At 37.7% G+C, this 68,363-nt stretch overlaps 3 protein-coding genes across 10 annotated transcripts; 2 read left to right on the top strand and 1 right to left on the bottom strand.

The window, feature by feature from the left end:
* Window positions 1-9,432: 9,432 nt before the first annotated feature.
* On the top strand, window positions 9,433-24,626 carry LOC147473919 (dihydroflavonol 4-reductase-like1). 8 transcript variants are annotated; one of them, XM_086586877.1, is made up of 12 exons: window positions 9,433-9,605; window positions 9,877-9,987; window positions 10,114-10,261; window positions 10,384-10,437; window positions 10,613-10,730; window positions 12,360-12,418; window positions 22,272-22,355; window positions 22,525-22,753; window positions 23,152-23,336; window positions 23,463-23,625; window positions 23,788-23,986; window positions 24,386-24,626. In XM_086586877.1, the coding sequence occupies exons 7-12, from the start codon at window positions 22,329-22,331 to the stop codon at window positions 24,522-24,524; spliced, it is 942 nt and encodes a 313-aa protein (XP_086443003.1). In that variant the 5' UTR covers window positions 9,433-9,605; window positions 9,877-9,987; window positions 10,114-10,261; window positions 10,384-10,437; window positions 10,613-10,730; window positions 12,360-12,418; window positions 22,272-22,328; the 3' UTR covers window positions 24,525-24,626. The 8 variants fall into 8 exon arrangements, with proteins under 8 accessions (XP_086443003.1, XP_086443002.1, XP_086443004.1 ...); XM_086586876.1 differs by having other exon boundaries at window positions 10,114-10,200; XM_086586878.1 differs by lacking the exons at window positions 9,433-9,605; window positions 9,877-9,987; window positions 10,114-10,261; window positions 10,384-10,437; window positions 10,613-10,730 and adding an exon at window positions 12,128-12,261.
* Window positions 24,627-24,714: 88 nt separating this feature from the next.
* Window positions 24,715-29,776, bottom strand: LOC147473920 (la-related protein 6B-like). Its single transcript, XM_086586869.1, has 6 exons — window positions 29,764-29,776; window positions 29,668-29,687; window positions 25,815-25,880; window positions 25,661-25,729; window positions 25,288-25,422; window positions 24,715-25,176 (listed from the first exon to the last, which is right to left on the bottom strand). Exons 1-6 carry the CDS (start codon window positions 29,774-29,776, stop codon window positions 24,949-24,951), a joined length of 531 nt encoding a protein of 176 aa, XP_086442995.1. The 3' UTR covers window positions 24,715-24,948.
* Window positions 29,777-42,687: 12,911 nt separating this feature from the next.
* On the top strand, window positions 42,688-44,355 carry LOC147473921 (transcription factor MYB60-like). Its single transcript, XM_086586868.1, has 3 exons — window positions 42,688-42,903; window positions 43,108-43,237; window positions 43,496-44,355. Exons 1-3 carry the CDS (start codon window positions 42,771-42,773, stop codon window positions 44,169-44,171), a joined length of 939 nt encoding a protein of 312 aa, XP_086442994.1. The 5' UTR covers window positions 42,688-42,770; the 3' UTR covers window positions 44,172-44,355.
* The last annotated feature ends 24,008 nt before the right edge of the window (window positions 44,356-68,363 follow it).

Here is a 68,363-nt window from a genome sequence, read left to right on the forward strand (position 1 = left end):
TTTCCTAGCCATAGCACATAAGCAAGCATAGCAAATGTACTCTCTTGATCATCTTTACAAAGTCGAACAATATCTAACGCCTCCTGATCAAATGAAGGAAACAAAAACCATAAGCTGTGTTGTCATTATTAATAACTAATAGCTAGCGAAAAGGCTATAAACCTACATGATCATTTCAAGGATATTGACAGCACATTGTATACATTTTCCAGGTTTCAAATACCGACATGATTATTTCAAGGATATTTTATGTGATGCATTTTGGAGGGTTGGAGTACAAGTGAAGAAAGAGGCTCCCGTGAATTTTTTCACTGATCCGAATGAGGGAAGATTAACACTTCGGCCTGTTGATGTATTGGTCTACAGTTGGTTTGAGGGGAGGTATGCGTGTTTTGATGTAACTGGAGCCTCTCCGTTGGTAGGGCTTGGGAATGGAATATTTGAGTTGGGAGAAGTAGCTAATAGAGCAGCAGCAGGGATAATTTGGAAACACGAGGAGGCTTGTAAAGCTAACCAGCATTGTTTCATTCCGTTCAGTTTCGACACTTTTGGTTTTTTGGCACAGCAATCTGTTAAGCTCCTTAAGTGCTTGCAGAAAGTTATGAACTGCAACCTAATGACAGCTGGTCCTAACGAGTTTGTATTTAGGAGGATAGGATTTGCCGTTCAGAAAGGACTTACGTCACAACTTGTTGCAAGCTTTTCCTCATTATTTGTAAAACTCGTTATCATTATCAATAAAATTTCCACTTAAAAAACAACAACAACAACAACAACAACATTTTCTTTTATTCGAAGAGTATATACTACAAAAAATAAATAAAAAAAAAACATTTTCTTTTATTCGAAGAGTATATACTATAAATAAAATAACAACAACAACAACAACAACATTTTCTTTTATTTGAAGAGTATATACTACAAAAAAACTATAAAAAAAACAAAAAAAAAAACAACAACATCATTATTTTCTTTTTATTCGTAGATTATCCACTACAAAAAAAAAAAAAAAAAATCCTTTAAAAATAAAACAAATCAAAATCTCCCAAAAGCAAAGCTAACTGAACTTATTCTGCTCAAATACAGTCGCGTGCACTACTCTATAAGCTCCAAACAGCTTCCACTATTGAAGTTTGCGCCATCAATTCAGAATATACGTGTTGGTCTAACTACCTTGTGAAACATTCTTCCATATGTTCTACCTCATTGCAAAGCCACGATCATCGTCAAGGAAATCTAAAGTTAAAAAACCCATCTTGAAAAAATTAACTTTTCACGTACATACCACATAAGAGTGTCCAGACAAAAGCACATGTCTCATTTGGTGTGCTATCTCTTTCCTATTGTGTGATATTTGTTTGTTTTCATTGATTGGTGTGATATTTTTAACATTCTTTTGACATGTTGCATATTGTGCTCAACACACTTTTTGCCGCAGTGTTAGCTGAATTTTTTCTCATGCTTCACAGGTATTTTCTTTCTTTATCTCTTAACATTTTGAGGAAAAAGCATCCTTCTGTTTGGGGGTGCTAAGAACCTGAAGCAAAATTTATACATTTTTTAGGTTGTATATAGTTTCTTTATGAATAGGTGTACTTAGTGACAAAGTCTTGTTTCCTTTTCTATGATGAAAAAATTGTCTAGAAATCTCACACTAGTATTCGAATTAGGATTTCTTCTTAGAAACGTAATATAATATGTACGCAATAGTTTTTACATCTTTTCTTGAACATTCATACCTTTGCCGACGGAGTATCATTGATGATACATTGTATACATTTTCCGTGTTTCAAATACCGACATGATCATTTCAAGGATATTTTATGTTATGCATTTTGGAGGGTTGGAGTACAAGTGAAGAAAGAGGCTCCGTGAATTTTTTCAGCGATCCGAATGAGGGAAGATTAACACTTCGACTGTGGATGTATTGGTCTACGATTGGTTTGAGGGGAGGCATCGTGTTTTGATATAACCGAGCCCTCCGTTGGTAGGGCTTGGGAATTGTGTATTTGAGTTGGGGAAGAAGCTGACTAATAGAAGCAAAGGCGAGGATGATTTGGAAACACGAGGAGGCTTGTAAAGCTAACCAGCATTGTTTCATTCCGTTCAGTTTCGACAATTTAAGTTTCTTGGCACAGCAATCTGTTAATCTCCTTAAGTGATTGTAGAAAGTTATGGACAGCAACCTAATGACAGCTGGTTCTAACGAGTTTGTGTTCTGAAGGATAGGATTTGCCGTTCAGAAAGAACTTGTGTTACAGCTTGTTGCACGTTTGTCCTCATTATTTGTAAAACTCGTTATCATTATCAATAAAATTTCCACTTAAAAAACAACAACAACAACAACATTTTCTTTTATTCGATGGCAAGTAAACGTCATTCGTGGTTTAACGATCTAAAAAAAAATGTGAATAAGCAAGTTAAAGGAAGCACGCGCATCATTAAAAAATCAAAAGACTAACTCTCAAACTTACATCAAACAAAATGGGATCAAACATCACCTTTTCTAGCGCATCGCCTTCAGCTCTACTTCTCAATCTGAAAAAAACTCAGCATTCATCATACTCCGGGTTATATGCCTTTGTTTCTCGCTAAATTAACTCCTTAATCTGTTCCAAAGACAATGCATGCTTTGCTTTCGAGTCAAAGCTCGAGGGTGTCGAAGGCGGCTTCATCACTAATGTCATGCGGGACGCTTAGGTATGGATGTGCTAGTGCTTCTTCAACTGCAACCACGAGAAGAACAATACACACATAGATACATAACCCGCCATATCGTGCTCAATCAAACTGCACAACTTTCTGGGGAAAACACAACTCAAATACCTCATTTAGGTGTTACTTTTTTACTACCATAATCAAAATCGGAAGCAAATGCACCACTTTGCCTTCACCTTCTAAATACAAATACTTTACCGCCACAAAACATATTTATCAAAACAACCGAGGAAGATTCTCACTCTTACCTCTCATTCTCTGCCTTGGATCAAATGTCAACATCTTCTCAACTAGATCAACAAATTTGCGGGCCGGACGTGTGGGAATCTCAAGAACAATTGCCACTTGTGGCGGGGAACTTGTCGTTTATACATTCTAGGTCAGGCCCGGAAGGGGTGCCAATCACTGCCTTGTAATACACCAATTATGTGTAAACACTACACGCATACATCAAACATGTTCCATATATATGTAAAATCATGTATTAAGACATTCAACGCTTACAAATCTTAACTATAGGTGTTTAGCCATTTACAAATCCAAACAAAACAAAAGCTTCAGAAACCATCTAGACACAATGACTACAAAACACCTTCGTGTCCATCCCTTAACTTCGACCATCTTCTCCATCCTAGACCTTAATAAGATGAGTAAAAAAACCGTGTAATTAATTTTATATATCTACCTTACTGCATAAGGGCTCTTTTTTGGTCTTCCAATATTCACCAAAGCCACCACTATAACAAAATAACAAGTTAAATGGATTTAATCATAATATTTAATGCATGCATAAGCTGCCATGCCATTGATTAATCTATATATCACTGCACATCACAAAACATGACAACAGGAAGATTCATATAGAGGCTAAGTATTTGAGAAAACAAATATTCATACGCCCTACAGCAACTTCTATTGCATCATAAAACAAACTTAATATAACAAACTACAGCTGTATGCACTCTATCTTATTCAACAACCTCGATCACAACTCATTAACCAGTACAGCTATAAAACTGCATACATTTCTTTCTTCATCCTAGACTCTGCATTCTCACCTTCACAACTCTCCAGCTTGCAAACAGCTCATCAAAACTTACTTCCGCCACAACATATGGAAAAATTCAAAACGCATGGCTAAAGTCTTCGAACGAGACAAATCTTTTTTCTCTACCAACATATTAGGACCAAAAATTTCTATAAACAACCCTTTCACACCCATCTGCACACACAACTAAGTATAGGCAATTACTCTAGACTCCAAACCACTTAGGACCAATTTTCTAGCTAATGCTCATTCTCTTCCTACGCCTAACACCTTTACTTTGCAAGCTTTCAGTTCCCAGCAAAGCTATAACTTCCAGAATGCTCACTACAGTGGAACCTATAAGATTTAGTAACACTTTTGCTCAAACTGCTCACCTGCCACTCAAAAGTCCACAGGATGGCGACTCACCCAAATCATCTTCATTCATATTAAACATGGAATTATGAAATTAAAACCAGATGGATGTGGATATATATTCATCGTCTAATATTCAAATCAAAATATCCTCCAACCTAACCTCTCACAATATACTAGAATCATTTTCCCTACAATTTTCCACATTATAGAATATCATGCCTAAGCTCACCACACCAAGCTGCTACAAATGCTACAGCTTACCAAAAACCTTTTCCTACACTCCAGATCACCATACTGCAAACATTTTTAAGGGAATTATCAGGAACACTTGTATTCTACTCAAACCTGTGCTACTCTGTTTACAATATTGTATGCTCATTACCATTTCATTTTTATGTATTATATACATATTCCTAATCAACTCTTTATAGGATCACCTTGGACTGAAAGCATGTATAGATCTAAAGGACTGTCCCTCAGATCACAACCACGGCACCAACTTAATTACAGCTAAACTTTTCATTTCTTAATAGATTTGCTTACTTCAATTATTTCAATCAAGATAACTTTCTAGTCTTTTAGCAATATGTCATCACTCCTAATAATATATCTCAACACCCTCAAATTCTACGTACTACTTAACCTCTAAACATCAATTTATTAGCTTTCTAAATCCCTTCTTTTCCAACAGTATAGTTACAACTTATTAAGTATTCAAATTTTTGGTGCTTGCCTCCTCTTTGTACAAATTTACGTCCAGACAACCATTCACGTCTAAGCCTTTTTACTTTAGAGGACTAGATACTAGAGATAAACAGAGCATCTTCGATCTATATAACCACTGCATTTTATATTATTTAAATCATAACACTGTATTTTCGAATTAAGATGTTAACATTTATGATTTATGTAATTCTGGTCAACAACATGCATTAGTATCTCAACAAATTATACTAACAAGTAATGCTAGAATACCTAACAATTCATTCACCATCAACTCCATCAACAAAAAAAAAAAAGCAGGGGCTTACTTGTATTGGGCTCCATTAAATCAAACAAGAAACCAAGAAGCAAGGGACAGGTTAATCTCTCTCTCTCTCTCTCTCTCTCTCTCTCTCTCTCTCTCTCTCTCTCTCTCTCTCTCTCTCTCTCTCTCTCTCTCTCTCTCTCTCTCTCTCTCTCTCTCTCTCTCTCTCTCTATTTATATTTTGTGCAACAAGAATAGGGTTTCCCTTTCTCAAAACTCAAATCTATTCAAATTTTGAGTTAAGCGGGTATAAACTTTGGCTTCACTTCAATTTTTAAATTTAACTTTGGGTTCACTCAAATCTCGGGCTAGTTCCCCCTCTTTGATATCTAGCGGGATGACTTAAACTTTGGGTTTTTAAAATCCCTCTTTCAAATTTTTAAAATTTTAAACTTTGGGTTCACTCAAATCTTGGGCTAGTTCCCCCTCTTTGATGATATTAGGGCTAGTTCCATCTTCTCTCTAAATTTTATTTTGAATCCTTCTATCCCACCATATATATTCTCTTTAAACTCATCTCTCATTGCCCATTACCTTCTACCATCTTCTCCCGACACCTTTTTATTTACAAGTTGTCAAGATAAACTATAAAGAATTTGGGATTGGCTTTTTGCCATTTTTTAAAACAGAAAATGAAAAGGGGCAAGTTGATATTGTGGTGTTGCTGTATTCGAGGAAAAGTGGCACCCCTAATGGGCACCATCACTATTTTTTTTTTATTTGGTTTGGTTGAAGATGATTTTTTTTGTGACACAATAAGAGACAATAAGAATATAAGAGCTGGTTGTGTATCCCTCTTCTCATGGGAGAGGTTACAAGTTTAAATCCCACAAAGTATTGGTAGAAATTTATTTCTCAAAGAACGAGCCCATATGACAATATTGCATTTTAATTTTGATTCTAGTTAGGGTCAGTAGTAGATAATTATGGTTGAAGGACAAACTGGGTTGACTAGACTTACGAAGACGGTATTATCTTTTATTGTTTATTGTTTTTGAACCCAACTATTATGCAATTTTGCTCAGGTAATTAAATCACAACTAATGAAAGCTGAAAAATCACCATTATTGGTTTGCACATTCTTATTACAACCTCATCAACCAACTAAAAGTATTTGAATCTATCAATTTAAAAAATCTACCACTTTCAAACACACACAACATCGATTTATTCCAATACTCGATTGAAACCATAATCTATGAAATTTGAAAGTCATATTTTCTAACAATTTGAGAATGAGAAGTTTGGATCAACATGTTGATGAAGATTTTGGATGAATTGAAGATGAATATAATGAAGAAGAAAATAATAATGAATTGCCATTAAAGGTAAAACTCTAGTTTATTTTGTGATTTATTTTATTTATGTTTTTATTATATGTAAATATGTTAATTAGTTGTCTAAAATGAATTCGAATAATTTGCACGTACTTTGTAATTGGTATGTTGTTATTCAAATTTCACTTAATTTATTTACAACTCATTTGAGCAACGAATTTACATGCAAAGAGGTGTATGCATGTTCTAACACACATGCACAAACTTATTTGCATATGTGTTGTATTTGCATGAAATTAGTGAATGAAGTATCACAAATTTTTAAGGGTTAAAAGTTAATTATTTTTTGATAAATTTTCAATCATTTATGTCGTATTGTTTGTTGGTGTACAAGTTTCGGAGGAGATTGAAACTCAAACTCAAACTTTCTAGAAAACAAAATTAAATTAAGAACAATTAAATATAAGAAGTTGGAAGCTAAAAATCAATGACAATAAAGTATAATGAGAGGTGCGAACAAAAGAAGTAGAACAAAGAAGTCGTAAGTAAAACAATGTACATAGATTGGTCAAGATAGAACATTGAGTGTTCATAGACCAAAGAGCGAAAACAAGTCTTCATGGACAAAGTAGAAGCAGTTGGGCCTTCGGGCTAGGGTCCTTCGATTTAATCGGTGTGGGTATACTTAACTCTCTAAATATTTAACACGAAAAAGAATACACAATATATTTTCATTGAATTTTATATTTTGTACAACCGGCCCAATTATGTCTAAAAACCTTTACCAAATGTGCGTGTGGACAAAAACCCTTTCGTTCCTCAAATCAAACACCTATTTTCGTGATATTGGTCACAGCACAATGCAAAATCAGTGAAAGTACATTGTATCTATCTTTTCGTAACAAAAAAAGACCAATGCAATCACTGTTAAAAAAAACTAGTATAGTACATTGTATTAAACTATAACATATCTATGTTGACATGTGAAGATGTCTAGTCATTCACATGTCTTCGAGACCTCCTCTCATATATGAATAGAATTGACCCTTTATATAAGTTCGAGCTTATAGAGAAATTGACAATTTAACAGTCCAAACGGATTTGACAACTAAGGACTTATTAGAGACATTAAGTTATAGAGTTGGGTTAACATTTCACTCTATAGGTGGAATGATCCTTATCTAGGCCAATATCGTGGTAACATTTTTTAAAATAGTCAGTGTAGCAAATCTTATCACTCTGAGAACATACTCGTTACCGATTACCCCTAATTAATTATGGTACTCACTATGGGCACAACTCATTTTGTGTTTGGCGGACCCAAAAAAAAAAATTTACAAATTTGTCATTGATAAAAAAAATCGTAATTTGTGTTGGGCACTCCCACCAACATCAAAGGTAATTTGTTGCAACCTCCTATTGCCCTTACCCTAAAAGACCCCACTTCCAAAAAATAAAAAATAATTCCAAAAAATAATTCTCAATTCAAGAATTTCCAAATACAAACATATCTAGATGGCCATAAATATCGCTATGTAGTTCGCTCAATCCACCTAGTGAAGTCGTCCAGGGGAAGCTAGAGCGACACTGCTAAATTGTTGGGACATCGTCACGTATTGAATCCAATTCTCAAACGACCCGGCTGGGTCGCAGAAGCTAAGCCCAAACGACACTGCTAAATCGTTGGGACATCCAATTCTCAAACGACCCGGCTGGGTCGCAGAAACTAAACCCATACGACACTGCTAAATCGTTGGGACATCGAATTCCCAAACGACCCGGTTGGGTAGTAGAAACTAAACCCAAACGACCATGCTAAATCGTTGGGAGATCCGGATCAAATCTTCAAGAAAGTTATAATGGTGACTGTCTCCAGTAACCCTGACATACAAAAAATTCAAGATGAGATTACTCAGAGGCTTGGCTTGGAATTTAAACCTGGTAGTTCACATTTTGTTAGAAGCGCTGCTTTGTCCGAGAGATTGAAAGAAGAATAACCTTTCCTTTTTATATTGGATGATATTTGGAAGAAACTAGACTTATCGATATTGGCATCCCAATAGGAAGTGATCATAAGTGGTCGTAAAATCGTCTTGACAACTTTCGAATGGAAAATATTTGCCGTGAAATGGGGACTAAAGTAATCATCGAGAATGCAAGAGTTGTCGGAGGAGGAATCTTGGGTTCTCTTCAAGGAAAAGGTTGGTGATGTTGTGGAAATTCCAACGTTACAAACTGTTGCCAAGTAGATCAGCAAAGAATGCAAAGGCTTGCCTTGGCAATTGTGATAGTTGGGTCGTTGTTGAGATTGGAGAAATGTTGTCTCATATGGGATGATGAACTGAGTGCCTTACAAAGCACCATACCATATGATTCTGGAGAGTATGCGTCTTCACTGATTTCCTCTTTAAGATTTAGTTATGACTTTTTACAACATGAAGATATCAAGTCATTTTTCCGTTTTTGTTCTTTATTCCCGAAGATCACAAAATCTTTTATCACAATGTGTTTAAATGCGGAATTGGAGAAAGTTTCGAAAGTTGGTGGAGGGTTGCTAAATTGCATTAAGAGAGGGATGGCCCGGTGGTGAAGCTACAAGATTCTTCTTTGTTTCTTTGTTAACGAAGGTAGACAAGAAGAGTTAGTGAGTATCTGGGAAATGACAACTATCTATCTTGTCCATCCGCTAAAGATATTGATTGTGGTAACTTGAATCATTTTCATAAAACGGAGACGAAGGATGTATGTAACGTAAAGAAGATAACCTGGTTATTTCGGGTTTTTTATCGGGCTTTGGTGATGGGGTGCGCCCAAAACTCTAGGTTCGCCAACACAATTCTGAGACCCCAAATTGGGCGGGGTCTGCATGATTTTTTAATTATTTAGGATCTGAATCCAAATCCAGACTTAGTTGATTGGGCCTTGTTGGATCATGGAGGCCCGTTTGGCAGCATTAGTGTGGAAGGCGCACGCACGCATAAAAGAGTAGCATTATTAGAGAGAGAGTGTTTGTGAAAAATAGAGAGAAAAGATGATTGGCATTCAAGAATCGAAAGAGTTGTTCGCTCTCCTCAACTCCGATCAACGTTCGATTGATCAAGTGGTTCAGGATTTCACCTCCAAATTCCCGCACGCAATCCACTTCAACCTCTGCTGTTCTCTGGCGTTTCTCATCGAGGTATACATGTGCTATTTTTATTTTTATTTGTATTATTTAAATGTATGTATATCCCTTGACCCCGTTTCTTTACGTCTCTTGTCTTGTCTCCCATATACATTTTGTACATAAGTTTCGAAGACTAATTTCAATAGAGAAATCCTGGTATAGTTTTTTGGTTTTAGGGTTTCAAACCCAACACTGCCATGTCACCAGCTATTCTATACTCGTTTCCTCTAACTTTAGTTTTTTTTTTTGTTGTTGTTGTTGTTGTTGTTGCTGTTGTTTTCAGGACAATGATATGCTCAAGCCCACTCAGCGTTTGATTGCATTTGCTGTTCTGCATCACACCTGTTCCTCCCAACATTCTTCTGCAAATCCCTTCATTTCTATTCTTGTCAATGTAAGCATACTGCTATTCTTCTCTTTGTTTTCAACTCATGCAAGGAAGCTCTTTATCCTTTATTGTTTGTTTTGCTTGAATTTGGTATTTCGACTTCATTCGTGCTGAGATATTGCCATTATACAGGTTGCATGCGATGATTCAATCGAAAAAATGGAAAGAGCGTTTATTCTTCAATTGTTGGGATCAGTGGGTGATGGCAATAGTAGAGAGGTTTGCTTCATATGAAGGGATTTGTCTGTCATTTTTGTGTCAAACAGTATAATTTGAAGTGGTGAAACATCATAACTCTCTGCAATTTCAATTAGGGGCAGGGTTTTGTTTTATCTGAATACATACTTCTTTTTTATTTCTTGTTTAAGGCTTCTCTCAGACGTCTGTTTTCTTCGAATGCAGGTTCTCAGCCAGTCCGTGTTAGATTATATCAATGGGTTTGATTCCTCATCAGTAGTGAGTTTATAAACCATTCTTTCATGTTCTTAATAAAGAGTGACCGGCTTTGTTTGTGAGACTGGGAGCATAGTTGGCATAACATCAATTACCGCTCCGTTTCTCCTTTTCCTGGTTCAATGGCTATATCCTTGTATATATTTTTTTAATTAGCAGGTCTTTCTTTTTTAACCAGGTTCTCCCCCAACGTGAACAGCTACAGAAGCAATATTGTGACTGTATCCAACTATGCTGCTACAGAAGCAATATTGTGACTTGTTGGAGGCCTCAGCGAGCTGGGACCTCATCATAAGGTAAACAGCATTACATTACAGATTCAAATAAAAGAGAGGGAAAGCTGCTACTAAACCACGCTACCGTGGACTGCCGGTACCGTCAAATAGCCCCTACCTAGTCCTTTCCTAGTCAGGGAGCTAGGAAAGTAAACAGTAACCAAGAACTACTCCTAGTTAACTCGGTCTTCAGATAGCTTGGAACCTGTAAAATTCAACCGCTCTTTGTCCACTACTTTTGTAATCTAATGTGCTCCTTTGGGCTAAAACAAACAGTCATTAAACCTGCCTAAAGGCCTAACTAGAGTGAGTCCTCTTCTATGGGATCGCTACGACCTAGAGTATCAGATTCTTTTTCAAACTTATTTTCCAAGTAATCGCAATCGCCCAACCGTCTTCTCTCTAAGGCTTTCCTATCCTGTCTGTCACCAACTCATTGCTTCATCTCCTGCTTCTACCTCTTCATTGCCTACCAAATGGAAACCTAGCAACAAAATACCAGGCCTTTCGTGCCTATCCATTAGTAAGCAGCTTCCCGCTAACTCTGCCCTTCATAGTTAGCCCACTCGGTAAGCCCTTTAGCTTTCTAGCGTTAATAGTAGTTAGGCTTTTGCCTTTCAGATTTTTCCTTCCTGTAGTAAGGTAATAGGTATCTAGGATAACTGGATAAGTCATTTCATCTTCTCTTCTATTGGTATTCATGGCTTCTAGCCAAGACTTGAGGACAGATATCCAATTCCCTCCCTTTTACTTCTCTAGGGTAAGCTCCTCTTCGATGGATTACTAGTTCCTTGCTTCCCAATCAATGCTAACTCTATCCTCCTCTCTTATGGCTTAGGAGATTGCCTCAGCTATTTCATTCTAGAAACAACCTTACATACAACTCTCCAGAGAGAAAGAGCTACCGGCTAATTTATTCTTATCCTTCCTTCGCTTTACTCTTCCTTATCAACCCTTGGAACAACTAAAAAAGAAACAACTCACTCGAAAGGATGCCGACAAACCTTACTCAACTACCAGGCAAGGAAAGGAAGCTCCTGCTTTGTCCTAACAATAAGGAAACAAAATACATTCTAAGCCTTGCTTTCTTGAAACCTATAGAGAAGCCGATAACAAAAAGGATGTTGCGTCTTCGTCTTTGCGTCTTCTAGATATCAATTACCGATGGTGTGGTCTAAAAGGAGGGCTCATTTTATATATATCCTCACCTTGCCGTCTGCCATACTTGATCACCTACCTGCCTAAGGAAAGAGGGGGATCCCTTCTTACTTACCTATCCTTGCCAGCTATTTGACTGCCACAGATAAGAGAGCAACAGCAGACGAAAAGCCACAACCGAGACTTCCTTCTTCATATTGTGACACCAAACCGTTGGACTTAGCCTAAGTGTAGCAACTAGCAATGCAGCATGCCCTCAATATTCACAATTTGAACGGACCCAAAGTTTCGGCCCAAAGGTGTCACATTACATTTAGGACATTTTTTTTTTCCAGAAAATTATTAGGGCACAGCAAAGATGATCATTCCCGTTTGATGTTTCACTTGCGGGAAGGTAAAAAAAAAGAAGAAAAATCTTAATTTCTAACCCTACTTCGTTTGTTTCGTGTCAATTTTGATTTTGTTTTTTTCTGTGTTTAATGACATTGTTAGGTAATTGGAAACAAATGGGACACGTACCTCGATCTTCTTCAAGCTGACTACACTGAAGGGTAAGTTTATAAAATGCTATATTGGTTACTGAGTTTGAGTTGCTGTAGGTATTGGAAACGTCTTTAGTTCTTTGATCCATTCTGTGGCTAGGAATCCATCATTAGCAAAACAATCATTTGGTTATGCTATTTTTAGGCTTTGCTCTAACGAAGCTATTACTTTGTTTGCCCTAATGATGGCATTTTTTATCTCATTAAGTATTCTAGGAAGGAGATATTCTAGTTCGCTTTTTTGTTTCTTTCTTTCTCCCAGTTGTTTCTCTTCTTTCTTTTTTAGTTTAAAGATTCGAATTTGTTTTTGTGTTATTGTTATCAATGTTAGAAGAAGCTAAAATTAATAGGTGCTGCGGAAGGAGTCAGCTTAAAAAAAAGAAATAAGAAATAAAATGTCTGAACATGAAGTCATAGAATTTTTATTGTTGGGAAGTCGGCTTTGGCTTATCTCTTATAATCGCCCGTAACCTCTGTTTTTCTCACCTTAGTCAACTAACGAGAGAGGCTGCAGAGGAGGCGGTCGAAGAACAGGCAGATGAAGTCGTACTAGGGGTGCTACTTGACCGCCTGGAGGTGCTTTTGTGAGAAACCAGCTGCGACCTTTGGAGGGAAGGTTATCGCAATTTAGTTTTGTTTCACCTATTCACTAGATATGATGATTTTGATAGCATTCTCCACTCATATCATGATCTAGTGAGAAATGGGGTTCATCGAGATTTTTTACCGCTGGATTAGATGTGGTAAGCGGGTTGTACATACAGGGAATGCAAAGCGCAGTTTCTTGACAGAGTCATTGCCCAATCCCAATATTGGGCAATGTGGTTTTTAAGATTTTAGGTTGTTTATTTCGTTTGGTCCAACTTCTTTTTTCGGCATAGTTGAGGGCACAAAGAATAGAAAGAAGAAGCCTAAAATGAGGCCCGATGCCATTGCGGCTACACAGGGGGTAGGGAAGTGGGCTGTGGGTCCCTATCAAAGAGGTTCTTGAAGCTATATGAGAAAAGTCAGCAGCGGTATCAATTTTCTGTCTTATCGTTCGATAGAAACCTTTACAAGGCACGCGATCAATAAGAATGAAAGAAGCTCTGCGACTGGGGCCCTGCCCATAGGCCTGCCTACCGATACCAATCTCGGGCTTATAACCAACCTAGGGCGAGAGAGTCACGGGAGCACAACCCGTGACAGGAACAACGGCGGGAGAAAGAGCAAAAGGGTGTGCGGAGTCACTGAACACCATAAGGAGGCGACTAATGAAGTTAGTAGCAGAGGTGAAGGCCTCGAGTAAGCAGTTTCTTTTATCGAATCATGACCAGCATCAGAGCACCAACCAGAAGTAGCAGCAAACAAACAACGGACTGAGTGCCCAAAACTAGTAAAGGCGTTAGCGATCCATTTTCTTGCTATAGATAGGGTGTTTTCTTGCTGGGTGTAGTTCCAGTTGTTCCGGTTCGAGCAAATACATTGAATTTTGAAAGCCATACTATCTCGCCCAGATAAAGATCCTTTTCTCGTGCCAGGTGCCAGAGTTTACCTAGTACTTTAAGTTCCATATCTGGTTGACCGAGTCAAAAGCGAATCTGGGTGCTGGGGAGTAAGCAGATCCCGTAGTCAATCCAATTCCAGTGTCAGTTCAAGACCGAGTTGGAGTTTTTTCAGTCCCTATAAAGGGGGTTTCGTCATTGCCTGCTGCGCCGCACATCTATATGCATAAATCAAGTTTGTGCCTTGCCAAACAAACTATTGAATCCCCCAGCCAAAGCACCAGTCCCATCAGCTGAAGCAAAGGCATTAAGGGCAGGGGCACAGCCACCATAGACAGAGGTTACAGTAGTGGCATAGCCAGCACCAGTAACAAGACCAGTCAACCCACCAGCATAACTATCAGTATCAGTAGCAGCATAGGAAGCAAGGGCAGATCCAGTCGAAAGACCAGTAGCATTAGTAGCTAAGATGGCTACTTTTTAAGTGAAGCATAACAAGTACTGTAGCATATTAAGTGCCTATAATAATACCTATAAGCAAAGGCAGAGACAGTAGCATAGGCGGCATAAACTAGGGTTGTAGAACTTTTATTTTCAAGTTCTTGCTTATTCATACCCAAATTCAGTAGTGTATCCAGTACCAGATCCTTTTGAAGTACCATACGCACCATCAATATTATCAGCAGCATCTGTAGCTAAGATAGAAGTATACCTAGTATAAGATCCAGTAGTTCCAGCTTATCTACCAATAGCAAAGGTATCTATCGGTAACACCAAGAACAAAGGCAGGAACATAGGCATAAGCAAAGCCATAAGTATAGGTACCTAGTAGAGGATTAACAACTCAATTCAAATAAATAAAGAAATTAATAAATAGAAAGAAAGGCTTAAGAAACGACGACTTAATAAAGTCGAAATCAATGCCCTTCTTTTTCCTCCCACCCTGGCGCTTGCTTTGTCTCTGCCTATGCTCTAGCTACCTACTATGCTCCAGCTGCTTCCATCTTTGCTCCAACCTTTACCTCTGTGGGATCCACTGGCATTGGTTCTCGAACTGCAACTGGAAATGGAACCAAAAACTCTGCCTTTGCCGCAGGCTCTGCTGCGAGCTCCGGTACTCGAATTGGCTCGGATGTTGGAACAAGCTTTTGAGCTCCAACTGAATCTGAGTAAACGAGGACAACTGGGTATGCAACCAACTATATCGGAGATATAAGGGTTGCACTTCCGCTTATGGTAACTGAACTTGGTAACAAAACTCTTTCCCGGCAAGCATCTCCAACATTTCCTTCGGGCAAGTTCAGCTATAGTTGGGAAAGGAACAACTACTTTATGGGGATGCCCGTCTTGAACTTATAATTGATGTATGATAGAGCCTCCAGCGTATAGGCCTATCTCGCTTGGACTCTTCTCACGAATTGGATTTGAACCAATATTGCCCCTTTCGGGTGACTTCTCCGTTAGTCGATTGTGACAACAAAAAGAAAGAAGAGAATAAACTGGAAGTTGCCGATGGTTACTTGCTTACCAAGCTATCCTGTATGGCCCAGTTTGACAACAATAAGACGCCGGCGGTTTACCCGCTTTCCTTTCGGTCAGCGGCCCCTCAACCGCTTCAGGGGACTTTCTCTCAATTCATACATAGCATAATCCAAGCGAAATCCAATCCACTTAATGAAAATCTTTACTTGAAGATCCTAGAAAACGAGAGACAAGAAAATATCTTTGATTACGATTAAAAGGAACAATCTAAAATAGACCAAGATCCAATTTCAGGTCATTTCTTGGTGAACATGATCTGCCATAATCTCTTCGATCCCTTCATTTATGTGCCAGAATACAGAGAGATTTGGTAGGGAAGTGGAAGAGACTTTTTTGTATATGAGAATCAAAGGGAGTGGGAAAGCTGCAGTAATTCTTTTGAAAAGCCCGGTTCTCTTTGTCTTCGAGCTTTCATTCCTCAATCCACTTCTTCGTTCCTTCATATACCTCCCCACCAATAGATAGAGACAAATGGGAATAACCGAACCACGTCTACAAAATGGGAGTACCATGCAGCTGCTTCAAAGCCAACGTGATGCTCCTTGGTCAGATGACCAAGATATTGGCGAATACCACATATGATTGAGAAAAGAGTACCTATAATCACATGAAAGCCAGTTGCTAAGGAAAAGGTAGAACCATAAATACTATCCGAAATAGTGGAGGGTGCTTGGTAATATTCCATTCCTTGAAAGCCAGTGGATACTAGAGCCAGTGAAACAGTAGCTACTAAAGCGTAAACTGCTCGTTTTTCCTTCCCCGCCGAGTATAGCATGATGAGCCCAAGTTACGGCAACTCCGGATGAAGGGGGGAATAGGGGTATTAAGAAAAGGGATTTCCGAGGATCTAAAACTCCAATCCCTTTTGGGGCCAAATACCTCCGATCTCTACCGTAGGTGCCAAAGAAGAATGAGAAGAAGCCCCGAAAAAGAGCAAAAGGAACATAACCTCCGATATGATGAGCGGAATAGAACCATATCGAGGTCCTAATTCACGACTTTGGTATGATGTCCTTCCAGCGTGGATTCACGAGAACATCGCGCCACCATCACGAACATGGTATATAGGATAAATATGAGGCCAAAACTTAGAAGTGTTGCACCCCTTAAATGGGTGCATGTACATCACACCTCCTACGGTGGTTGCCAAAGCTCCGAGTGAACCCGAAATAGGCCATGGACTTGGATCTACCAAATGATAATAATGCCTCTGAGATTCAATCATAAACCCCTTTGCCTTGGTTGTATGTAAAACCCCCCCTTCACCACCCCCACCCCTAAAAGTGGTAAAGAAGGGATGGGGTCTCATTTTCTTTCTATCTAATAGGACAAACAAATAGGAAGAGATGGTTCTTTCATTGCATTGATAGAAGTTTAACTAGAAAAAGAAAGACTCTATTACTTTTTTTATCGAGAATCATTGGTTTGACCGATGAACTACGTGGGAAAATAGGCGTTCTTTCTTTTATTTTCAGCTAGCATTCTTTTTTTTTAAGTCACAATTCAGTCTGGTTTCGGAAAACTTGCCGGTCGTGGATTAGTTCGTTCTCTTGCCGGGCCTAAAAAAATAAAGCAGGTTGATCTCTCTGGTTGCGGCTGCTTTCATTTATTCAACTTGACACGTGGGAAGGGCTTATTTGGATTCATTCTGCTTTACGTGATAGACAGGCTCGGCTTCTTCGTTCCTATATAGGAAACAAACAAATAGTGCATTAATAAGATAGACAAGAGCAGCAATAAAGTGCTCTGTTCCACTGGTATCCAGTTTAAAAAAGTCAATTGTAAAATCCCCGGAGAGGGGGAAGAGTATCCACTTTAGTGCCCCGGGGCGTATGTCCTTTAGTTCCCCGGGGAGGGAGAGTATGTCACCCTGAAACCCTGAACCCTGAAACCCTGTTTCAGCTCGTTGAATTTAGCTCTATCCATGAATCGCTTTGTGTGAGTAATCCCTAAACAATGGGGCCACGCCCTCATTATGGGACTTTGCCTTATAAACACTATTCATTAGTCTTTTCTCTCCAATGTGGGACTAAACTTAAACAACTCCCACCGCAAAGTCACTCACCACTTGTTTGATTGAAAAGAACTCAACAACAAAGAAATCCAGCCTCAAGTTGACGTACAATGCATCCCCCCAACTGCTCAGTTGCAACATAAAACTCCCTAGATTTGTCAGTAACCAAGACTTAGCAATGGCGGTTGGTGGAAGCTGGTAGAGGGGGCATATCTTACGTCAAGGGATTTCAAGCTGCTGCCACCAAAGATGCCCCAGCTGACTGCTGCCGCAAGCTACGTCAGTGTGTGTCGTGTTGTTGTGTAGACTAATGAGTGGTGAAGTGATTTTTGCGCGATGGTGGTGTCACACTTTGTGTTAACTTGGTGTTAGTTGGTGGATGGTGGTAGAGGGGGGGATATCTTACGTCAAAGGGATTTCAACCGCTCAACTTACAAACTTCACGAATGTTTGGGCTTCACTTCCTAAGTTCGGGGATTTTGGGGCAGGAGACTCATTTGGGAATTCAATGAAAGAGCTCGTCCTATCATTTTTAGAATAAGATGTTTATCAAGGTCAGTCTATTAAACAAAGATTGGATTCCCGCCCTTAGAATTCAACTATAGCTGCCATACTTACTTCACTTACTTGCTTTACTTGCTTCTTGGAATACAAATTATGGGCTATTCAAAGCATCTATACAAATCAAACCTTGCGTTCATGGACCTCCATCTCCATCCCGATTCGATTCGGAGCCACAGATTATCAAAATGGCTGCTTCAGCCCAAGCTCCTGTGCTCACTTCCCTTGTCTTTCTTTCTGTCCTTTACGCGCGGTTAAATCGCAGCTCAGCTCACCCGTTATCGGAGAAAGAAACAACTCATTTCAGCAAATCAGATAGGCTATTCATGTCAAAGGATAGCCGGCCATAGGGAAGGCTGCTCATAATATTCCATTGCCCAAAACTAGATGAGAATAAAGCTCATCCTTCACGGTTTCTCTAAGTAATGTATACCATACTTTCTTGGATAAGCAATCCGGTTTAATATGATTAGTTCAAAAGCGGTAGCAAAACAAAAGGGTTAGAATTCCTTCTTTATCGATCCACCACTATCTCACTGTTCACCTCAACCGTAGCCCAAGAGAGCTCATATCAAGGATAGGATCAACGCCAACTACCTCGGCGCTTGACGTGCCGAGCAAGGCAGGGAAGTTCATGGGTAGGAGAATTACAGGGCTATCAAGTGCCTCCAAGAAGAGTGGCACCAACACCCCAGTAACAGGTGTTCAACAAAATGGAACTGCGAAGCAAGCTTAGCCATTGTACATACTTTAATTGCATCCAGTACATATAAACTCTGATTTGTCTGCCTTTGTATTTCAGAGGGATTAGTAATTTTTTTTATGGAATATCCTTCCCAACTTTGGATTCATTAACTTGTACCTAATTTTCCTCCCCGCTATATTTCATGCTCACAATTCTAGTATCTTCACTCCAACTTATGCAGTACTACATGATTGTTATTGTGCTGTTGCCGATTCTTTTTGGAGTATAGTGGGAAATGTGTAATGGTGTTGTGTTCAATGCAAGGACTGCCTAATGAAGTGGCCCATGTTTATTCATGTACTTATTAGATTCTTTGGGCTCTACTGTTAGTATGAATTTGGAGAGAAAAAAAAATAATGCACTAATCTCATATATGAATGGAATTTCATCTAGTATGGACTTCGGCTTTATGGCTAAGGGTCTGTTAGTTCTTAAATTTGTTACAGACCGCTACAGACCATGTTAAGTCACTGCAGGCCATTGTCAGGCTACCGCAAGTTCGCGACGAGCTTTAATATATCCGTGCCTATTTTATTAACTTATTGTTTTCTTTCCCGCGTAATTAATTGGATGTTAGAATAGTATTAAGATAAGTATATTAATGACATGCGATTATCATAGGTTCTCTTGCGTTAAATATTTCTTTTGTCTAGGTTGAATAATATATATATGGTAGAAGTGAATTCGGGAAAAACCTCGAATAAGTAGAAGTGAAGTGACATACTAGGTAGAATACCGATTCAAGGTTGAGAATCGGTGAGAGGACGTTACATGGTTAGAACAAGAGTGAGGAACCTATACCACCTTCCTCATCGGAAATGACTTAATCCATCCCATCGATCCTTACCCGAATAGGGGGAACTACGATTCGCTTGATCCTTAAATGGGTACGTAGGCAGCCACCCGGCTCGGCCACGTCCATAGGAAAACCCCTACCCCTTGCACAAATAAGTGGAGTGTTTAATCTGTTTTATATTTGACTAATTTCTGGCTAAATTATATTGTTCGTGTTATGCATGGATATATGGAATTATATTGATTGCTAACGTTTTTCTTGAGAATATGTTAATCGATGCACTTACTAGGATTTAATAAGGAAACGGTAAGTGGTATTAAACAGCTAAAGGTATGTGTAACTCTGTCTTGTGTTTTCAATTTCATTTCAAGAGGATTATTATATATTGACTACGTATCCAACGTTGAGCGTTGGAGTATCTTCACAGGGACAAACATGCTCCTAGAAAACAGGAAAAGGGCGTGTGTGTTCACTAAGGAAAATTGAACGTGAAGCGTACTCTGATTGGCTAAGACGGTTCTTTTAGTTGTTCTTATTCCTAAATTTATTCATTTAAGTTGTTTTGTAATAATTTCGCATTTCTTTATTGTCTTTAATAATGAATCCATATTAAGATGCATCCATTAGTTAGGAACTATGACATGGATTAGCGTTCACTTGTGAAAGACCGATATGGGGTATGAGATTGGTTTTGGGGCGCTGCAGCTATTTGATTTAACTAGCATTTGTCGAGATGGATTAAGTAGCCAGTGCCACAAATCAATATATCTTTAGTAGTTGGGTTGCGACTGAGGTTGAATATATTAAATGGAAGTATATTAGCTGATTTTCAGGTTAGGACAGGTTGAAAAATTTATGAAATGTTAGAAATATAGGCGGAATTCTATCGAAATTCTTTTAGAATGCAATGTTCAGGGCGGTTTTATATTTTAGTTTTAGTTTGGACTCGTGTGAGTCAAACCTGCTCACGTCTTGGTTTATCAGACGGTTGAATATTTAGATCGAGCTCTTTTATCTGAATATTCAGTTGTCGGGAAAATTGGGGCGCTACAAAATTTCACTGTTTTTTCTTCCAAATTCATCGTTTTAGATTTTCTTTCCTTTTTACCATTTCGGAAATAATTCTGAGTCCGACTTGGTTGCCGAAGAAGCGTTGCGCGAGAGGGAGAGAGCTTGAAGTAAGTGAATAGAGTTTCCGGTTTTTATTATGATTTTCCAAATTTCTATCTAAATATTTCGATTTTTTTCCCAATTTTCTGAATTTGAAAAACAAGTTGCCCATTCAAAATCCCTTGATCCGATCTGAAATCACCCCTAGTTAAATGGATGGAATCACTTTATTAGTAGTTAAATCTGATCCAAAAAAGTTTATTATCAGTTATCAAATAGGGTATCGGTTTTACAACGTATCGTACAATTATTATTTAAAAAATAAAATAAACTAGGGTACCCTATATTGCAAAATAGGGACAGCTGATTTGGCTAGGATTGGTCATTGAGAAGCGTTGCGCGTAGGGAGAGCTTGAAGTCAAGTTTTTTAATTTGAAACTTGTTTTAGAGTAGCTCGAGTTGCTCGTGAGAACTTGCTCGTGAGCAGTTCGACTCGAGCTTGAGCTCGTTTTATAAGCCCATACCCAAATGCAAGACACAACTATTTCGCATGGTCAAATTGTTATTTTCCAGTTGAATATAGTCAAATTGAAATTCCCAATTTCTCATTTCTCTAAAGTTGAAAACCATACGTAAATTGAAATCCCCAACTCCTCCTTTCCTCACTGACTTCTCTCAAATTTCACTCGAATTTCTCGAATTTCTCTCAAATGTCGTCTCTCTTTCTCAATTCTTCCTTTACCATCAAACATTGTTACTGTGGTGAACCAGCTCCAATTGTTATCATACGCACAAATGCTAAAGGAAATAAAGGACAAAATTCTATGGTTGTGCAAATTATCCTGGAGAGAAACAATGTGATTTTTTCGATTGGGTTGACAAACGAAAATGTCAAGGGAGTAATGATCATGAGATTGAAGAAGAATTGAAAAAGGTGAATGAAGTTCAAAGCGATATCATTAGCAGACTAATTGTGAAGTTGAAGTTGGTTTAAAGTTCAAAGCGATATCATTGGATTATGTATTTAATTAGCAGACTAATTGTGAAGTTGAAGTTGGTTTGAAGTTTTTTTTTTTTTTATATATATATATATGTTTGGAAATATAGTTGTTTGTTTGGAAACCATATTTTGCAGCTATAACTCTGTTTTTGTTTTTACTGCTACCTGGTCCATTAACATGTACTCTTATTCACTTTTCAAGTTTCAATAGTCATGACCAAAATAAAATTTAACCAATAACTCTAGCTACGAAGTGCATTTTCTGTACAATGTGCACTCTCCTTACATAGTTACATACTTAAGGAGAGAGATAGAAAGAGTGGGCCGGGCTCGGGTTTAGTTCAGCGCAACTTTACACTGTTCTTTTGGGACGATCACATATCACAAACCTAAATTGGCCGGTACCTGACACTTTTGTAAACTCATGTGCTTTTAGTTTACATGAGGCACCTACTTCTAACCTGAAATCGGATTTCCATTATTTTGAATGCTCATGCATATGGTGTTCTTCTTATCTTCTTCTTATAAAGACATGCTCAATCGTGAATGCTTTTTAGTGTGACTAAAACAATGGATCAGGATATGTTCAAAGGCAAAGTATGTGTTACAGGGGCATCAGGGTATCTAGCATCTTGGCTTGTTAAGCGACTTCTTTTATCTGGCTATCATGTCAAAGGAACTGTTAGAGACCCAGGTTCTCTCTCTCTCCCTCTCTCGGAGCGATGCATGCTTGCATGATGCATAATTTCAAATATGATCTTCTTGTAGTTGTTCTTTAGTTGATAATTGCATGCTTAGCTAACTATATATAACAATTCTCAACCATCATTAATATGAGATCCTATGATGACATGTAACAATAGCGAACACAAGCTTCGACAATCATTTTGATTCTATATAGTCCATGGATGGGGGCAGGAAACCAGAAGAAATTGGCACATCTATGGCAACTGGAAGGAGCAAAGGAGAGACTTGAGCTGGTAAAAGCTGATTTAATGGAGGATGGCAGCTTTGATGACGCGGTTATGGGATGTGATGGTGTGTTTCACACTGCCTCCCCTGTCCTGGGGCCCAAGTCAGATCCAAAGGCACGTCCGTCTCCATTGACATGCATCTATGTACTTGATTACTGCATTATTTTGTTAATGAAAAAACCAAATGGGTTTAAAATATCAACTAGTAGTGCACACTGCACACCTCATGCTAGATTAGGTTAGTCACATCACCTAGATACTTAGTATACCAAGATCCTTTTTAGTTTTGGCCAATTGTTTTAAAATTCTCATTGATCATGTCAGTTTTAACACAACTAAATAAGTCAGCTCCAGAGTTCCAAATGAACTTTGGTTCAGCACGATTTCATATTTGAGTACGGGGATTTACACAACAAAGCGATTTTCCTTCACAAAAAATATTGAATTAATATCATGAGACTGATATATAAATTAATTAAACCATCAATATAAATGTTTGGTTTTGTTGACAGGCAGAAATCCTGGACCCTGCTATTAAGGGCACCCTAAACGTGCTAAGATCATGCAAAAAGAACCCTCTTCTTACCCGAGTTATTCTCACGTCCTCTTCTGCAACTGTTAGAGTGAGAGATGATTTCGATCCCAATGTACCTTTGGATGAATCATCTTGGAGTTCAGTGGAACTTTGCGAGAGGTTGCAGGTAATTGTTAAAATTGAGGGCTCCTCCAAAAACGCAATTCTTGTGTTGATAGTTATTTCCTATATACTTGCACTCTCATAATAACGAATCAATCCACTATCATCGTTGATCACTTATGCCCCACAGATTTGGTATCCATTATCCAAAATCTTAGCTGAGAAGGCAGCATGGGAATTTGCACGAGAGAATGGGATCCGCTTGATCACCATTCTTCCTTCCTTTGTTATTGGTCCCAGTCTAGCACGAGATTTGTGTTCAACTGCCTCCGATGTCCTTGGTCTTCTTAGAGGTAAGTTTGTAACTTCTTAATTTTTCATTATCGAGTAAAAAGAGATCCCATCTTTGATTGCAGTGCAACTAACACATCTTTTATATATACTAATAATATGTAGTCTTGATGATGGAATAATGTGTTTAATTTTTTATATTTTTCATTTGCGCGTACGTACAGGTGCGTCTGACAAGTTTTCGTGGCATGGAAGGATGGGCTATATACATATAGATGACGTGGCACTTGCCCACATCCTCGTTTACGAGGAAGTCAATGCCCAAGGAAGATACCTCTGCAGTTCACGTGTCCTTGACAATACTGATTTGGTTTCATTTCTAGCAAAGCGTTATCCGTCCTTGCCCATACCAAACACTAATAGGTGCTTGCATACCATCACTTCTCTACATGCAAAATTTTCCGTCTTTGGCTCTTTCTAAGCAACAACCTACAAGAGTTTGGGTTTTGCTTGTGGAGTGGGGCAACGCGCAGTCGCAGCTCCCACTTGCTAATCTTTAACGTAGTCATAAGTCATAACTCATAACCAGCTCAGAAACAAAAAGACATTTAGATTCCCAAGCTGAATGCATTTTTAGTCTACATTTCCAAACTGTAATATATTAATATCCACGTTGGTTTAGCTTGTCTCTAATTTGCTCGTGTTATCCTGCTGGTGTTTGTATGAACAGCATTGCCAAGTAATACATATATAAATGTCATTCGACGAGAATTCATCCCTTATGACCATGATCATAATCATAATGGTTTTGTGGCATTTCAGGTTTGACCGACTTCATAGACCTTATTATGAATTCAACACCTCCAAGCTGAAGACCTTAGGCTTCACCTTTAAAGGGATCGAAGAGATGTTTGATGACTGTGTTGCATCGCTCAAGGATCAAGGCTACAATTTTGTCTAAAAAAGATTCAATTTGAGGATACTCATTGTCCACTTAAGTTATACCATACGAAGAACTTAGACAGTGGTCAGTGACTTGAATTCATTTTTTAGTTCTTGAAAATGTCTTTGTCAATTCTGATTAAGAGTTTAAGACTAGTTATCTTATATCAAATCACTCGCTTCAGTAAATTAGACGAACTAGAATGGGGTGATGCAACGAGAAAATAAGAACAAACTGTTCTCGATATATTTTAAATTCTACTCACCAACTATCCATTCGACTTTTCTTTTTTCTTTTTTTTTTTTTTACCCTTTGCGTCTTCACTTTCTTTTCTTTCCATTTCTTGTTTACAACAAAATTTTCGTTGAACGCAAACTTATCAACCATGGTTACAAAATCCAGTGCTACCAACAGATTCCCCAAGAACCAGTAACAGAAATGATTACAGAATATCAGAGACAACTGGTTTTCCCCGGCCCATTGTGAATCCCTTGGTTCCATCAGGCATACGGGGCCCTGGAAGTTGTTTGGCAGCATTTAATTGCTCATTATTGACAGGATTACTTGCTGGGGGAGTCCCTACATGGCTTCCCCGGCTATTTTGAAGCTGACCTCGGACACGCCCCTTACCTCGGCCGTGACCGTCCTTGTCAGGGATACTGAAGTCAACCTGCTTTCTCTAAAAATGTAAGTTAATCATTTAAACACAGCACATTTTAAAGAAAAAGTGTGTGGTGGTTGTGATTGGGGTGCACGAGGGACAATTGGGAACTAGACTTACAGTGTGCTCATGGGATGTCATGTCAGCCGAATCTTCCATGTGCTTATTTAACTGATCCGATGTGGACAAATTATCTTCTGCATTTCCTTCCCCTTCATTCCCAGACTTTCTACCTCGTGTTTGCACAGACTTTAACTATATAGACAAGTAGCAAAGAGAGTTGCAAGTCAATTAATACATCTACTAAGTATACCATACTGGAATTTGATTCTATTTGCTGAAGTGAGGAAGCAGTGTGATTCGGATGACACATGATATTTAATGGAAGCCATAGTCTTCTCGAGCAGAAGTATATTATGGAACCTCTTGCCAATGTGACAGATCAGGATTGACACAACTCACGACTGTCAACTGGTAAAGTTAAAAGTAATACCACAGGTTTTATCAGTAACCGGATTCTCAGACTGCTTCTCCAGTTCCTCTCATCATTCAGCTCAGTAACCTACCACAGAAAAATAACATACACAATCTGTTAACAGTGAGGCTGTTTGTGAAAAGACAAATTCAATGAATCACATTACACTTACTGCTTTCTCAGCTATCTCAACATTCTCATATTCCACAAATGCATGCAACTGCAGTAGACCATTAAACTGTTATACACAAGGTATGTAGAATAAGTGGCTCATAATACACCCTCTTGTTTTCTTCTAACTGCACGAGGTTCAATATGTATTCCATACAGAATAGGAAAAAATACTGTTCTGCTATTAAAACTATGCAACTCAATAGGAAGACCAAGACAATAGATACCAAGAATTAAGAATATGCATAGATAAAATCGAGTATACCAACAAGAGAAAGTTATTTATCTTCAATAAGGGCCTCACGTCGATTCACATTAACAACTCAGTTGCATTCCGATTTTGAGACGCCATTCCGGTTTTGAGATGCTTGTGAAAATGCATAACAAAGAGGGTAAACAAAGAATTCATTTACATTCTTCCATAAGCATCTTAATGAAATTTAAGGTCCAGCAAGTTTTGCATTCAGGATCTTGTTACACTTCATGAACACTTCAAATGTAAATTATTAATTATTAACTCAGGATAGGGGGTAAGCACCCATTGCTTCCTTCAATCCTTTTGACGAACGTACAGATTGCTCGAATAGTGGTAGCTTGAATGTAGACAACTTACGAGCTATGATGTCGGACAAGGATACGGGCATGGAAATGGAAATTGCATTGCACGTGTTTAACTTCCTCACAAACCCAAATGAAGGCAGATCAAAACTTTGACTAGCTGATGTATTTATATACAACTGGTCTGAAGGCAAGAAAGCAAGTGTTCCCGTAACAAGAGTCTCACTTCATTCCAAATAAAAAACCACTATCTATAAGTAGGTTACAAACAGAGTACAAAACACCCAGGAATTATTTAAGAAACTCTTAGTTCATTTCTAGAAATATTCTCCGAAATAGGTCCATGCACCTAGAAAAAAGGACACGATAGGTTTTCTAGCCAACTTGTCAAAGCAATAAATTTCCCTACCTTCATCCAAATGACACACAACTTGATTATTTAGAAACTAGGGTATGTAGACTTGTTATTTCATCATTTCATATAGGCCTCGAAGTCCCAACCTCACTTCATCTAGAAGAAAACTTAGGTCGAAAACGGTAAAAATCCTGATTTTCAGCAAACTAGATTTTCTGACGGACTATATTCGGGATACCACAACTCTTTCCACAGATATCCAAAAGCAACTAGGCTTTTTGCGTTGTAAAGATAACACATAGACCTTACTTCTTTATGTTTTACAAAAATTCTCAATCTCAATCTAAATATGTTAAAACAGGGATCGAACACAGTGTGCAGAAACTGATTTCCAACGCACTGTTTTTCTGCCAACTAAACTTCTAGACACCGTAACTATCTCCACAGACCTCGGAATGCGACGAGGTCAATTGGGATGGAAAGAAAACTCGTAAACCTTACTTTTTCATGTTTTAGCAAACGCCTAAATCAACACTTAACCATATGAAAACATGACCCCAATCCAGTGCACTGAAACTGTTTTCTTCAGTCAGAAAACTCTGACGACCTAGGTTGTCGAAACCCTAACTTTTTCCCCACACATCCAAATGGGTTGGGGCATTTTGCGTTGAAGAAAGGACACATTGAACTTTCATTCAGAGTTGGATTCAATGAAAAATAACAAACGTTCAATTTTATACGTAATATCAAAGTCGGAGGCAGAAGCATAAAAATTCCAGTTCATCCTTAACAGTTTGCACTCAATTTAAATTCAACAACCACACAACACAATCAATCTGATCTTAAACATAATATAAAAACAGAGTTAAAAGATGATTACTCACTTAAAATAGCAAACTCCCATCTCCTACAATCGACACCGAGCTCCCGAGCTTGGGTTCAATTCCGACGAAAAGCCGTCAAATTCCCGCTTTATTCTTCTTTGTATTTTCCTTTACATTTTATAACTTTCTATTTTCCCATTTCTCTCTCTTTCACTCTAATTCTCCTTTTCTCTATTACTAAGATCAATCTCCATCTCCATTTATTTTTATTTATTTTTTCATTTCTGTTCATGGGCACTCCTCTCCCTCTCTTATTATTATTACAGCTGTTATTATTATTTTTCCTACTGAAACAAAACCCTTTTTGTTTTATTTTAACATCCCTTACCTTGTCAAATTTGTTACTAGATCCCTGTCAAACTAGAAACTTTACAAAATATCCCTAAAAGTTAATCCATTTTTAATAAAAATAATTTTTAAGCGTCAGGTTGTTTTTAATGCAAACCAATTCTCAATGAAAATATTTTTAACACATCACAACGATATAAACAAGCCATATATGAATTGAAAATTCATAAAGATATACGACTAAAGGATTTTGAAAAATGAGATGTGTTACAATTTTGTATGTTTTTGTCGGTTCTTTTGATGATTACATTGTTGAGTTTTTCGTACAACGATGTAATCATCAAAGAACTTAACTCATAGAAACATACTAAATTCCACTTAAATTTCAAATTTGTTTGATATATCATAAATATTTGATCGATATATTCATGTCAATAATTAAAGCTCTTTTAGCGAAATTTCAAACTCAATCGTAGGTGCGTTCGTAACTGGTAAGATGGAAAGTGAAGAAGAAAGTGGGAAGAGTTTTGGTAATGAAAAAATCAGTTGGGACATGAATGAGGATGGACACTCTCTTTTGTCAAACTCGAAACCCAAGTTACAGTTCAAGTATATCTTTGAATTTTGAGATGGGACTTGGGGTTTGTTATTTTGGGTGAAGTTTTTATATTATTCATTGTTTTTTTTTACAGGATATATATAATGCTTATTGTTGGAGTTATCCCTCACATGAGGATGAGAAAGAAAAGGAGAAAAACAGTATTGATTCGTGTGAATAAGTCGGAAGCTGATGATAGCTTTCGACCAAAAGCGCCCTTTGCCCGTGAAAAAGAATATAGTTTTTTTCAACCTCTCATGAAACAAAGTTACTGGACTTTTGAGATGGGGGAAAAGAAGGGAGGCTTCAAAATTAACCTTCCGAGAGATGGCACACTCATGCCTAAACTTGTCAGTTTCAATTTTTCTACATGAACCGCGAAATTGCAGTTTACTATAAAAACAGAAGTAAGATTTTGGAAAACCTAAGTCTTGAATAGAAACCCAATTTTGAGAGCAATCAAAATTGAAAGAAAACATTTACAAAGAGAAAAACTTGTAAAGAGATAAGAATGATATAGTACGATGGAGAGACTTGAAAGGAGTGATTGTAATCTTCCTTCTCATACTTATAAAAAGATTAGTTCTTATGGAAGTAGGCATCATTGGCCGAACCATGGTACATCTTTGTGTTGTGGTATGTTTTACTTGCTTTATATTTTTTGTTTGTGAAAGTTATATCCATAATTTAGGTTGTAGTTGTTGGTTGTAGTTAAAGTTTATTTTTTTTATTGGAGTAAAAGATTGTCCAAGAGCAAGCTATCTTAGTGGGGATCAATTGATATTGTTTCCCCAACACTTGTTGAGATGTGGAGTTAATTAAGAATAGCGGAGATGATAGAAAAGAAAGGTGTAATGTGGAAGACTATGGGAATATTCAATAGGAGCAAACACTATATCTCGATTGAGGAAACTTTGTAAGTAACTTGTTTGTTTTATTAATTTTTTAAGTTTACAAGTTCTGTTAAATTTACTAATCAAAGCTTTTTTACTATTGGATATGATTCTCTCTGTTTACTTGATTGTACGTTTTTGGCTGAAAGAGGGGCCTTCTATTGGATAAAAAAGATACAATTCTTTCCATGAAAGATATATATAAGATGGTTGAGGCAAATGATGGATGTTGTGGGAATCTTTTAACACTTTTTGGTAGTTAGGGTGTCAATGGGTACCTGCTTAACCAAAACCGTAACTGCAGAAAAAATCAGGAACATTTAAAAATGGGTACTAAAAAAATCGGACCATATAGAACTGGAATATTAACATACAAGCTTTGGCCATGATTGACCGATAATTATACTAATCTATTATTAACATACACCCTAATAATCTTATGCCTAGACAAACCCAAAAGCCGATTTCTTTTTTCGAAAAATAGAAACACTAGAAACTGCAAATAAAAATAAAAGATGATTCATTAAAATATATAAAATGTTACCTTAGCCCAAAAGAAGTTTTCTTTCTTGAGTAGATTGAACAATTGATTGTGTAAATCTAACACTCTAACAAAAACCCATATTGTTACAAAGGAGGAAGAAGATAAGATGAAGAAAAGGAAGGAGAAAGGGAAGGATAAAATGACGATTTACCTCAGTAGGCAACACTAGCTGGCAGCGTCAACGGTTTTTGTTATTGAAAAGGGTGAGAGATGAGCACAATAATGAAAACATCCCCCCTAAAGTTTTAACCCGGTTCCATTTGTTTTCATTTTTCTTTCTATTATTATTTTTTTTGCTGCAATAAAAAACACTTCCTTATCCGTCACATACTATTGAGTAAATGTTACCAAATAAATCTTGTATTTGCCCACATGGAATATGTAACGATTGGCAACTTTTCTAATGGAAAACATGTGTGACAAACATTGTAACGGATGAATTAGTGTTAGCAATCAATTTTTCTAGATGTTGCAAAATCAGTGTTATGGTGTAATAGGTAACAATGAGGGTAGCACTTCTACCGAGATTGTTACTGAGTTGTGAACTTCGGACGAAATGTTTAATTCCGTATGGGTTATAAATCTCACCAGACGGAATAAAACATCTCATCTCGCTTAAAAAACATTCGGATGGGACATCCCCTCCCCTCCCATCAGTCAAATGATTCAATTCATTGTTGATGACAATCCTTTTTGCCCCATTTTTTTGTAATTTTGCGTTTTCCAAACCATCTACTACGCTCTTGATGTGGTGAGGCTGGTGGGGAATCATTGGGGGGTTGAGAAGTCATTAAGTGTGAAGTTTAATTGAAGAAAATTGGGTTGAAGGAGAGAAAATTGTTAATGGGGAGTGAAGTTTGGTGGAAAAGATGAAGATCTTTCGTCTATTTGGAGTATGTAAATGTAGACTGAGGGGACGAGATTTTTCATTCCGTCCCGATTTAAAATACATCTAGACGGAATGAAACATCATGTTCAAAAATTTAAAGTTACTTCTGCTTTGGGTAAACCCTGGTAGCTTTTCACCAATAAGATAACTATGAGGGGAAATAGTCCAACCTCTGCATTGGGCAAACCCTGATAGCTTTTCACTAATAAGATAACTATGAGGGGAAATAGTCATATGTGATGCCTATGTAGAGGTAACAAGTTGTTGACTGTATTGGGAATGCTCTTATAGGAAAACTCATTGTTCTCTGTGATATTGCTAAGGAGCGTATAGTCACTTTCAGAATAACACAACTAACAAGAGCATCTCCAATGGGTGGGTAAACCGTATCGATTGTGAATTTTATACCCCCGTAACAAATAATTCTCTCCCAATGAAGTGTCTAAATTGTATACACTAAGAGTGTGTTTGACAACTGAGACTGGAAACTAATTAGGAATATAATGGAGTAGGAAACTATTGGAATGGAATATATTAGAATAGAATTTGATTCCAACTTACAAAATGTGTATTTGGCAAATGTTCAGAAATCATCGGAATTCAATTCCTACTTCAATTAATGTGTTTGGTTGCCGTATTGAATTCTCTAACAGACTCCAATTTTTAGTTTATTTCTCCATTTTCGGATTAGAAATAAGAAACCGATTTCCATAGTCTAGAATTCCTTTGGATTAACATGGGTTTGTCAAAGACTTAATGAAAGGAATTGGAGTCCGTTAATTCTACTCTTCAAGTCTTATTCCTGATAAACAAACGCACCCTAACTATCAACCACTAAATGGAGTGGGGAATTCCCCTCCGCGTTTTCACATTGATAGCCTTTCGAGTCACTTTAAGGGACGTGTGAAGTTAATATAACAAGGGCATGTTTCACCACCTCTACAGAATGGAAAAAAAAGGGTGAACTAGTGTTACCCCCACTAGATGAGCCAATTAGGATCCCCTACTAGATGGGAAATTAGGGTCTTCCCCTTAAACACACGGTCAACTTGGTTTGACCGTTAACTTTCAAGTCAAATAATTGAAAATGACATAAATGCCCCTACCTAATTAAAATTGAACATTTTTTTTGAAAACAATGAGGGCATTTGTGTAATTTTCAATTGTTTGACTTAAAAATTAACGGTCAAACCAAGTTGACCGTGTGTTTAGAGAGGAGACTCTAATTTCCCATCTAGTGGGAGGGAGGAGGAAAAATCATAATTGGCTCATCTAGTAGGGGGTAATACTAGTTAACCCAAAAAAAAAATCTACGGTTCATTAATTCCTTCTAGTCCATACCCCCTCCCCCTCCCCCTCCATCAAACCTCAATAGGATAGAAGCGACTTCAAAAGCGAAATCTCATCCAAGCACGGTTCTAGGAACCATATCTTGAGTTGGGTTATTTGATAACTTGTATGAACACACCTTCAACTCGGATGAATTCTAAATATCAGCGGGAACTTATACTAACATGCCCAAATCAAGCTAAACAACTATTATTTTAATGAATGATAATAATTGGTAAAAGCAAACCACAACACAAAGATTTATTTGTGGTTATCAATGATGCCTACTTTATAAAAGCGTGGGCATCTTAATAAAGTGGGAAGGAAGATTACAATCTCTCCTTTTTTCAGGTGGGGTGGGGTTCTCGACTTACGGATGGATTTGAATAAAAATAAATTACTAGATCACTATTATCTCTTTCTCGGGGTTGTATCAACACCAAGGTTATCTCTTTTGTTTTAACGGATTAAAATTGGGACGACTTGTTAGGTTAGGGTTTTCCTAAAACCTTGATTTTTGGTTTTATCTCCAAAAACCAAATTCCGATTATATCGAATCGTAATCAAGGCCCACACTAAAAATTCAAAAAAAATTATATCTGAACCCAAACCTCACTCTGAGCCGAATACGCGGATACAAAAATCAACCGAACCCGATATATTGGTAATCGGATCGGGTCGGATTCGGTCTGGACCATTCTATGTTATTGGAACTCGTAAAGTGGCGTCCTTGCTTTATTCGATTTTGGCCCCGATGTTTTAGTTTGCCGTTTTTGTCGCTCGGTTTCTCTCCTCATGTGAGGGATAACTTAACAATCTCCCCCTCCGAGCGGTGAGGGGGCTACCTCCATGCAATTGCCAAATCAGCGGAGCATGTTTTGCGCCGCCATACCCAATCGCAACAAACATCAAACTTACCTTCGGTAAGACTTTGGTCATCATATCCGACCCGTTCTTGTCGGTATGGATCTTCTCGATACACAAATGCTTGTCTCTCAAAGTACTTTCTCTAATCAATGATAACGCGGCGTGTGGCAAATGTTGGATCTAGAATGAAAACTTCGGATTCTTGCTCGAGTGGATGGCTGCTAATACACTAATTCACATAGAACTTCATTTTTTACGCTTTAAACTAGTTAATTGAAGAACCTCTTCATCCATAAACTCTTTTGCAACACTTTCGATTGGCTGCAATATACTCGCTTCGTAGTGGAGAGGGCAACACACTTTTGCAACTTAGATTGCCAAGAAACTGCTCCCCGCAAAAAGTAAGTAACGGATAACCGGAGGTGGACTTCATCAAGTCAACATCACGCCATGTTCCGCATCGGTTAAAGCCTTTCAAGTAAGGGCTTACTTCCACCAAAACACAAACACGATTTGGAAGTGCCTTTGAGATATCTCAATATCCACTTAACACCTTCCCAATGCTCTTTTAGCTACACCGGATTTGGCAAATGATACCAAACGCGAAAAGCAATATCTTTATTTACACACCATTGGCATACATCAAATGGTGCAATTCGGATATATAAGGAATCTTTTCCATCGACTTCTGCTCATGCTCAATTTTTTAGGACACATCTCTTTAGTCATGCGGGCGGCCACCAAGCGGAAAATGAATTTCGACTAAACCATTCGATCCATACAAAAGATCTTAAAGAATTCACATAACTATTTTTTGAAGAAAGCCACAAATCTTAACTACTCTAAATTTATTCAAAACTAAAATTCACGGTGATCTATAACCCAAGTATCTTGGAGCTTCTGCTTGACCCAAATCCTTCATCTCAAAGGACTTCATTCTAATACACTCAAGTTGACTTTCTTCTCCTATATCGTAAATTGGATATCTTGTTGATGTTTGGGCCAAATAAACTATCAAAAAACATATCATCCACATTGTACATGATAATAGCCAAACCAATAAAATCTCCATCGGAAATCTAAACATCAAGTAAATCAACAAACAAGCTCAACTACAAAACATGATGATAGTAAAATGTAAAGGTACTTCTTGTATCCTTGATTTTTCACCATAAAGGAGTCAAACTTTATGTACCACCGTATTCCTTTCTTCCTTCAACCCATACAAGCTCTTTATCGGCTTGCATACTAGGTGCTCCTTGCCTTTGACCTCAAACTATTTAATAGGCTGGTCCATGTAGACATCTTCTTCAAGGTCTCCATGAAGAAAAGCGTCTTGACATCTAGGATCGGGAAGCTCAACCTCAACAAAAAGGTTCATACTCTAGAATGCGGCCATACTCAATACCACCGGATAGAAGTCATCTTCACTTTACAGAGGAGAAAAAATCTCATCAAAGTCAATCCACTTTCCTTTGATTGAATCCTTCACAACAAAGCAAAGCTTTTTGCTTAGGGTGAGGATTATTCTCCTCATGCTTGACTTTGTATATCCACTTATTCTTGAGAACTTTTTCTCCTGTGGGTTTTCTCAACTAACTTCATAAGTGTGATTCTTATGCAAAGAATCCATCCCCGTCATGCATGGCCTTCAACCATTTTTCTGCAAAGTTGTAACATGACAAGTGCCTCTTGATAGTACATAGGTTCTCCACCATCCGATAGTAGCACGTGACGTATGTGGTGGATACCTGGTTGTTGAGTCTAGTCTCTCTGTCGGACCTCGCCTTGCCAAGGGATTCTGGCAGGGTGCCCGGGAGGATGCGGAGATAATAGCTTTTGGGGTGGTGGTGGTTCATGCATCTCATCTGCATCTTCTATACCAATAGGTTCTATCCCATTATGAAGCAATAGGATTCTCATCATGAGCTTCAAACTCATGGTTCTCTGCATTCTCAATGCCTTCTACACGTTCCACGGTAGGAACTTTCGGTTCCGAATCAACAAGATCATTGGTGAAAGCCTCTGGCTTCTCACCTCCTCCCAAAGTCTGCTATGGTTTGGTCTTCTAAGAACACAACATCTCGACCGGATTACCTTCTTGTTAATCGGATCATAGAGTTTGTAACCAAACTTTTCATCTCCATAACCAGGAAAAATGCGCTTGGCTTTGTCATCAAGCTTGGATCTCTCTCATGAAAATATGCACAAATGCCCTCGCACCCAAATTTTCAAGTATCCATAATCAACATCTTTGAAAATGACCATACTCTCTCTCGGATAATCACTATTGATCGAGGCTTTGAGCGGTGTGGGTTGATCACATGGTGGACTAGAACTGCGGCTTCTAAAACATCTTCTAGGTAGCTTAGAGTGAGATAGCATGCATCTTATCCTCTCAACAATGGTGCGGTTCATTCTTATCCATCTATTCCATTCATTTGCGGTGTCTGGGAACGGAAGAAAGTGCGATCATAGATGGCCGAATCCCATAGCTCGGCAATACTCTTCAAATGGCCCAATGTACTCACCCCCATTATCCGGCGAAACATGGAAAGGACAACTTCCCGGTCTCTCTTTCCACCATCTTTGTGGAATTTCTCAAACACGGAAAGTACTTCATCCTTGGTGAATATGACTATAGGCCCATATCTTTCTTGATCATCAATGAATGTTATGATATCGGTGGGACTTCACTCTCATAGGACCACATAAGTGCGTGTGCAAAAGGGGGACGGTGTCCTTTCGTGACATCTATGGAATCTTTGGAAAGACACCTGTGTTGCTTTCCACCAAAAACAATGAGTACATGTATTTAAATGTGTACCTTTAATAAAAGGCATGGCCTTTTGCATTAGCAAGAACTTCCATCCCTTTTATGCCCGTGTGACCATTATCTCTTGCCGTGTACCCGCGGTTAGGATGAAGCTTCTTCACTTACGCGCGTTAAATACGCTTTACACAAACAAGCTAGCGTGTTTTGTAAAGAGAGACTAAGTTTTCTTTCCTTCCGCTGCTACAATGGAACCGATTCGATCGAAAAGCATTATTGGGTTCCATACCCATTACCAAAGCGAGTTTACAAAGCCATCATCATTGGTACAAATTAATTTCGAAATTAGAAAGCCGTATGTCGAGGGGATGTGGATGTCTTACATGGATGAGTGTCAAGGTGTGGCCGACATGACCGTTGGTTTCAAAAATGAACATCTCCAATGCCTATAATCTTGAGGAAGAACATTTACCCCATCCTTACTTCACCATATTCACCAATCATGGTAGTGAAGAATCCCTCGAAGTTGTTCTTGATAATATGATAGGATCTTCTCTCGGGTAATATAATCACCCACTCCATTTGACATGAATTGCTAAGAGGCAAAGACACACCAGCCAAACCGACACAATTAAACCCAATTTGGGACCGTTTAAGTAGTGCGGTAGTATCTCTGTGTTTGTTTGTTCCCGCACCATGTCTTCATGTACGGTTATTCTTCTCATCCCTCTTTTTCTTTTTAAATTTAAAGACCGCAGACTCATAAAAAAAAAGTGGTGCCTTTGGAAAAATGGCAGCCGGATACAAACTAGTTGCCTCGCCTGGAGGAGTTCTACCAACCACCCCTAGAAATTCCCCGGATAATAATAACCTTCCTAGAGCGAGATGGTTTGCCCAAATAAAACCTCTCCCCGTTTCTGCGTGAAAGGACCTGCGAAAGTTAGAGGGACGCTTCTTGCACTCCTTCTAGTCTCTTCATTCAACAAAGGCTTCTAAAGCCATCTCCATGGTAACAATTCCATCCTTACACGCTCCACCAGAAACCGCTAACAAGTCCCTTGACTTTTTTTTAGAGAGCCTAATAGAAACAAACCCAAGAAAACAATCGTCTCCCAAATTGATCTTCATCAAATGCATCGATTGATGATAGAGAAGTTTTTAGGACTTCATTAAGATGCTTTTTTTTTTTGAAGATGGTTTAGGCCAATAAATGTATGGGTCATAAATTCTTAACGACTAGCACTTTGTTGTAACCGACTTCCTTATTAAAGGTAAAGTTTCTTCCATGGGATTGAAGTGGGATTGTAGTCTGGGGCCACATGGTGAAAGACACCAGTCGTCAATCCAGTCGAATGTATCCAATCGCAATGATGACACTCAAGCTTTTTCCACTTTCGGTTCTCATCGGTCTTTTCTCGGTTTTACTCCCCTCATTCTGAATGGGAAGTGCCAAATCCTTGAAGGCAGCTAGTGTATAGCAAAGTCTTCCATCTTGTTTTTTTCCGGATGGGGGTTTGAGTTTTTGGTAGTTCTAGATTATTGAAAATCATCATATACGAGTGAGTGTTCTGAAACATGAATGGTCCATTGGATACAAGTTATTTAACAATTTCATTAAAAATCTGTCGGGAATTCGTCAAACACACTTTTAAAGGTTCGCATTACACACCAAGCTTTCAAGGAATTACAATGCCAAATGTATACAACTAATTGTCAATCATATATCCCACTTGTTGAAAAAAAAAAAACCATTACATCATTAACAGAAGATAATATACCGGTTCTCTTACTTGCTTAAAGGATCAAACTTGTATGAACCGATTTGAACATCTCGGATGATTTTTAAATATCAACAAACTACTTAACTACTACAACAAATAAGCAATGCATAAACAACTATTAAAAATGCACTCAAATAATAATGTAAACCAAGTCAAAATGGACCAAACACAAACACCACACAAAGATTTAAGTTCCCTACCTTTTACAAATGAAAAACAAACTATATTAGAACAAGTGAGTTGATTAAATTGGGAAGGAAGTTTACAAGACAAAATTTGTTCCATTCAAATATGTATGTTAGGTGTATATATATTCAGCACATAACAAAACACTAATCAACTTATTATCTCTTTCTTGAGGGTCAATGTGTCCAACAAAGGTTATCTTTTTTGTTTTAAATAGGATTCCTTGTTACAAGAAATTGTTAAATTATTTTTTCAAAACTATTAAAATTTTTAAGTTTTATCTCCAAAACCAAATTGATTGTTAATCTCAATAGCAAGGCCTAAAAATAATAGAATCTCAATGCATGCACATCAACGACATCAATGAAGTAGGTTAACAACAAACTATAGTGGGACATATTCTTGGAAACTTACTTAGAAGTTATATATGCCCCGGACCCTAGACCATCGAGTTTTGCTTTGGTGCCTCCTAAGCTCGGTTTCTCTAAAGGAGGGATAACTAGAAACAAATTAGGACCCAAAGAAAAAAAGTTTACGGTTCATTAATTCCTTCTAGTCCATGAAATTGAGCCCTCCATCAAACCTCCATCCTAGCTTGTTGGATAGAAGCGACTTCAAAAGTGAAATCTCATCTCCCAAGAGCACACAAAGAATTAGGAACTACATATCTTGAGTTGGGTTATTTGATCTTGTCTTTCTATTGTGAATCTCTATTTGTTTTTTCACCTTCATTTCTATTGCGAATTAATAAAAGCAGGAACTATAACATCAAGTTTCCAAATCAAGAGTAATTTTGGTTTTTTTATTGATTAATGAATTGTTGGGAAGCAAGTGGTCAAAAGATGTTGATTTGTGGTTATCTTGTTGAAGGAGAGATGGTTATAAAACGTGGGCATCGATAATTATAATTAAAAAAAAATCAAGAACTAACTTCCCAAATTACCATTGAAAGAAACAACCAAATTGCTTGTTTTAAAAACAAACCCTGTGAATTGGATCACCAAGGAAAACCATGGGATTATACATAATACCAACTATTAAAGGTCGAATTTCTGGATCAGTTTCTGAAAATTTAATACAATAAAAATAAATTATTTTTCACAAAATCATATAAACATGAATTTCTCTTTAAATTCACAAATAAGTTCTCATTCTCATCAACACCAAGAAATCAGTTCCATGTTTAACCAATTAAACATTGGGATTTCTATTTCACTACAATCAAAAGTACCAGTATAGGGAAAAACAAAGGTTCTATTTCGGATATGGCTATATCGAATCCGTCAATCAATTGAACACAAAAAAAACAGTTAATCATTTAACAAATAAAATCAAGTAGCTTTCAACCGAGAAGATCCGAACCTGTGGTGATTATATCGAAGTTTACCTTAAATTTACAATATCCGAAAACTCTAACTAATCCGTAAATGTGGATAACACTAAAAATTCAAAAAATTATATGGTGTGGAGGATTAACCCTTTCAAATTTAATCAAAAAGAAAGAAAAAGAGAGAACATACCTAAGCTTTGACCACCTTTGGAGGAAAACGAGGAAGAACATTTTTCTTTTTCCAAGAGGGAAGAAGATTCGATGGTCAGAAGAACAGAAAAGGGATACAAAAATCAAGCCAAGAATAAAAAAACCCGAGGGAAAAATTGTTAAATTAGAATATCCGCCCCTTATAAAAAGTACATCACCGACGCCATTGTCAAAGAAGGTAAAGTCGGATTCGGGTCTATAACCGAAAACCAATTTCCCAAATGAGAAGGCCACATTTGTTAATTGATAAAATGGCATCCTTGCTTTAACAAAAAGTTATTTATTATTTTAACAAAATTATTAATTACATTTTGGTCCCCATTTTAAGTTAGGATATTATTAGGGGTTTAGCTCCTATAAATTGATTCTTTTACCAATGAATTTTGGTCCCAACCCCTTTTGTTGTAGTGACCTTCACATGTGTCATACGTGAATTTCTTTTTTTATTAAACAAAACAAAATGACACATGTCAAAATCTTACGGTTAGCATCCAAAGGTTATTAGCTACTAGCTGTTGGAGTTTTGAATGTTGCTCCCATGGTCTTTTAATGGAGGAGGGGCTAAAAGCTTAAAATTTTGTTAAAAGAAGGGCCAAAAATAAAAATATATTTAAATTGAATATATATATTTTTTAAATATACTAAAATCCCATAATTCAATAGACTTTATAGTGTTCACTTTGCAAAATAGAACCCTAATTGGATAAAACCCCTAATTTGTTACGTGTAATTAGGGCTAATTTATCTTCAATAATATACACAATATAATCCTAATTTGAAAGCCCCTATTTGTGTACATATAATTGGGGCCAATTTATGTACAATATGCACAATAGAAGTCTAATTTGACAAAAGCCCCAATTTATATAGTATAATTTGGACTAATTTATGTTCAATTTTACAAATAAATTATCCCAAATTTTATAAATAACCTTAAACCCTAATTGTCAGGGTAATTGTTAATTAGTCATTTTAGTACCCTAATTATAAACTAACTCCTTGACTTCTCGTGATATGTAAAAACTAACATCCAAGCCGTTGATTTTTTAATTTAGATGGTCATTTAAATCGAAATCAACGAAATGAAATTGTATTGGAATTTAATATCGAAATAAATTGAAACTGAAATTTACAAGTTCCATGTGCAAGTCACGTGAAGGGTAAAATTGTCATTATAAAAATATGATACGGAACAGTTAAAGTTGACTCAGTCAACTAATAGAACTGGGGCTAAAAACGAATTAAGCAACTTACAGGAGCTAAACGCTGAATACCCTATTAAAAGTGGGGCCAAAATTGAATAAACCCTAATTTTTCAAACATCATTACATATCACGTCCGATTTATTAAGTTCGAAGTTGGTAAAAGTTTCTCATTGGAGAGGTTTCAGTGTGTAAATTTCCAAGCTACACATTGAAGTGGAATGGAGGGTGTAAAATCTTAACAATGCCCTATGTGGAGGTGTAAATTCACACCCTGGAGAAGCCCCAATGCCTGGTTGTCGCCCAAAATTGACCGCCATCTCAGCAGCCAAAAGCTTTGCATGCTCCATGTTTAGAACCTTGTGTGCGTGAGAGACTGCACCCCCTGTATCCTCCAATGTGATCCCTTTTTTTAAAAAAAAGTAGTGCTCTGCAAATAACTTTATATTTATTTCTTATGAATTACCGCATTTCCCCATGGGGTCTGTCAAAAACAAATTTAGTTGAATGCCCAAAATTAGGAATACCAACACAGATACAACTATACAACATACATCAACTGCTACGCTACCAAATTATTATTATTATTATTTATTGCACTCTACTAATTCGGTAAGGGTGGAATTTGTGATGAGCACTCGAGCTCATTTATTTATAGTTCGTGTAAATGAGCTGAGCTTGAGCTTATATTATAGTTTGTGTAACAAACGAGCTTGATGAATCTCGGCTCGATAAGCTCAAATAGCATCACTGTAGGATAAAATAACCAAGCTATTGGGCTCGGCTCGCTAAAAGCTTGGCTCGGACTCATTTATATATCATCAATATAACATAATAGGACTGGTGTTATGTGGTGGCTGAGATTTAATCTCATGCCCCTCGAGATTAGTACTCTAAAAAAAAAGAAATTCTATATTGAATCAAACACTTACTAGATTTAATCAAACTCAAAAAAGAAATTTTATCCTCTTATATATATATATATATTGAATCAAACTCAAAAAAGAAATTATATCCTCTTCTATATATATAATCAAACACTTAAAGAAATTATATCTTCTTCTATATATATAATCAAACACTTAGCCCGATTGAATCAAACACTTACTGAATTAATTGTGTTTCAGTAAAAGACTTTTATCAAACTCAAAAAAGAAATTTTATCCTCATTTATATATTATATGAACCAAGTTTGAACTTTTTTTAAAACTCGCTTAATAAACGAGCTGAGTTTGAACACAGTGAAGCTCAACTTGATTAGCTCAAATTTCACCCATACAAATTGGATTGGCTATTAGAATTTATTAGAGATTGAGGGTAGGAAGTTTCTACTTTTTTGGGAAAGGAGTGTCGATCCATGTGACGGGGGACAGGGAGGAAATTCAACTCAGCAGCTGACTTTAGCGTATGCAATTTGACAATATTTGTAAAGAAAGGTAATATCAAGAGCCAGGTGACTATGAGTGGTAGATTGATTCGGAGCCCATTTTTGCTGCAATGTTTGTATGCTGAGTTTGCATCCAGCCGAATGAGAACATACCACACACACAATTGTAACATACCCCATTTCAAAACGCTTTTTGATTACTTTTGTCAATTTTTTAAGTTAATAAATGATCCCCCAAAAGCCAATTAATACCAAATATATCCTATTATCTTTCGTGAACAATCTCTAAATTCACTCCAACCCCAACCCATCTCTTTTTGTGATGTTTTTTTTTTCCTATGGAGTGTGATGAACTTTAACTCTTCCAGGCCTATTTGTGACATTTGAAATTTTGGAATCAAATCAATTGAATTTTAGTTCAAGTTTAATTTTCAACAACCAAAGTTGAATGGTACTTAGATGTTTTGACTTTTGATTACTGTTAATAACCTTATGATACAGTTAATTTTGCTTTGTTTTCAAGTTTATGTGTGATAATACGGAAGAAAACAAACAAAAAAAAAAGAAATAATGGAAAACGGTCCTTTATTTATAGGCCACGTGGCTGTTTCTCATTCGTCCAGAAGCAAACTCAGCATCCCAAAAATTGCAGCAAAAATGGATTCGATAGATCAGCCTGTGAAAATGCTAACCCCCACCCTTCCAAGTCACCATGTAATAATGTATATAAACACTCACATGCTCGTGAAACTTTTTGCGAGTGTCATGCTAGTTAATTAGTTAGACAGTAAGCTAGAGAGGAACATAGAACATAGAGAACTAGAACATAAAATAGAACGAGTTGCAGGCTTGAAGGAGAGTAAAGTGAAGAATTGAGTAAGCCATGGGAAGACCACCTTGTTGTGATAAGGTTGGTGTCAAAAAGGGACCATGGACACCTGAGGAAGACATCATCTTGGTAACATACATTCAAGAACATGGAGCAGGAAACTGGAGATCAGTCCCTACAAATACTGGTAATTAGTCTAGCTCCAAATACTTACATATCCACTTTGGTTTCCTGCTTTTGTTTTCAGGTGGTTAATATATCTCAACTTGCACTTGTTGTTTTCTTTTTCATTTTCTGTAAGTTTCGTCTGTCCTGATGAACTTCTTCATCAAGGCTGTTTGTTTCAATCTGAATAAGTCTGGCTTTGAATCGTTTTGTGTCACTTTTTAAGGGTTGTCAAGATGCAGCAAAAGCTGCAGGTTGAGATGGACTAATTACCTTAGACCAGGGATTAAGCGCGGAAACTTCACTGCTCATGAAGAAGGATTGATAATTCATTTACAAGCCTTACTGGGTAACAAGTATGTATTTCTCAATTTTTTTTTATTATTATTATTATTTTTGGTAACTGGGTGTCCGGCGGGCACCGATCTCTACTAATCCCGGGCCCTGGTTGGAAATTTTACCGGGTACTGCCTCGAAAAGCATCTAAACTACACAAGTTAACACTAATAAGCAAAAAGCCATAATCTACGTTACTTCTGATATTCTCTTTGGCTATCTTAAATTGTCCAGTTTAATTTCCTGGGCTCTTTTTTTTTTTATATCTTTCCCGGCAGATGGGCAGCCATAGCATCCTACCTTCCACAAAGAACAGATAATGATATAAAGAACTACTGGAACACCCACCTAAAGAAGAAGATTAAAAAACTTCAATCAGCTATGGCTCCTGAATTAACGGCATCAGAACCAAAAACTTATGTCTCCAAGAACTACGGTGAGAAAAGGAGCATTAATGTTACCGACCAAGCTTCCCTTCTTAGGTTAAATCAGGCATCAACTTACGCTTCAAGCACCGAAAACATTTCGAGGCTCTTGGAAGGTTGGATGAAGACTTCACCAAAAGGTACAAAAGTAAAAATGCCCCAAGAGAAACAGCACGGAAGTAGCATCCTTGCCGTCGATGTGATAAATGCTTTCCAGTACAACCAAGCTAATAAATTTGAAAAAGAAAGATGTGATCTCATTTCACAAGAAGACATGGAATCTCTCTTCTCGTTTCAGAATGCGAGCAGCCTCTGTTGGGATAAATCATCATCTGAATCTACCCTTCGTGGGTCTCAAATAACAAATCCCACGGACGAAAAGTTCCATTTGATGTCCGAGATTGAGCTGAGAGTGGAGAAGCATCCTCCCCTGTGTTTGCTTGAGAAATGGCTCTTAGATGAAGCTTCAGGACACGAAGAGGGAATGGTGGAATTGTCAATAGCTGACAATATTGGTCCAAATCTCTGATGGTAGATGGTTCAATTGTTATGTATGGATTAGCAGATTAGCTCTTCTTACATGAATTGTTTTTTGGGTTAACCTTGTGATAGCTTCAGCAGATGTAAAAAATAGTACTTGTGTACGTACGGATTATATTTAAGTTGAACATATATATAGCTGTTCGATCTTGGGGGGGTTGTATTTTTAAAAATGGAGGGATATCCCTAATTGCAACTACTAATACTAATGGGGGGTATTCCTAACTAACTACTAATGGGGGTATCACTTATGCTTAGCAAAAGTGAAAATTGTTATATATATATATGCAAAACGTTTGTTCTTCTACCTTTCTCACGAATAGGCATCTTACTTGGTATTCAGCTAGATCCTTGTTCCTGAAAATTTACCCTTCAATTGCACCGTTTGTTATCAGAGCTTTCAAAGCATATAGCCATATTAAACCCGATCGAGCATACTCATCTGTCATCCTCATAAAATTACCAACTGGTTTTTTTTAGACCAAATGTACAACCACTTTCCAAGTGGTACACTTTTGTGGTATCTGGCTATCTGCTGAATCGATCACTAATAAATGTCACCACGTTAAAAGGGTATCTGGGAAGCTTAAGCCTCATTCGTCATTCATTGATGGTATTTGATATGCATATTTGGTACATTATAACCGACCTTCTGCTTTACGATTTTGCAAATCCATTTATGACTTGCGACTATGCACACGTCAAAAGTGCGTTGTGATACACCCCCGGTGAAAGATGGATATTAAGCTACAACAGTTTGTGCACTCCGCCATTATTGTGTTATGGCAGGTGATTGCTTAGGGTGGCAACATGTGAGTGGGAGGATTATTAACCATATGGAGATCGAGTTGGGTGGTGTCACGTAAATCCTACCAGCAGCAAAACGAATTGGTAGGCTTTAAAGTTAGCAAGCAAAAAAAAAAGGGGGCATTCCACCTGTCTGTATGTAAGACTCTAACTAGTGTACTCTTCAATTTTCAATGATCTTCCTGCTTTACCAAAAAAAAAAATGATCTTACAGCTACTTGTACTGTTGGAAATGTTTAGATGTAAATAAAACTGCCAAAAAAAAAAAAAAAAAAAAGAGAGGAAAGTCTAGAAATGCTAAATGTCAAGTATCCGAAAGCCTTAATTTTGGCATAGATTAACTCTCAATTATAAATCGGACGAAAAAATCACTCTCAAAACCACTTTTCTTTAATCACGCACTCACAAGTACCAGATAGATGAAATGTCAAGTATACTCTTGACGAAAAATAAAAACGGATCAGATAGATGAAAAGTCAAGTTTACCCCTGAGGCAAAATAATAAACCCCCGAACCAATAGAAACGACCTAGTGTATATAGTATAAACAATTATTGTTCATACCTATTTAGGGTGAGCTATGAACAATCACTGTTCATACATTAACATAATATATGATAAATAATAATAACACATATTTGAGTATAAATAATTACTATTTATATTTCAACATGAGCTATGAATAATTATTGTTTATACCCCATTGTTAATACCTTAACAACATAATGTATGATTAGTAAGAATATCTATTAGAGTATGAACAATTATTGTTCATACATATTTGGGGTATGAACAATCACTGTTCATATCTCAACACGAGCTATGAACAATCATTGCTCGTATCTATTTACTATAACAAATGGGTATTTTTGCAATGTTTTTATTTTCGACGCTTTCAAAGGGTTGCTAAAGCATAGCAACTCTGTTTTGGTAGGGTATAATCAGGACATTATCTGCGACGCTTGTAAGCATCGTTGATAATTTTTCCGCAATTAATATTTTTTAAAAATCTTTTTAAAGTTATTTTAAGTGTAGTAGCCACGCTTTTTAGCGTTGCAAGTGGTGACCTTATTCAAGGGACGCTTTCAAAGCGTTGGGGAAACTTGATTTTTGTTTTCTAGCTCCAAATATTGGCTACGCTTTGTAATCTGTTGGTGGTGTTACTTGAAGAAATCGTAAATATATTCCTTGTATTATGTTGTAAATGCTTTGGCACTAATATTTCACTGGACCGCACCCATTTTCGCGCTTTTATTTTCACCAAAAGTTGAAAAAAATATATCGGAAACAAAGCATAACCAAGGTTAGCAAGTTATCACCAATTCTTTTCCATATGCTTTCAAATCATAAGCTTAGAAAAATATTCTTTGAATGTTTAAGTATTCTTAATATTTCAAAATGGCGATATTCTTTGAATCATTTAGTTCTTGTGATTAAAGTCGTAAGTTTAAGTTTCTGGTGTTCTGTTCATTAGAGTAATCGATGCCACACTTGCAATAATTATCAAAATAGAGTCAGACTAGAAATTATAGAAAAGAAAGGAATAGAGGACCTGAGGTTGTGAACTTTGAAACAAGTATCTCTAAGTTGTTCTTTAATTGAGAACTTTTAATTAAGTTTTTTTATGTTTCTTAAAATTGTGATTTTTTTGAGGTTTTGATAAGTTTTTTCTTTATTTTGGTGTAGTCTAGCCTAAAGTATTTGTCTCTGAAGAATTATCGAATTCGATGTTCAATATGAACCTTGAAGCTTGAGGCTTGCATTCTATGGGAAACTTAAAAGCCAAATCTTAGGCTTTCATTGTCTGCTAAAGTCAGAAACCTAAATTGCAGGTTCTTTTTTACTCTTAGTAGAGCGATAAGCATCACTTTTTCAAAAATAAATCTTAAAATAAACCTATCAACATCTATCCTTGACCAGTGGGACATTTTTCCGGAGTTCTAGAAGTTGGGTTAGATCGATTTACAGCTCATACATGTATATTAATTTATATAATTTTGTGGTATTATGCAAAATAGGGATGAAACTATGAAGATTGTTGAAGCACGGTAAATTAACCATAACTACTAACCCTCAAAAGTACTGTCACTACTTTAGTGACTCATTGTTTCTAAATAGTATGTTCTCTGTCAGGCTAATTAAGCTATCAAATGTAACAACTTCGACAACTTTCACAGAAAATGACCATTTCCCCTTTCTTAAATATCCTTGTCAAAATTTTTGACTCTAGTGTGTCTACTAATTAGCTGCTGTTTGAAGGTATTGTATTTGTCTAGCTCAATGCTCTATCTCCTAGCTAAAGTTCATCAATTTTGCAGATGTAGAGCTTCATGTTGCCTATGTCACACTGGTATGTTTGTTTGCCCTCCAACATTACAGAACTCACCGGGTGGGCTTCCTATTTGCTCCAATTGTCATAACATGGCTTTTATGCATCAGCTTGACCGGTGTATATAATATTTTTCACTGGAATCCTCAAGCATATCAAAGCACTATCTCCCTATTACATGCATAAATTTTTGAAGACACAAAGAAGAGGGTGGATGTCATAGCAGGTACTAATTGTATATACAAGCAGAATCTTTACTTGCACCATCTCATTATCCATTTCCTTTCTCAGTTCTCTTTCCATTCTTGCAGGTTCAAAAGCTATGTTTGCTGATCGTGGACACTTTTCACAGTTATCAATCAAGGTAAACAATACCTTTTTGCACAAACAATTTACACTCTATTGTCTTTATATATACTAGTTTTGAATCCGTTCTACGAACGGGTGCCGTTATATTAAATTATTGTAAAAATATATTAGTAACTATGCATAGCTATAAGATATGAAAATTATATTAATCAATCATTCAAATTTCTTACACCACTCTCTATAAAAAGGAAACATCAAACCTTGATAAAACTTATCGACTTCTTTTTGTTGTTAGGTTTAATAATAGAAGTTTGATTGAAGTTTTGTAAGAATGCACAATGTGACGAAGATAATATTGAAGCTACTTGAATAGCATGAAATTCTTAATCATAATAAAAAAAAATTATGATAAACGCTACTTAAAATGCAAAACTATATTTGTCGAGACATTTATTCCCTCTACATATAATACAAACATGTTTTAGGGTTATTAGTTCAATGCATTTGCATCAAGTTTTTTATTTTCTATTAATTATTCTTTGAGGTTAGTTCAATGTAGTACGTTGCATTCAATTTTCAATTTTTTATTAATTATTCTTTGAGGTTAGTTCAATGCAGTTGCATCAAGTTTCCGATTTCCCGTTAATTATTATTTGAGGTTAGTTAAGTGCAATTGCATCCACTTTATAATTTTCCGCTAGTTATTCATTAAGGTTAATTCAATACAGTTACATCCAGTTTTCGATGTTTCGTTAATTACTCTTTGTGATTTGTTCAATACATTTGCATCCAGTTTCTGATTTCCCGTTAATTGTTTTTTTAGGTTAGTTCGATAGTTTACAATTTATAGTTATTTATGCTTTGAGGTCAGTGATGCAGTTACATCCGGCTGCTGATTTCCAGTTCACTATTCTTTGAGGTTATTTCAATGCATTTGCATTCAATTTCTGATTTCCCGTTAGTTAATATCTAATTTTAGTTTAATGCAGTTCTTTCCAGTTTATGATTTTTCGTTAATTATTCTTTGAGGTTAGTTCAATGTAGTTGTATCAAATTTCCGATTTTATGTTAATTGTTTTTTTAGGTTAGTTTAATGCATTTGTATCAAGTTTCTGATTTTCCGTTAATTATTTTTTGAGGTTAGTTCAATGCAATTAGATCAAATTTATAATTTTCTGTTAATTATTCATTTAGGTTAGTTCAGTGCAGTTTCATCCATTTTTCAATGTTTCGTTAATTAGTCTTTGAGATTAGTTCATTGCAATTGCATCTAGTTTCTGATTTCCGTTAATAATTCTTTAAGGTTAGTTCAATACATCTGCATCTAGTTTCTGATTATTTATGCTTTGAGGTTAGTTCGATGCAATTACATCCGGTTTCTGACTTCCCGTTAACTATTCTTTGAGGTTATTTTAATGCATATTTGCATTTAGTTTTTATTTCCCACCAATTATTCTATGAAGTTAGTTCAATGCAGTTGCATTCGGTTTTTATTTTCTGTTAATTATTTTTTTAGTTTAGTTCAATGCATTTGCATACAATTTCTGGTTTCCCATTAATTATTATTTGAGGTTTGTTTGATATATTTGCATACCATTTACGATTTTCTATTAAATATTTTTCAAGGATTTGCATCCAATTTCTAATTTTCCGTTAGTTATTCTCTGATGTTAGTTTAATGCAATTGCATCCAGTTTCGATTTCTAGTTAATTACTTTTTTAGTTTAGTTTATTACATTTGCATAAAATTTTCGATTTCCCGTTAATTACTCATTGAGCTCAGTTATGTATTTGAATCCAGTTTTCGATTTCCTTTTAATTATCTAATGTGGTGTGTAATACCAACTTCTACTGATCCATCTGTAGTGTCCTTACAAACATAACATAAAAAATAAATTATGTTTGATTTACTATGTGGGATCATCAAAGATTATTCAGTTTCCAATTTCTCATTAATTATTTTTTAAATTATGCATGACTCACTATGTGGAATCTGCAAAAATTATCTACGAACGGGTGTTGTTATATTAATTATTCTAAAAAATATTTAAGTTATATATTAATATTATATTGATCACTCATCCAAATTTTTTATAACGTGAAAATCTCACTCTCCATTAAAAAAAACTCACCTTTGATAAAACCCTTCAACTTCATTTTGTTGTTTAATAATAGAAATTTGATTGAAGTTTTGTGAGGTTGCTTAATAAGACGAAGTTCATATATATATATATATATTAAAGCTACTTGAATAGTAAGGAGTTATCCATCATACGGAAAAAGATAAGATAAACACAATTTTAAATGCAAAATTATACTTATCGAGATATTCTCACAACATATAATCTAACTATGTTTTGAAGTTAGTTCAATGCATTTGCATCCAGTTTCTGATTTTTCGTTATTTATATTTTGAGGTTAGTTTAATGTAGTTGAATCTAATTTTTTATTACCGTTATTTATTTTGGAGGTTAGTTCAATGTGGTTGCATCTATTTTCCGATTTCTAGTTAATTATTCTTTGCAGTTAGTTCAATACATTTGCATCCAATTTCCAATTTCCTATTAATTGTTCTTTGAAGTCAGCTCAATGCATTTGCATCCAGTTTCTGATTTTCCGTTAATTATTCTGTGAGATTAGTTTAATGTATTTGCATACAGTTTTCGATTTCTCGTTTATTATTTGATAAGGTTGCATTTGTATCTAGTTTTTGATTTTCCGTCAATTATTGTTTGAGGTTAGTTCAATGAATTTGCATCCAATTTCCAATTTCTCGTTAATTATTTCTTGAGGTTAGTTCAATGCATTTGTATCCAGTTTATTTTTTAAGATTAGTTCAGTGCAGTTGCATCCAGTTTTCGATTTTCCGTTAATTATTCTTTAAGATTAGTTCCATGCATTTGCATCATGTTTCCAATTTATAATTAATTTTTCTTTGAGGTTAGTTTAATGCAGTTGCATTCATTTTTGATTTCCCGTTAATTTAATCTTTGAAGGTTAGTTCAATGCATTTGCATCAGTTTCCGATTTTCCGACAATTATTTTTTGATATTAGTTTGATGTATTTGTATCTAAGCTTTGATTTTCCGTTAGTTATTCTTTGAGGTTAGTTTAATGCAATTATATCCATATTCTGATTTTCTATTAGTTACTTTTTAAGATTAGTTTAATGTTTGCATTTGCATCTAGTTTTCGATTTCCTGTTAAATATTATTTAAGGTTAGTTCGATGCATTTACATCCAGTTTTTGGTTCCCCATTAATTGTTCTTTGACGTTAGTTTCAGTATTATATATGTTTTGAAATGTTTGTTATTATTGTTTTGCCGTTATTTTTTTTTTTCATTTTCTATTATATATTTTGTGATGTTATTTTTTTGTATAATTTAATTCTCCACATGTAATTTGTTTTGGTTTGATATATAATTTATTTAATCCCAATGTCCACTTTAATTAAATCTCGTTATTCCACCGATATATATATATACAACCAAAATTGTGATATATATATAGTGTTGAAAATTTATAAATTTATAAATTTAATTGGAATATGTCGTAATTATTGTGGCCAGAATTGTGATTTTTGGAATCCTTAACTATGAATAAATGTTTAAATTCCATTATGGATGACGCATCAAATCGAAAGGGTTTTAAGAAAATCGTTTTTGGTGGAAACTAATGTTTTTAGCAATTTAGTTTTTTGTCTTATATATATATTTTTTTTCGTAATTAGCTATATTGTTTGGAAAAAGTTGGAGACTCTATGAAACTCTAGATGAGATTGTTTTTGTGAAACTTTAGATGAGATTGTTTTTTCGTAATTAGTTATAGTGTTTAGGAAAAGTTAGAGACTCTATGAAACTTTATATGAGATTGTTTTCTTATTTATATCCTACTTTTTTATAAGTAGTAATAGAGTTTAGAAAAAACTGAAGTCCCTACGAGTGTTCCAAAAAATAGATTGGTGAGGGTGTAACTATAATATATATATATAAGGAATTTGAATATGTCATAATTATTGTGGTCGTAATTGTGATTTTTTGAATCATTAACTATAAATAAATATCTAAATCACACCGTGGATGGCGTATCAAATTGAAATGGTTTTAGGAAAATCGTTTTCGGTGGAAATTATTGTTTTTAGTAATTTAGTTTTTATCTACTATTTTTTTTTTCGTAATTAGCTATAGTGTTCAGAAAAATTTAAGAGTTTGTGAAACTCTAGATGGGATTGTTTTCTTATTTATATCATACTTTTTTATAGTTAGTAATAGAATTTAGAAAAAAAACTATTTTTATATTTAGTAATAGAGTTTAAAAAAAATTGGAGTCTCTGTGAGGGTATAACTATAATATATATCTAAGGATAAAGATAAATATTTGTTTCCTATTTTATCTCGTAATTTTTCTTAATTAGCCATGACACGTGGACACTCTAAAAATGCTTCCTCAATTGAAGAGGGTAGAGTTATAATATATATATAAAGATATATAGCTCTACTCTCTTCAATTGAGAAAGCATTTCTAGAGTGTCTACGTGTCATGACTAATTAAGAAAAAATAGGAGAAAAAAAATGCGTTAAGAGACCCACGAAATTAAAACACTGCAAAAAGAGACCCAAAGAAAACCACAAAACCTCTTTCTCCCACTGAAACTCTTTCTTCTCCTTACTCATTCAAGGGAGTTCATATCTTTATCCTTAGATATATATTATAGCTATAACCTCACCAATCTATTTTTTGGAGTACTCGCAGAGACTCCAGTTTTTTCTTAGCTCTATTACTAATTACGAAAAAAATAAAATATAAATAAGGAAACAATCCTATCTAGAGTTTCAGAGTCTCTAACTTTTCCTAAATACTATAGGTAATTACAAAAAAACAATTTCATCTATAGTTTCACAGAGTCTCTAACTTTTTCTAAACAATATAGCTAATTGCCTAATTACGAAAAAATAGGAGACAAAAAACTAAATTGCTTAAAACAATAGTTTCCACCGAAAACGATTCTCCTAATAAAACCCTTTCAATTTGATGCGCCATCCACTGTGGGATTTAGACATTTATTCATACTTAAGGATTCCAAAAATCACAATTCCGACCACAATAATTACGACATATTCCAATTAAATTTATGAATTTATAAATTTTCAACACTATAATGTAATTTTTAATTTTATAAAATACACACACACACACATTCAGCGGAATAACGAGATTCAATTAAAGCAGACGTTGGGCTTAAATAAATTATATACCAAAACAAAACAAATTACATGTGGAAAATAAAATTATACAAAAAATAATATCACAAAATATATAATAGAAAATGAAAAAAAATAAAAAATAACGGCAAACCAATAATGACAAATATTTTAAAATATATATAATACTGCATGAAACTAACGTCAAAGAATAATTAATGGAGAACCAAAAATTGGATGCAAATGTATCGTACTAACCTCAAATAATATTTAATGGGAAATCGAAAACTGGATGCAAATGCAAGCATTAAACTAATTTTAAAAAGTAATTAATAGAAAATCAGAATATGGATGCAACTGAATTAAACTAACCTCAAAGAATAATTAGCGGGAAATTAAAACTTGGATGCAAATACATCAAACTAATATAAAAAAAAATAATTGTCAGGAAATAAAAAACTGGATACAAATGCATTGAACTAACTCTCAAAGATTAAATTAACGAAAAATTAGAAACTGAATGCAACTGCATTGAACTAACCTAAAAAAAATTAATTATAAATTGGAAACATGATGCAAATGCGTGAAACTAATCTTAAAGAATAATTAATGAGAAATTGGAAAACGAATGCAACCACACTGAACTAATTTTAAAAAATAAACTGGATGCAACTGCATTGAACTAATCTCAAGAAATAATTAACGGGAAATCAGAAACTGGATGCAAATTCATTGAACTAATAACCTCAAACAATAATTAACTGGAAATTGAAAACTAGTTGCAAATGCAACCTTATCAAATAATAAACGAGAAATCATAAACTAGATGCAAATGCATTAAACTAATCTCAAAGAATAATTAACGGGAAATCAGAAACTTGATGCAAATGCATTGAATTGACCTCAAAGAACAATTAATAGGAAATTGGAAATTGGATGCAAATGTATTGAACTAAATGTAAAGAACAATTAACAAGAAATTGGAAATTGGATGCAAGTGCATTGAACTAACTTTAAAAAATAAATTACGGAAATCGAAAATTGGATACAACTGTATTGAACTAACCTCAAAATATAAATAACGAAAAATCAAAAACTGGATGCAAACATTCAACTAACCTCAAAACATAGTTAGATTATATGTTGTGGGAATGTCTCGATAAATATAGTTTTACATTTAAAATGGTGTTTATCTTATCTTTTTTCGTATGGTTAGGAACTCCTTGCTATTCAAGTAGCTTTAATATGAACTTCGCTTTATTAAGCAATCTCACAAAACTTCAATCAAACTTCTTTTATTAAACAACAAAATGAAATTGAAGGGTTTTATCAAAGGTGGGTGGAGAGTGAGATTTTCACATTATAAGAACACCCATTCGTAGATAATCTTTGAAGATTCCACATAGTGAGTCATACATAATTTAAAGAATAATTAACGGAAAATCGGAAATTAGATAATATTCGATGATCCCACATATAGTAAATCAACCATAATTTATTTTTATGTCATGTTTGCAAAGACACTACAGATGGATCAGTAAAAGTTGGTATTATACACCACATATTGGATAATTAAAAAAAAAATGGAAACTAGATTCAAATACATAACTGAGCTCAAAATGTAATTAACGAGAAATCAGAAATTTTATACAAATGCAATAAACTAAACTTAAAAAGTAATTAACTAGAAATCAGAAACTGAATGCAACTGCATTAAACTAACGTCAGAGAATAACTAACATGAAATTAAAAATTTGATGCAAATTCTTGAAAAATATTTAAAGAAAAATTGGAAACTGTATGCAAATGCATCAAACAAAACCTCAAATAATAATTAACGGAAAATCGGAAACTGGATGCAAGTGCATTGAACTAACCTCAAAAAATAATTAACAGAAAATAAAAAACTGAATGTAACTGAATTGAACTAACTTCATAGAATAATTGGTGGGAAATCGGAAACTAAATGCAAATGCATGGAAATAACCTCAAAGAATAGTTAACGGAAAATCATAAACCATATGTAATCCATCGAACTAATCTCAAAGCATAAATAATCAGAAACTAGATGCAGATGTAGTGAACTAACCTTAAAGAGTTTTTAACAAAAAATCGGAAACTGATGCAAATGTAATGAACTAATCTCAAAGACTAATTAAGGAAACAACGAAAAATGGATGAAACTGCACTAAACTAACCTATATGAACAATTAACGGGAAATTATAAATTTGATGTAACTGCATTATTGAGCTAACATCAAAAAATAATTAATGGGAAATCAGAAACTTGATACAAATGCATTGAACTAATATCAAAGAACAATTAACAGAAAATTGAAAATTAGATGCAACTGCATTAAACAAACTTCAAAGAATAATTAATGGAAAATCAGAAACTGGATGCAATTGCATTAAACTAAAATCAGATATTAACTAACGGAAAATCATAAAGTTGATGCAATTGCACTGAACTAACCTCAAATAATAATTAACGTGAAATTGAAAACTGGATGCAACTACATTGAATTAACCTCAAAGAATAATTAATGGAAAATCAGAAACTTAATACAAATGCATTGAACTAATAACCCTGAAATATATTTGTATTATATGTAGGAGGAATAGAATGTCTCGACAAATATAGTTTTGCATTTTAAGTAATGTTTATCATAATTCTTTTATTATGATTGAGAATGAAGCTTCAATATTATCTTCGTCACAATGGGCATTTTCACAAAACTTTAATCAAACTTCTATTATTAAACCTAACAACAAAAGGAAGTCGATGAGTTTTATTAAGGTTTGGTGCTTCTTTTTTTATAGAGAGTGGTGCAAGAAATTTGAATGAGTGATTAATATAATTTTCATATCTTATAACGCTGTATAATTGCTAATATTTTTTAGAATAATTTAATATAACGGAATCCGTTTGTAGGACGGGTTTGAAAGCTAGTATGTTTTCTATTCCTAAACTGATCTTACACTTTAGCAATAGCAAATCTTTATTTTCAAGGAAATTTTTAATGGACTACATTTTTCACCCATATGTTAGACACCTGTGAAACACTCTCATAGCTATTGTGTAGTTTACCGAAGACAGGGTGCACGACACTTCCATAATGTATATTTGTTACACTTTATAGTTGTTGGTCGTAAAACAGTTTAGGATAAGCACTTTGTTATCCATCAGATAGGTAAGTAGGAGAAGATGAATGTTAAATCATAAATCGAGTTCGCCGGTTTACTCTTTCTGGAAAAAAATAATCGTAAGTGATATAGCTCAAGCCTATTATGTCTGAAAACAGTGAGTCCTAATCAGTACACCTTATAGGTTGTAGGTCGGAATCCTGCATATATTAGCAAATTTTTTTTTTCATTTTCAATCCATGTTCATTTCTATTCCTAAGTGATCAGCCTAAGCCCTATTTTAACCTTTTTATAGCTTAGCCCATAAAATTATATCCTAGATCTATGGTTCACCTCTCGACGTCTCGAGGAGTCCAAGGTATTAGTCCAGGTTATGTAAATGCTTTGTGTCTGGGTATGGTACCTGTTTTGGCTTAGAGGAGTCTTTGCCTTGTCTCTGACCTCTTCATGTCGTGCCTTCTTGTTTACGCGATGATGATCTTTTTTTCAAACATGACACCGACATGTAGACACCTTAGGAAAGAACTTAACTTACAATGCCCCACTGAGAATTGTTAAACCTATAACCAATAGAAACCTCCGTGTAGCTCAGATTTGTGATTACTAGTACTTGGGATATCTCCTGGAAATCTGTTACTATTTCATTGATGTGGGTTTTAGATTACTGGGACATTTTTGTATTACAGGATTTAGCTTTATAGCAACACCTTTGAGTTGTTCTTTTCCAGTTATGGATTACTAATTGAAGCCTGAGAAAGAACATAGAAAGTCTGATGATGATGCATTGATCATATGCACTCATAAGACATGCATAGTATAAGCCGTGCACACTAATGTTTGTACGCTTTACATTGTAAACAACTCCATCATATGCTATGTGATCAACGAGGTTCACAAAGATCACAAGTAGTTTTCATCAGGTTAGTCTTCTATTATAACTGTCAACTACTTAGAAACTCTTCGAATGAGAAAAATGAAGTAAAGGACATCTGCCAAAATCATTAGACCGACAATATAAACTAATGTAGATAGGGCAGAGCCAGGATATTTTAGTGTTAGCTACCCCTATGATACTGAACAACCCCCACCCCCAGGGGGGACCGTGTTTTTTTTTTTGTGTGTACTCAACCGTGTTTTTTTTGTGTATACTCAGAGGAGAGACCCTAATTTCCCCATCTAGTTGGGGGAAATCCTAATTGGCTCATTTAGTAGGGAGTAATACTAGTTAACCCTATTTTTTTACTAATTAAAAGTGTATTTTTTAGGCTTTAAAACGGACCATTAAAACTGGAACGGAATAAAGTATTTTTGACTCCCTTTTTTGGCGCGTGTTTCAATGCAAATCTTCGTTGTCTAGTTAATATATGAGTCCCTCGCATAATCTTCTTAAGTTCTTAGTTAACTTCCCGCATCACAAAGTTACATTACTGCGCCCTTAGAAACCCAAGCGAGTAGAGTCACTAGAGTGCACCATCCCTCAATACTTCGTTTAGTAAATTGCTCACTGTTTAGTTCTTCTATTGTAAAGGGAGAGCATCAGTGAGAAGAATGAGTAAGAATTGGTAATGGGAGATCAAGAAACAGGTGAAGCAAACAGTCCCAGACAAGGGCATGGCCACTCAGAAAGAAGTGAGCCGGTGAGGTCAAGATGGACTCCCAAACCTGAACAAATACTCATACTGGAGTCCATTTTCAATAGTGGGATGGTGAACCCACCCAAGGATGAAACTGTGAGGATAAGAAAATTGCTGAAGAAATTCGGATCTGTGGGTGATGCCAATGTCTTCTACTGGTTCCAGAACCGAAGATCACGCTCAGTTGCACAACTTGATTTAAATTTGGGCTGGTTGTATAGACTCGTGATTACAAACCTCGATCTTACTCCTCTCTCGTCTTTTTTCTCCTCTTCTTTTCTCCCTTCTCTTTCTCTTTTGTATCTTTTTTTTTTCTCCACGCAGCGGCGGTTACCTTTGTTCTCGGTGCCGCTCTCCCACTCTCCCGTTTCAAATAGCGGTTCGGCGGTTGGGATACCGCGGATCTGATCTGTGCACCCCTGTCTTCCCACGCTTATACCGCCTCCGTCCCCTTTGTCACCACTAACCTCCTAGGTCATGTGTATGCGCCCTATATCTGAGATGCCCTCTCTCGCCCCAATTTTGGTCCGCGACCGGAAATGGTACCGAACTCCTCTCTTCTCTCCTCACACACTCTCTGGCCGAAGTTTTCTTGTTTGATCCTACCATTTTCGACATATTGTATTTTTTCCCAAAGACGTGTTCCACGGCTTCCTCTCAGACGCCCACTGGAAGTACCGGGCGAAATACTGGCGACGCACCTAAGTAGTCTGCCCCTTCGCAAATCGAGATGACACGCGTCCCTATTCCTTTGGTTCTCTGTCGGTCAGTTACTCTTTTGCCCCTGCCCCCTCAAATCCCGCTTAAATCTCTCTCTCCTCTCACAACCCTCATAAACCCTCAACAGTAAGCCCTCTCCACTTTTCTCTTCAACTTCCACTTCATCTCCTTCAACATCTTCTTCTTTCCAGTCATCATTTTCTTCGTAAAGATCCGGCACATCTTGGTTACGCTCCCATTGCTTTGGCCTTCTTGTTTCAGGTTTGTCTTTTATTTTCAATTCCTTTCCTCTCGTTATTTGTGCATTCTTTGCTTATTTTGGAGGTTGCTTCCTCATTATCTTCTTTCCCTAGATTGCGCTGGTCCATCTTTTTTTCTGAATTTCCCTCAGACCTTTGTTTCCATCATGCCTTCATCGGCTTGTGAGGTCATCTCCTCCACCCAATCCTCTCGCCACCCACGTCGGGCAATCGGCTCCTCTACCCCTAGATCTAGCCATCGATCCGCTGGACTAATCTGAATCCCCGACTTCAAACTCATCGATCACACCGCGGTTCCCTCTACTTCCGGTAGGACACCTTTCTCGTCATCCCAGCCGTCCTATTACCGCAGACCAAATCTAGATGTCGTTAAGGCTGCTTACGGCATTCCTGGTGACGTTAATCTCGAACATGTGTCTGGCGTCACCCACTTTCCTCACTTAGTATCGCCGCGCCCTGGTTATCTAGTAGCTTCTGTAGGACAGATAGCAGCCGGCTTACGTTTCCCTTTGACTCCCCTTGACGTCGAGGTCTGTAACCATTTCAACATTCCTCCGTGTCAGGGCATAGGTAACTTCTGGCGTGTTATGTATGCCGCCAATCATTACAATGAGACTCACTCCCCCAAAATACAACTCCGCGATATCCTTGCCCACTTCTACATAAAGAAAAGCACTAAACTGGGGGGTGTGGGATACCAGTCCTTTTGCACCCGTCCTCAAAAGAAGTCTTTCCTTCTTCACATTACCACTTCTGACAAAGTTTGGCATCGGTATCCATCAGATATGTTCCGTAAATTTTTATCCGCGGACCTCCTCCGGAAGTTTCTCCGAGGCATCTCCATTTCCTAACAAAGTGTGGTAAGTAAGCCATTAGAGTCGCGGTATTTATCTCTCTTCGTCACTAATTTGTCTTTGCTCTTTTTGTGATGTAGTTGGAGACCGATTCGCGATCCCAAATATACAACGGTGTTTACTCGAGAAATTTTCCAATCCCTCCGCGAACTTCGGTAATTCCAAAGCAGGAAGTCCCGGCATTGATCCGAAAAAGCCACACCTCTCGTTATTTGACCCGCTTCTAAAAACATTGGTAAATACCAAGGCCCCTACTACCGGGCCGCCCCCAAAGAAAGGAAGCCCAAACCATCCCCACCTCAAAAGACAACGTTCGCCTTTACAAGACCTTCAACTATACCAAGAAAATCTCCCATTCCCGAAGCCGCCGCTTCAACGTGCTTGCCGCTACTAAAACAAAGCTACTACCATGAAACCGTTCCTCCTTCCTACACTCGTGTGGCTGAGTGGGAGGACGATTTTGCTACTACTACCGCTCCCCCATCTGCCACTGCCATGGATGTGAACAAATACAAGCTTTGGGACAGCGACTCTGATGGGGATGCTCCCACATTGACTTGTCAAATAAGAGCCCGCCCCGCCAAAGGGCTAAAACTTCGCCGCCGTTCTTCCCCAACTACAGCCGTAATGAACCCCGAGGTCTGTTGTATCGCGCCCGCGCCCTAGGCCGGGGATTAAAGTCTTCGGCTGGTCCTCAGAACTTCCGGGCCTGAGAGAAGGTGTGGCATCCCAAGTTTAAGGCGAGGGACCGCGACGTGACGACACGAGACTCGGCTTTGGAAAACCCAGCCGTAGCCGCCTCTTTATTTTTCAGCTCTCACCTGCCGCGGGATCAAGCTTATGGAGATGCTGGTACCGTTGCTTCCCACAGGGCCTCCATTTACACTGGATGGGAAAAGGTATGTCTTGGGCTAGTGGGTAGTGTCTACCAATTGTTCATGGTATCTCTCCATTCTTTGTCTTTGCTTTATACTTATTGTGTCTCCGCGGTGAAGTCTAGACATTGGCTATGTCTGCGCGCGTGGTCCGACCAAAGACCGTGGAGAGTTTTGACGCTGCAAAGCACGATATACGCTATACGATGGCTGGAAAGCAAAGGTACGTAAAGCGGAGAAGGAGGGGACGCGACGGATAAAGGCGGTCAAGCTTCACAAAGAACTCTGTGTAGGCGAGGGCCGGACACCGTGATTACGTGAAGGGTGTCAATTCAAAAATGGACAGCCTCCGAGAGACGGAGAGGCTTGCCACTCAAGCTGCCGTGGATAAGGCTGTACAAGAGGCCGCGGAGCGATTTCGAGCGCTGGCTACGAAAAAGATCAAACGCGAACTGCAACAACAACTTGATCAGCTTAGCGCTGCCGGCAGACTACTCCCACCTCCTTCTCCAGTTGTAGGGACATCGTCCCTTGGAGAACCATCTGAAGCTGTTGAGACGCCTACCACGGATGTCACGCCTCCCATCCTTGGCGCTGACCCTTCTCCAATACCAGCGAATGAAGATGCCAGCATCCCAATTAGTGAAGATGAAAATACTACCCCTCAAGAAATTCTGGTAGCGCAAAGAGTAACCTAACTTCGGCTTACTTTCTTTGTAGATGGCCTTGGTTTTGTAATAATTAAACAATTATCTTATCTTGGTCAGGAAACTTGTGTTTGTAGCTAGTACTTTTGTGCTCCTTTTGCAAAGTATTTGCTTTTCGTTGTGTTTGATTACAACGTATTTGATCTTCTTTATGTATAAAGCTATTGATCAATATGTTACATTGACTTAACCCTTTCATTTGCAACTCCAAACTCGCTTTTAGCTAGACATTAGATATGATTGTCCCTTGTTAGTTGATTGACCGGTCGGTGAAAAGCTCTCTTCCTCTTGCCTTTACCATTTACATCATTTCTACCTGTTAGGGTTTTGCTCATCATTCTTCGCTTTGGACAGTTTGTGAAGCTAGTCGGGGTTGCCCGGATGGATTCGGACTCACATCCGCGGGCGGCTCGTCCCCGGCTGCCTTTGAGCGGCCGTGAAGCCTCGATAAGGGCAGCATTTCGATGCCCCCAGCCTGGATTCGGACTCAGTTTGTCCGCGAAGGGCTCGCCCCCATTGTCTTTGAACGGCTGTGAAGCTCGATAGGCATTTCGGTTTGCTGGATGGATGGATTCGGACTCATCCATTCATGGGGCTCGCCCCCCTTTTTGAATCTTTGAGCGAAGTGAAGCCTTATAGGATTAGGCGGCTCGGTTTGCCCCCCCTTTTGAACTGGATTTGGACTGGGACTCCCAGTCGGCGGCTCCTCCCGGCTGTCTTTGAGCGGCTGTGGAAGCCCCGATAGGGCAGCTCGGTTTGCCCCCTGGATTCGACTCACACTCCGCGAAGGGGGAAGGGCTCGTCCCCCTCTTTGAGCGCTCCCTGTGAAGCCTCGATAGGCTCGCCCTGGCTTTGTTTTGAATTTGGATTCGGACTCCCAGTCGATTCGATGAAGGGCTCATCCCCCATTGTCTTTGAGCGGCCAGGAAGCTCGATAGGGCGGCCGGTTTTACCAATTTGGATTGGATTCGACGGTCAGTCCGCTGGGGCTCACGCCTTTACGCCAGATCGATTAATTTCTATGCAAGTTATTGAGCCAAGAATGCAATCTTTGTTTCCTTGACTAGAATTTCGTGATAGAACATATATACATTACAAAGGATGCTTGTTTCAATGAAAGCTATTAATCGCTCCTCTCATGGAATTTTTTCAACATTCTTATATTCCATTGTTTTTCCACCGTTATTCCCTTCCCGGGTCTCTAATTTGTAAGTACCGAATTTCCGCTTTCTTTGTCACGACATACGGTCCTTCCCGGTTGGGTCCCAGTTTTCCGTCATTCTCTTTTTTTTTGTGGTGTAACCCTTCGCAGCACCGAAGTCTCCAACCTTGAATTCCCGCGGCTTCCTTTCGTTTGTCATCATTGTCGCCAGAACCTTCTATGATACTCCTCGGTCATTATACGCGAGCTCTATCTCTTTTTCCTCCATTATATCCAACGATTGGCTAATATGTTTTCATTAAGACCCCTTTCCACGGCCTCGGTTCTTGTCGTTTCTCTATCATTTCCTTTGGTATGACAAATTTCTACGCCATATGCCATTGCGAATGGTGATTCTTCGTCGAAGTCCGCGGTGTGGTACGATAAGCCCATAACACATGATTCAATTCATCAGCCCACGCTCCTTTTCGGTCTTCCGGTTTTCTCTTTAAATTGTCCATGATGATTTTGTTTGATGCTTCGCTCGGCTGGCGTTCCTTCCGGATTATATGGCGTCGAGAACTTTTGTTTCACCTTTGTAGGCTTGAAGAAATCGGTACTTTTCCTCCGAAGAAATTGTGTTCCATTATCCGCAGAATGATTGTATGGGGTAAAACCGATCCAGATATTATGTTCTCCCGCAGGAACTTCTTCACATTTTCCTCTTTGACTTGCCGGCGCCACTCCCTCTACCCACTTGGTGAAATAATCGGTATGCCAACATAAATCTTCTCTTACCCGGCCGCTGGGTAACGGCCCCACTATATCGAGAGTGCCCACATGGCTAACGCCACGGACTAAACCACATTATGGAGTGGCTCGCCGGGAATGGATTAGTTGGGCAAATCTTTGGCATTTCTCACAAGTTGTTGCATACTGTCGTGATCTTTTTTCATATGAGGCCAAAAATATCCCTCAAGGATATCAATCTATGGGTCGTGGTTCGACCTACCGAAAGTGACTTCCACAATCCCCTTCATGTATTTCGCCAAAACTTCTTTGCTTTTCAAAGTGCCCTATGATCTCAAGTAGGGGCCATTTGAAACTCTTTTTGTACAAATCCCCATCCAACAAAACATATCGTTGGCTAATCGCTCCATCGGCGTCTTTCCTTGGCATTTTCTATCTCTCGCTCCCATAAGAAAAGTTTTAATGGGCGCCATCCAACCTATCTCCTTTTCAACGGTGAAACATACACTCTCGGTTTCCGTTGTATTTTCGGGTTTGTGTAAAACTCTTACTTCAATAGAACGACCCTCTCGTTCACGGAAGCACCGCTGCCACAAATGCTAAAAGTCCCAAGATGTATGTTTTCACCGCGACTGAAATGAGCAAAACCGAATCTTTTGAACTTTATGGCTTTTTGTCGGAGAACCTCTAGATATCGGGCCATGCGGGACAACGCCTCACAAATCTATATTCATCCGACAAATAACCAAATTGAGTCCGAGAACACCGATAACTTCGCTTACTCCCGGATCCTGCGTGCCATGTTCAAACCTCGCTATCAACGCTTCATATTGGGACTCATTATTAGAAGCCGCGAAATCCTAGTTTCATTGATAACTCCAATTTTGTGTTGTCCGAGTCACCAAAACCACGCCAATCCCATTCGGTTCATGCGTATTTGATCCGATTCGCGAATAATCTCCAACCGTGCGCGGCGTATCCATGGGTCCAAGGGATCCGCGACCCAGTGATTTCTTCCCGATCCATAACCATTTCTTCTCCCCAAGTGGGATCCTCGGCCGAAACTCCGCTTAGGAACTCCGCCATGGCTTGGCGCTTTTTCCGCCGTTTCTAACCTCGGTATTTGATTTCAGAACAACTAAGCATCACCGCCCCACTTCAAAGATTCTCCCCGACTTCTCTCGTCTTCAACGCTTTGCTTGAGAGGCAAATTTGTTATCACTACCACCGAGTGTGCATCGAAATAGGGTTTCAACTTTAATGCGCGGAGAACATCAACGCTTAAAGCATACTTCAATTTCTATCAGACGCGACTTCGGGCGGCTAGCATGGTTTTACTCAAAAATAAACCGGTTTTCTATCTTCTCTACAATACGCACTTGGAACCCGAACTTATCGCGACTCGATACCCCCAAATAGAGTACAATATCTCTCTCCTTCCCTCCGGCCGTGATAGTAAAGGGGGCTTTCCCAAATAAATCTTTAACTCCCTGGAAGGCTTCCTCGCGACTCGATTGGTCCATTGAAAATCTGGCGTTTTTCTCAACAAGTTTATACAACGCCCGCGACTTGTCCAGAGGATTTGGATATAAATCTGTTCAATGCCGCGACTCTACCTGCTAACCGTTGCACTTCCTTTACATTCTGAGGGGACGGCATCTCCACTAGGGATCTAATTTGCTCGGGATTGGCCTCAATTCCACGATACGTGACTATATATCCCAAGAACTTCCCCGAAGATACCCCGAATGTGCATTTCTCTGGGTTCAGCTTCAGACTATGCTTCCGCAGTATGTGAAAAGTTTCCTGGAGACCCTTTAAATGCTCTTCTTCCGACATGCTCTTCTCCACCATATCATCAATGTATATTTCCATGCCCTTTCGAATCTTGTTTTCGAACATTTTTTCCCCCAACCGCTGAAATGTAGCCCCCGCATTCTTCAAACCAAAAGGCATTCTTGTATAACAATACGTTCCTCCTTCCACCACGAAGGTAGTCTTTTCTTGATCTGGGCCAAACATCGCGACCTGATTATATCCCATGGAAGCATCCATGAAAGAGAATATCTTGAAACCACATTTCGTCTACCAACTCATCCACCAGCGGCATAGGATAACATGATCTTTAGGACACTCTTTATTTACGCCTCAGAAGTCCACGCACATTCGAACCTTGCCGTTCTTTTTGGAACCGCGACCACGTTGGATGACCCACTGTACATCCTACGCCCCGATTATACCCGCGATCCCTAAGGCGATAACTTCTTCACGAATCCCTTCCGCGTATTTGGGTCTTACGCTTCATCTTCTTATATCTTTAGGTGATTCTCCTTCATGTGCAAGTGATGGCAAGCAAACTCTGGATCTATTCTGTTATATCTTCAATCGCCTAAGCAAATATGTCTACATTCTCTCGCTAATAAGCGTATGAACTTTGAATTTCCATTCTTTCGGCAAGTCCGTTCCCAATCGGTAAATTTTTCTTCCTCCTCCACCCCTGTGTTCACGACCTCTATCTCATCGAGTTTTTGGTCTCTCGATGAGATTCAGATCCTTCGGTCGGTGATGCGGCTTCTGTAAGAATTGCTACGCTTTCTCCTTTGTCATTCGTGCGTCTTTCACTTTCTATTCCACGGACCATACTTTTACCGTCACTTGGTGTATATTCTCGAGCCCGCGACTGTCTCCCTTTATTTCAGATAATACCCACCTTTCGCGGGGAAGCGATGACTCGATAATAGGTCGACGGAATAGCTTTCATTTCATGAATCCATCTTCTTCCTAGAATGGCATTATCTTCGGGACCGGTATCTACCACCATAAACTGTGGAAACCGCCGCCGGACTCGATTACCGGCAACGTTATTTCCTATAGGCTTTGTCATGCTTCCATGAAGTCGCACAAATTAGTCCGAGAAACCCTCAACCCGATCCTTATCTATATTCATCTCCTCCATGGCCCCTTATGAACAACATGTCTCATCGAACTTCCGCAGCCTATCAACACTTTCGCTTCACTAGATAATTACCCATTGCTATGGTAATCACCAACGATCTTCATGCGGCGAAATCATCGATTCTAGGTCTTTCGGAGTGAAAGTTATGTTTCCAATCGCAATCGCGGTTCGACACTAACCGCGTCGTCATGCTTGTCACTTCATTAACCTGTTGCAAGCTCGCGGTCCTTCTCATCTTGTCCCGGTGGGCATTTCTCCCAAGTGTCTCTCCACTGTAAATGACATTTATTGTACCCAAGATCCTAGCGGGAGCCTGTCCTCTCTCGGCATGACGAACCTCCGCGACGTATTCTCTAAGCATCCCCTTCTCGATCATTCTTTCCACCAGCCATTTCAAAGCATAACATTCGTTAGTGGCGTGGTTTCTAATCTGATGATAAGCACAAAATGGTTTTCCCTCAATCTCTCCAGGTGTATTCCGCGGTCCTTCATAATGCTGCAGCCCCTTGATGAGTGGCAAGATTTCCTCTAGTGGCCTGTTAAGAGGTGTTTGTTCTATCTCCCGGTACGGCTTTCTTTCACGAATATCTCTCCTGTTCCGATCTCCAGATCTGTCTGGTCCACGTCTTTCCCCTCTGTTGGATCCCCCTTCTTTCTCTTCTCTCTTACCCCTATCCCTTCCGCATTGCCTCTATCCATCACTTTGACTACCTTCCCCGATCTTTTTGTTCCCTCGCATTTCTTTGCATTATATCTTCGTGACCGAATATACTTTTCTACCTTTGGGTACAGAGCGTCGCAGTGGTGATTTCGATTTTGGACGATTCGCGGCACCCTAGTCCCCGCCTGCCGCGTCTTTGAAATGCAACGATTACAGCGGTATGCTCTTCCAGATTCTCCACCCTCGGGGTCTCTTCTTTGAATCTGCGCGAAACTCCCCTTTAACGACTCCGGTGACCTCGTTTGATGTTAAACGATCTGCCGCTGATATCCACTACTCTCCGTTTACGGTGGATGAAATGGTCCACGGGCGCTCGCTCTCTAGTTCTTCGAATCGACCGATGCTGCGAAGATAGGCGGTAATACCAATCCGAAGCGCCCCCCTTAAGGCTTGCCGGGAACATCATGCAGCGCAGCCCGTCATACTTATTTTCCTGCCACAGTGGCATCTGTTGTCTAAAATGATGCAAATGATCAGTTGGGTCGCCCTTTCCATCATACCTTTCGAATCTTGGTTGACTGAATCTCTTAGGTACCTCTGAGTTCCAGATCGAATCCGCCAGTGGATTCTTGTTGAGGTTAGCAACCTCTTTTTGAGCGGCACTTTGGTTCATTTTTTCTACCGCACGGTTAGCTTCTCTATCTTTCTCGATCATGGCCTGTACCACTTCCGGTAAGTGATGCCCCTCTACCGTAATTGCTCCCCTAGACCGGGTACACCTCATTCTCCCCTTCCATCTCACTGCCCCGGCGATCCCCATGCTCCATGTCATCTTGTGCGGTGTCTCTTTCCTTTCTCAACTCCTCGTTCTCGTTTCTTAACCTGACTATTTCTTCTTGCATAAGTCTGGTGGCGTCTGCCGCCACATCAGATATGTCTTCCTCTCTACTCACCTCTCTTTCTTCACTCACTTCTTCCTCTACTACCTCTCGGACAAGTTCTTTCCTAGGTCTTCCTACCCCCTTTTTTGTTATGGTGGCCATTTTTCGCTAGATCCCCACAGACGGCGCCAAAATGTATAGACTGTGATTACAACCTCTGATCTTACTCCTCTCTCTCGTCTTTTTCTCCTCTTCTTTTCTCCCTTCTCTTTCTCTTTTGTATCTTTTCTTTCTCCACGCGTCAAGCCGGTTACCTTGCAGTTCGGTGTGCTCTCCCACTCTCCACGTTTAGCAGTTAGGTTCGAAGCCCGGTTGGGATACCGCGGATCTGATCCTGTGCACCCTGTCTTCCCACGCTATACCGCCTCCGGTCCCCTTGTCACCACTAACCTCCTAGGTCATGTGTACGTCCTATACACTGGTAAATAGTATTCATGATCCAACTCGAGTAATTCCAACCCAAGCTTCTTCTCCTCCTCCTGCTGCCATTGATTATTATAACCACCTCACTTCAGTTTCTTGTTTCGCTTCCTCCTTTAGTTCATGCTCTCCATCTTCTCCTGATTGTCTCTTTGCTTCTGCATCCTCAAACTCAAATAATATCGGTGGTGGTGTGGCTCATAAGCTTTTCTCCGTATCTCAACAAATGGCTCAATCGGATATCCATCAAAACTCCATCTTGTGCCCTTCAAATATCTCCACCTTGCCGCACTACCAGTCTGGTAATAAACTTAGCAAAACAAGTCTGGTAATAACTAAATAGTTATTGCATGGCGGATTTATGATAACTACGTACTGATTTTCTCTTTACTGTTATTTTCTTAAAGCATTTCTGTTCATATGTAGATGCTTTTACTCACTACCATTTTCAATTACTTCACATAATTAA

This window comes from Coptis chinensis, unplaced genomic scaffold (assembly GCF_015680905.1).
Source record: "Coptis chinensis isolate HL-2020 unplaced genomic scaffold, ASM1568090v1 utg1580_pilon_pilon, whole genome shotgun sequence".
In the NCBI taxonomy this organism is placed as follows: domain Eukaryota; kingdom Viridiplantae; phylum Streptophyta; class Magnoliopsida; order Ranunculales; family Ranunculaceae; genus Coptis; species Coptis chinensis.

What these genes read in the sequence shown, in the direction of transcription:
- LOC147473919 (XM_086586874.1), top strand. Translation starts at nt 22,208, where the DNA reads ATGCTTTTTAGTGTGACTAAAACAATGGATCAGGATATGTTCAAAGGC. An exon ending in TGTCCTTGGTCTTCTTAGAG is followed by an intron (nt 23,626 to 23,787) that starts GTAAGTTTGTAA and finishes GCGTACGTACAG; the next exon opens with GTGCGTCTGACAAGTTTTCG. An exon ending in CCCATACCAAACACTAATAG is followed by an intron (nt 23,987 to 24,385) that starts GTGCTTGCATAC and finishes GTGGCATTTCAG; the next exon opens with GTTTGACCGACTTCATAGAC.
- LOC147473920 (XM_086586869.1), bottom strand. An exon ending in TTACGGTTTTGGTTAAGCAG is followed by an intron (nt 25,881 to 29,667) that starts GTACCCATTGAC and finishes TGTGTATAACAG; the next exon opens with TTTAATGGTCTACTGCAGTT. An exon ending in TTGAGATAGCTGAGAAAGCA is followed by an intron (nt 25,730 to 25,814) that starts GTAAGTGTAATG and finishes TTTCTGTGGTAG; the next exon opens with GTTACTGAGCTGAATGATGA.
- LOC147473921 (XM_086586868.1), top strand. Translation starts at nt 42,771, where the DNA reads ATGGGAAGACCACCTTGTTGTGATAAGGTTGGTGTCAAAAAGGGACCA. An exon ending in ATCAGTCCCTACAAATACTG is followed by an intron (nt 42,904 to 43,107) that starts GTAATTAGTCTA and finishes TCACTTTTTAAG; the next exon opens with GGTTGTCAAGATGCAGCAAA. An exon ending in CAAGCCTTACTGGGTAACAA is followed by an intron (nt 43,238 to 43,495) that starts GTATGTATTTCT and finishes CTTTCCCGGCAG; the next exon opens with ATGGGCAGCCATAGCATCCT.